Source organism: Camellia sinensis, chromosome 5 (assembly GCF_055761805.1).
Source record: "Camellia sinensis isolate YWXY chromosome 5, ASM5576180v1, whole genome shotgun sequence".
In the NCBI taxonomy this organism is placed as follows: Eukaryota; Viridiplantae; Streptophyta; class Magnoliopsida; order Ericales; family Theaceae; genus Camellia; species Camellia sinensis.
Genome location: NC_138965.1, coordinates 149811495 through 149883583, shown reverse-complemented (window position 1 = coordinate 149883583; position 72089 = coordinate 149811495). Strand labels below are relative to the sequence as shown.

At 34.9% G+C, this 72089-nt stretch overlaps 5 protein-coding genes, 1 long non-coding RNA gene and 1 pseudogene across 6 annotated transcripts; 3 read left to right on the top strand and 4 right to left on the bottom strand.

Annotated features, from left to right (window-relative positions):
* The first annotated feature begins 5956 nt into the window (after positions 1–5956).
* Positions 5957–12660, top strand: LOC114264246 (putative serine/threonine-protein kinase PBL7). Its single transcript, XM_082870135.1, has 6 exons — positions 5957–6389; positions 6981–7228; positions 9169–9554; positions 10423–10555; positions 11033–11122; positions 12124–12660. Exons 1-6 carry the CDS (start codon positions 6083–6085, stop codon positions 12289–12291), a joined length of 1332 nt encoding a protein of 443 aa, XP_082726261.1. The 5' UTR covers positions 5957–6082; the 3' UTR covers positions 12292–12660.
* Positions 12661–28365: 15705 nt separating this feature from the next.
* LOC114303610 (uncharacterized) lies at positions 28366–40558 on the bottom strand. Its single transcript, XM_082870134.1, has 13 exons — positions 40263–40558; positions 34221–34321; positions 32296–32398; positions 31888–32013; positions 31698–31811; positions 30357–30475; positions 30143–30227; positions 29949–30041; positions 29757–29846; positions 29550–29669; positions 29377–29468; positions 28895–28952; positions 28366–28625 (listed from the first exon to the last, which is right to left on the bottom strand). Exons 1-13 carry the CDS (start codon positions 40470–40472, stop codon positions 28581–28583), a joined length of 1356 nt encoding a protein of 451 aa, XP_082726260.1. The 5' UTR covers positions 40473–40558; the 3' UTR covers positions 28366–28580.
* Positions 40559–41738: 1180 nt separating this feature from the next.
* Positions 41739–43026, bottom strand: LOC145791779 (5'-adenylylsulfate reductase-like 4 pseudogene; annotated as a pseudogene).
* Positions 43027–45527: 2501 nt separating this feature from the next.
* LOC114258255 (endo-1,3;1,4-beta-D-glucanase) lies at positions 45528–51265 on the top strand. The gene is given in 8 exon segments (XM_028198163.2): positions 45528–45826; positions 46485–46506; positions 48910–48950; positions 48953–49035; positions 50008–50098; positions 50475–50564; positions 50659–50759; positions 51044–51265. Coding segments are annotated over 8 exon segments (717 nt in total). The 5' UTR covers positions 45528–45678; the 3' UTR covers positions 51185–51265.
* Positions 51266–51724: 459 nt separating this feature from the next.
* ERCC1 (nucleotide repair protein) lies at positions 51725–58301 on the bottom strand. The gene is made up of 9 exons (XM_028198161.2): positions 55268–58301; positions 55057–55168; positions 54566–54669; positions 54220–54319; positions 53970–54046; positions 53508–53607; positions 53252–53323; positions 53106–53174; positions 51725–52272 (listed from the first exon to the last, which is right to left on the bottom strand). The coding sequence occupies exons 1-9, from the start codon at positions 55516–55518 to the stop codon at positions 51946–51948; spliced, it is 1212 nt and encodes a 403-aa protein (XP_028053962.2). The 5' UTR covers positions 55519–58301; the 3' UTR covers positions 51725–51945.
* LOC114258256 (uncharacterized) lies at positions 52234–53104 on the top strand. The gene is made up of 2 exons (XR_003627869.2): positions 52234–52369; positions 52907–53104. It is a non-coding gene; the product is annotated as an uncharacterized LOC114258256 (long non-coding RNA).
* Positions 58302–61625: 3324 nt separating the features above from the next.
* On the bottom strand, positions 61626–63513 carry LOC114258223 (E3 ubiquitin-protein ligase ATL31). Its single transcript, XM_082870133.1, has one exon. It carries the CDS (start codon positions 63208–63210, stop codon positions 61909–61911), a length of 1302 nt encoding a protein of 433 aa, XP_082726259.1. The 5' UTR covers positions 63211–63513; the 3' UTR covers positions 61626–61908.
* Positions 63514–72089: the final 8576 nt, after the last annotated feature.

Below are 72089 nucleotides of genomic sequence, written 5' to 3'. Positions count from 1 at the left end.
TAAAATTGTCTACATAAGTTAATAAGATAAAATGTCACATCTAAGCAATAATTATTATATTTTTTTCTCACAAAAAAAAAAATTAAAAATAAAAACCAAACGAGATCAAAAAAGTTAGGTTAAAATAGTCAAAAATTCAAAAATTTAAGCTATTTTAGCTCTTTTCACACGAAACTTTTGTCATTCTAGGACTATTTTAACTAAAAAATCTCATTTTAACTTATGCTAAATAAATATGTATGTTAAGATCAGAAATTTTTTTGACTGAGATATGAAGTGGGCCTAGGACTCACTTTTTATTTTTATTTTTGTTTTATTTTATTTTTATTACTTCATTCGTTTTAAAATATTAATTTCTTATTTTATTTTTTATTATCGCAAAATATTTGTCCATTTTCAAAAATTAAGTACAAAAGTAATATAAATTTTCTATTTTGTCCTTCTTTTAAATTTGTTAACAACATAAAAAGTATAATTATGACATTGATATTCCTCAAAAAAATGTACTATCAAAGGATAGTTTTGGAAAATTAATTTTTTTAAAATGTACTAATTGTACTATTAAAAAAAGTTAAATTTTTTAGAAGGGGCCATTATTTTGGGACAGAAGGAGTATATATAAATTTTATATGTACTTATATTTTTTTATTGGATTCTCACTAATAAAAGGATTATGCTAATAAGTAAGTGGATAAATTAGATTGATCCTTGAAAAGAGTACTAAGGGTTTGATTGGAAAGTGGCTTGGTTTTTTGGTTTTTTAGCTTAGGGATAAAAAGTTTCGTTTAAGATGAGTTTTTTTGATTTTTTGTAAGAGAAATAATATAATGATTATGGGTTATATGTGATGTTTTATCTTATTGAGCTAAAAAGCTTATTTTTTCTTTTTGTGACTAAAATAACCCTAAACCCACCCAATCCATTCTTCCCAAACGAAACCTAAGTCTTAGAATTAAGTTTGGCATTATTATATTGACTCCCTTTGTATCAAAAGTTTGCTAGTCGTATAAATAAAAAAATAATATTATCATCTCTTTTACATTGAAATGCATATTTTATCTGGTTTATCTTTGTATTTTCATATAATTGGCATTAGTTTTGATTTTTTTAACTTTATTAAAAGGAGATCAGTATAATTATGTTAAAATTATAAAATTTATTGTATTCTCTTTAAATTTCAAGAGAGGATAATGTAATTTACCCCAAGTAATTCTCGGACAAAAAAAAAAAAAAAAAATTACCAGAGCTTTTTTTGGCTATTTTAAAACACTTTTCATGAATTTCAGAAATTCTTTAAGCTTTTTGCCTTTTTTCAAAATATTTTCTATTTTAATCCCAATATTAACTAGTTTCTGGGAGGCACTGGTTAGCATTTGTTATTAATAAAAGCTTATAATTTGATTGAATTAAAAGTAGGTTAATGTTAAGGATACTAAATTTTCAATCAAACAAATGATTAAATTTGGGTGCGATATGGGATCCGCAATTTTGTAAACACCCACACCTATATAAAATATTTAATTATTTATTTAATAAAAAATTTAAGACGTATAACATTTTTTTTAAAAGTCAGATGTAACACTGTCCTATGGGCAATCATTAAGAGGAAAGTAATGCCATTTACGAAAAAAATAAAAAAATTAAGAGGAAAGTAATGTCAAAATCTCCCAAAATTTTAATGCACATTGTATACACTTTTATATATATTTATATATTATATACATATTTATAGAATTATATCTATATATATATATATATATATATGGAGACTAACGATGAACCATTAAGGATTCGTTTAAGATGTGGGTTGATTTTTAGTTATTTTAGTCTGGGATTAAAAAGTCTCGTTTGTGATAGATTTTTTGAATTTTTTTATTTTTGTAAGAGAAAAAAATAAAATAATTATAATTTGAATGTGATTTTTGTCTTATTAGATTAAAAAGTTTATTTTATCTTTTTGTAATTAAAATAGTCAAAAAAATAAAAAAATTTGACATGCCAAACAAATGCTAAATGGGCATTAATGCTTGTTTTGAGTCAAATTGTAATTTCATCACTCACTCAAACAAAAATATTATTAAAACTAAAATTTTTATAATTTTGTTTCTTATGAATGTGTTAGGTAATAATTGTTTTTTTTAATATTGAAACATGACTCATTTCAATGATATGAGTGATGTCACATCAATAATAAGAAAATATTATAAGATTTAAAAAATAGCTTTCCTCTAGTGTGGTTGGATTGACGAGCAACGTTAGTGTGTGTCACCTCGTTAATTTTTTTTATTTTTTATTTTGTTGTAAATCAATAATTTAGTTTTTTCTATCCATTAACTCAATGAATATTGGGTCACATTTTTTTGTCTAATCTAAAATTGAGTTTGTAAAGTAAAATGCCGCTGTAATAACTAGAAAGAAACTCAATTCTAAGAGTTATTAGATTACATAAGATTACTTCATTCACTCAATAAAAGTCAAATAACTAACAATCTAATTGGCTGAAAATTCCATAAACAGAAAGATGGTACAATTTTTTAAACATCCGAATGTTCATTGCTAGATAGTTCCAAAAACAAAAACAAAAAAAAAAAAAAGGAGAAGAAAAGAAAGAATATTCATTGCTAGCAATTATTGGTGTGTAGATACCAAATGGTGCAAAAGCTTCCAATTTTTTGTGCTAGAATGATACAGAATGTACATCATATACTACAAAAGAAGGGACACAAAACAGAAAGTACATGTGATCCTTTACTCACAAGAAAGAGAGAAGAAAAAGATGCAATCATGTGGCCACAGGGCAATCCAAGGGAGTGTAAATTATTATTATTTTTTATATTTTAGAATTTAAGAAACAAAATTACTTCATAGCTCGAAATTTTGGAGGGTCGAGTGGCCCGAGTGCCAAAACGACGTCGTTTTGGCTAATTTCCTCCCCCCTCTCTTTACTCTTTGAAATAGAGAGGCAAGAGAAGAAAGGGAGGGGAACAGAGAGAAGAGGGAGAAAGAGAGAAGAAGAAAAGAAGAGAGGGGAAGCAGAGATATATATATATATATATATATATAGATCTATGTATGTATACACACAAAGGAGGGTCGTGATAGGCGATGGTGATGGCGGCACTAGTAGGTGGAGGGATTTGCGACGGTAATGGTGATGGGCGATGGTGATGGCGGCGCCGATGGGTAGAGGGTTTGCGACAGTGATGGCTCTCTCTCTCTCTCTGTGTTCCCTCTTCTTCTCTCTCTCTCTCTCTCTCTCTCTGTGTTCCCCCTTTTCTCTCTCTATGTTCCCCCTCCCTCTTCTCTCTTTTCTCTTTCTCTCTTATTCCTCCTCTCATTTTCTCCTTCTTCTTTCTATTTCAAAGAGAGAACAAATAGAAAAGTCGGGAAGGAAGAAGGGGGGAAAAAGGGTGCCAAAACAAAAGAAGGGAAAAAAAAAAGGTGCCAAAACAACGTCGTTTTGACACCTCGAGTCATTTGAACCACAAGTTATTCAAGCTACCTAGTGGGATTGTTTAAGAAGATGTGTCAAACTGCTATATGTAATTTCTATTTATAGGTTATGGAATAAAAATAGTTTAAATAAATCAATTATTTAAAAATTAATAAAAAAAAAGTGTTTTTAAATTATGCTTTTTGATCATCCACTTTTGACTTAAGAAAAAAATGCACGATCAATCTCAATGCAAGTATGAAGTCAATGGCCCCGTTTGGTAGAGTTGTGGGAAAGTGATTATAACTTATAGCCTAACAGCTTATAACTGTGAACATAAACTAATTTTTGACTTATAAATTAAGCTTCTCCTTCCCCACTCAAAGAATAAGTTGATTTTTTACTTATAAAAAGCTATAAGCTGTATTATTAAGCTGAACCAAACATATCAAAATAGCTTAAATTAAGTTAAAAGTTGAAATAAGCTGGAAATAAACCCTACCAAACAGGGTGGGAAGGGGGCAATGGCCTCTTTTAGTTTTTTTAAAATTCTTTTATTATTTCTTTAATTGATAAATATTTTTATTATAATAGGACTTTGAGTTTTGAATATTTTTTTATTGTCCCTTTATTTCATGGCTATTTTTCAACCATGTTAATGCATGATCGGAACTATTTCAAATATTACACAATACCATTAATTCTATTGATCATAGTAGATTTTTGGGAAATTACAAAAAAAACTCCAAGGTTTCGCGTGTTTTTCAAATTAAACTCCATAGTTTCAATTTTGACAAATTAAACCCTGTAGTTTTTTCCGTGTTTCAATGTGAACCCTCCGTTTATATCCGCCTGATTGAACTAATGGAATCTGGGCAAAATTCTCAGATTCAAGCACATATGTTCAAACACTTGTATCTCCCTCGTTGTAACTTCGTTTCGGCTTATTTTTGCGTCATTGGATTAACCTTATTGCCTAGTTTTCATTTCATCCCTCATACGCCTTATTCCACCTCTTTTTGTGTGCCATTGGAACTCCGAAAGTTGAAAAAAAAATAAGAATTTTCTCTCTTAGGAAAATTTTTGAATTTAAACACACATGTTCAAACACTTGTATTTCCTTCATCGTAACTCCGTTTTGCCTCATTTTTGCGTCTTTGGATTCACCTCACGGCCTAATTTTCATTCCACCCCTCATACTATCGGAGCTCTGAAAATTGGTCAAAAATAAGATTGATTTTTTTTTCTTTCTTCCTTCGTCTATCTTATATCTCCATACTTCTTCATTCCTCCTTCCTTTCCACAATTATTCTCTCTTCTCATTTTCCTTCATGCCCCTTCTCCTACTCTTATGTTTCTTTCTGTTCTTGTAAGTCATACATTCATACTCGACAACACTGTTATCGTCGGAGGATCGGTGGCTACCACGAGCTCGGTGGAAGGGCCATAAAGGAAAAGGAAAAAAGAGTATAATTGTGGAAAGAAAGTAGGAAGGAAGAAACATGAAGATAGAAAATAGAGGAGGGAAAGGGAAACAAAAAAAAAAAAAAAAATAGAAGAAAATTTTTACTTTTTTGCCAACTTTTGGAACTTTCACGGCATACAAAAGGAGGTGGAATAAGGCGCATGAGGGCTGAAATGAAAACTAAGCCATGAGGTGAATCCAACGAAGCAAAAATGAGGCAAAACAGAGTTACGATGAGGAAGATACAAGTGCTTGAATATGTGAGTTTGAATATGAAAAATTTGCCCAAAGAAAGAAAAATCTTATTTTTAGCCAACTTTCGGAGCTCCAACAGTATGCAAAAGAGGTGGAACAAGGCTTATAAGGGGTGGAATGAAAACTAGGTCATGAGGTGAATCCACAGACGCAAAAATGAAGCAAAACGGAGTTACGACGAAGGAGATACAAGTGCTTGAACATGTGTATTTAAATCTGAAAATTTTCCTAAGAGAGAAAAATCTTATTTTTTTCAAATTTTCGGAGTTCCAATGACATACAAAAAGAGTGGAACAAGGCGTATGAGCAATGGAATGAAAACTAGGCAATGACGCAAAAATGAGGCGAATCTAATGACGCAAAAATGAGGCGAAACAGAGTTACGACGAGAGAGTTACAAGTGTTTGAACATGTGTGCTTGAATCTGAGAATTTTGTCCAGATTCCATTAGTTCTATCAAATGGATATAGACGGAGGGTTTACATTGAAACACGGAAGAAACTCCAAGGTTTAATTTGTCAAAATTAAAATTATGGGGTTTAATTTGAAAAACACGCGAAACCCTGAGATTTTTTTGTAATTTTCTCTTGATTTTTTTATTTATATAGATCATATCAATCAATAAAATTATACACTAAAATCCTAATTGTATAGAATAATTGAGATAAGTATTAAGAAATCATAGAAATAAATCTATATTTTTTTTTTGGTTGCTATATTTACCTTGGCTCTTTTAAACAAATTTTTTACTCTCATTTATAAATAAAATCTAAATCATTTATTTATTTGTGTGGGCTACATAGTGTTTGCAGGCAACACTGTATGGTCACAACCTTCCCATCTTGTGGCCATACAGCCAATATTGCATCTCTTCAATCTTACCATTCATCTCTCTCTCTCTCTCTCTCTCTCTCTCTCTGTTTGTGCTTATGGAAACAAACACCACTGTTGCCCCTCCAAGGCCAGAAAACCATACCCATAACCACCACCATTCACAGTCTCAACCCCACCATCTCCATCACCACAATACCCTCTCTTCCACCACCATTCTCATAATCATCTTTCCCATCATCACAATTGCCGTACTCCTCACCATCCTCCTCATTACAGTAATGCTTTGTCGTCGAAAATCTGCGAAAAATGACAACAGTAGCTGCACCAAACCCACCATTAATGGCATCAACAGGAATTGCATGTTCATTGCTCAGAGCGCCATAAGCATCAATTCTAGCCCAGGTAACATTGATCTCTTTCACATATATTTTAATTGGAGTTGACCATGTTCACATGTATTTTATGAATGTGGATATGTCATTTATTCATGGGTTTAAATATCAATACAAATTGTATAGTTTTTGGCTTTCTGATATCAACATTGTTTGGTATAGTAATGAGAATGAAAATTTACTTGTAAAGCACCAATAATTTGACTCATTTATCAATTTAATCCTTGTAGTTTTAATTGTTATCAATTTTGTCCTCTAGTTTAATTAATAACATTCGTTAAGAAAGTGGACAAAACTAGAGCGCAAAATAGTTCATTTAATAGGTAATTGACCATTTCGATTTTGACGTTAACTCCTCAATTGCTTTTTGCCCTTTGATTGGAGTCCATTTTTTAAAAGATCGTTATCAATTGGACTAAATTGTCACAATATGAATTGACATAACAGACAAACTACCAAGACTACAAGTGTAATTTGCCCAAACTCGTCTTTTGCAGCTAGTGATTCTAAAAATTTTATGACCACATGATCTGATTCTTGATATTTATCGTTTGATATTTTCTCTATTATTACACTGTAATTGATACTTATTCGTTAACAGATGTGAAGGGAGGGTGTCTTTATGGAGGGAATTCAGGCAGAAATCCAACATCTGCTAAGCATAGAGGAGTCCAAGTTTACACCTACAAGGAGCTTGAATTGGCCACAGACCAATTTAGTGAAACAAATGTGATAGGGAATGAGGGGTTTGGAGTGGTTTACAAAGGGGTCCTATGTGATGGTACTGTGGCTGCTATCAAGAAACTACACAGGGAAGGCAAGCAAGGCGAACGCGCATTTCGGATTGAGGTTAGTGAATTTAATTATTGGTACTTCTGAATTACCAACCTAACACATTAATATCATGCTCTCAAATTAATAAAAATATTTGTCATGGAGGGAGAGAGATCGACTTCACACTCCTATATCGGTTGAAAAAGAGACAAGATTGACTCTATCTGACTTATTTTGTGCAGCTTTATTGATCGGAAATGTCCTGTCCACGTCTTACCATTTTTTTTTAAACTCCTATTTTCTCTTCTTTAAATTGTTGCTTTATTTTATTTATTTATTTTTTTTTAAAGTTTTGCTAACAAGTGTTATGGGATACAAGAAAAATGACAAATAAAAAAGAAAATTAAGTTCAAAACATTTTTCATTAATTTTAATTTTTTTATTTACTATTTTCAAAACACTTTATACATAATTTTCAATATTTAACAATATCCTAAGAGCGTTTGTTATAAGAGCATTTGTTAGTATTTATTTCTTTTAACTTTACTATTTTATTACATACAAAAAAGATGTATTCATATGGAGATATTCTCCAATCTTTTTTATATCTCCAATTTCCTCAAAAAGTTGATTAAAGTTTTATTTGGGAATATGCTAAATTAGTTAAAAAGTTAAAAAATTAATTTATTCTTTGTATTCTTTTTAATGTCTTTTCATAAAAAATTAAAAAAAAAAATTACTAAAAAAATTAGTTCTCAAACTAATCTTAAGCAACCATACCAAACACAATGATAGGTTTAGTTAGGACTTTGTAAGATTATTCTAAAGAGAGAGAAAGGTTCCTTTGCGAATGATTGAAAGAACTCTAACCACATTGTTTTTTTTTTTTTTTTTTTTTATCGGTAAAAATTAATTATTAGTTATTAGCTTAACACTTATAAGAGTTATTCTTTCTATTCTTACACCAAGTACTTACATTCTAATTCAACTCCTCTTAAGGAGAGTTGAACCTATTTTAACAATTGAAAGAAGCTACATATCGTCTTTTATTTTTTTACTTTTTTTTGGGTAAGTATTATTTTTTTACTTTAATCTAAGTAAGATATTAATTGTTTTTATTAATTTTTAATAATATTTTGAAATAAAATCCAATCTTAAATATTAAAAAAGTAGTAACATATATTTCTTTTTTTAACAATTAATGGTGTGACCCCCTTTCTTGGTTTATCTATCCACATGCCCTCTTTTCTTCTTCTTCCAACCCTATCTAACAATTAAAGATAGTTAGATATCTCTCCCACACATATATCCATCTATCTTTTGTCTTTTATATTATATGAAGTAAAAGCTAAAATTGGTATAGAGTCACAACTTTTTAATTTTCTCAAAATAATCTTAAAATATTATGACTGCTTAGATCTAGATTTATAAACTGGTTTAATTTTTTTTTATTAAATTTTCAATTGAAATCCATTTTAATTTTTAAATTCAGATAAAAGTTTTCACAATTTTATTGCTATGGATACAAATGGACTAGCCTTCTGTCTCTTTTCTTCTTACCTCACTTATGAATAAAAAACTGTCGAAGGAATGTTGACTTTAATATCTATCTCTATCTCTATCTCTATCTCTCCCATCTGTTTCTTAATCACTTCCGCATTTCATGCTCCTCCATTAATGAACATATTCATCCCTCCACATGGCTCTCTTCCACAAAATCACATTATATTTAACAACTATTAGGTAATTCCAAAATATAATTTATATGATGCTTTCAACAAATAAATAATCACAAAATATATCATGGGTGGTAAATTATTATTTTTTCTCCTAATTATTTAATAATAATAGGCCAGTATTAAAATATTTTATTGCATCATTGATTAAAAATACTACCTAAAAAATAACAACTTTATAAAATTGACCACAGAATCATAGTCTTGATGTGGTAGTAATCCAATGATTAATCAATTATAAATATAAATAATTATTTATTTATGTATTTTTTTGGTCAGGTGGACTTGCTAAGCCGCTTACACTCTCCCTACTTGACGGACTTGCTAGGCTACTGTGCAGACCAACACCACCGCCTCTTGATATTTGAATTCATGCCCAACGGCACACTCTATCACCACCTCCATCCTCCTCGCAACCAATCCTGGTCGTTGAATTGGGGGACCCGGCTGCGCATAGCCCTCGATTGTGCCCGGGCCCTTGAGGTCCTCCATGAGCATTCTGTGCCGTCGATCATCCACCGTGATTTCAAGTCCAGCAATGTACTCTTGGATCAGAATTTCCGGGCCAAAGTTTCCGATTTTGGGTTGGCTAAAACAGGGTCGGATAAGATCAACGGTCTGATTTCAACGCGCGTGCTGGGAACCACTGGATATCTAGCCCCCGAGTGAGTGTTCATTATTTGTCATGTATGTTAGTGTACCTAATAAGTAATGCATTTTCACTCAATCAATGCATATAGGTCTAAGGTCCCCCCCCGCTAGGCCTCGAGGGAAAATGGGAATTATGAAAATGACCGTTCTTTCTCACTCTCAGTCGCCATGGACCATCTGCAAGGAAATTTGTTACTTATTGATAATTTCCAAACAGCCCCTTAATTGTAGATTCAATTATGTTAAAAATCCTTGAACTTTGTATCTTTTTTTTTTTTATTGAGCCCCTAAAACTATTTTCCATTCAAATAAGCCCTTCAACTCTTGAAATTGGTTCAATTTAGCCCTTTTGGTACATTTTGTCCACTTTTGGCAATTATCATATACGACTGGTAAATTGATTAAATTATCTGTAATACCCATTTTTTTAGCATCTAAAAAATTAATAATAGTAATAAAAGAATTCATTATCAACCTCCAAAACCTGTGCTAGTGAAGGAATCGGTGTTGATTCGTGTTTTTCTTTGTGTGTGTATTTTTTTTATATCGGGAAAATGAAATTAGGGTTTTTCTTTTAAAAAAAATATTTTTCTATTAATAACCAAGATTTACTCTAATTATTTATACCATTACATAATGTGCACACTCATTTGGTGTGAACACAAGTTCTGACTTTTTTCAAAATTGTCTTCCAAAACAAGCTTAAATTCCAAATTGTTGTAACCATCATTTATTTTTGGACATATATTGCATGTGAGCATAACTACTAGTAAAGCATAAAAATTTAGAATTAAGAAGTGGCATTAGGTAACCATAAAGTATAACACTTTGTGAACTGACTTACTAATTTTGTTTTTTTGTTTCTTTATTTTTAATATGTAGATATGCTTCAACAGGGAAACTTACTACAAAATCAGATGTATACAGTTATGGTGTGGTTCTTCTAGAGCTCTTGACCGGCCGTGTTCCGGTTGACACCAACCGGCCCCTTGGAGAACATGTCCTTGTCTCTTGGGTTAGTAACAAAATTCTATCTCCTCAAATTGACACTCCTTAGATTTAACTGTATTTTGAAATAAAATTAATATTTATATTTGCAGTTTTCTCTATTTACGTTTCTAAAAAATTTTGAAATTGTAAACAAAAACTCGATTAGTATATATTTTTACTCGATTAGTATATATTTTTGTTTACAAATTTTACTAATCCCACCCCCTTCAACATCACTAACAATGTACTTCAATTGCTGTCAACCACCTTCAATCACTTATTTATTTCCAGTCGTTGACAACTATCTGCAGTCACCCCTTTTATCTTATTTTCTAAATATATTTTTGAAATACACATGTATATTAAAAATGTTTATATTTTTATTTTTATTAAAAATAAACATAAATATAAATATATTTTAATTTTTTACAAATACAAAAAAAAAAATGTATAAACATTACCAAACTAACTCTAATTTGCTGTTTCTTGTGTTAATATTTAGGCTCTTCCAAGGCTAACTAACAGAGAAAAAGTGATGGAAATGGTCGACCCATCTCTTAAAGGCCAATACTCCAAAAAAGATCTAATCCAGGTCAGTTTGGCTATCCTATCATCATTGAAGCTAATTTTTATTATTATTATTATTATTATTATTATTATTATTATTATTAACTATAATAATCTCCAAAATATGTAAATTATTATATTTTCATATCTAAATTTTTTGAATTTTTTACTCCCTCTAAAAGTATGCAATTTTACTCTTTAGTCTGTCTGGCTAGTATTGTTCAAAATCATTAACGGAAAAAAAGGAATATTTTTGGAATTTTACAGAGAAATGCAACAAATTAAAAAATTGGAAACTAAAATACAGCCAAATGTACATTTTAGGGACTACGTGTGTATATGCTTTTTTTTTGCTTTTGTTGAGTTTTTTTTATAATTTTGAAAGTAACCTTCTTTCTGTTATTAATTTTGAACAACATACCAGAGACTAAAGTGTAATAGATTAAACAATTTGATATTCAAAATCAAAAAAGTAAATAAAATATTAAAAACTGAAGTGTGACACATCGCATACTTTGAGAACCACATGTATATTTTGTCTTTTTAACTTCGTTGAAATTTCATGTAAATTCAGAAAATACCCCTCTCATTATTGTAACAAATCATAAATTTAACAACTAAATTTAAAAAAAAAAAAAAGAAAGGAAAATTACAAATTGTAATAAAATAAAATCGAGTTTTTAATTTGTCAATTTAAAGTATAATCTTTTGATTTATTTTTACTTTAAACTATCTATCTATTTTTGTTAAGCAAAACTAATAGAAAAAATGATATTTTTGTAATGACTAGAATATCCTTTTCCTGTCAATTTTACTTAACGGAAATAGATGAATGGTTTAAATTGAAAATAAATTAAAAGATTAAGATTTAAATTGATAAAATTAAAAATTCAAGATTTATTTTGTTAACTTTAAAGTTTTTTATATTATAATTTTCTGAAAAAATTTAAAACTAAATTATAACACATCGCATACGTTAAGAATTATTGATCTAATTAATTTTTTTTATGTGGGGTTTTGCTACAGGTGGCAGCCATTGCAGCCATGTGTGTGCAACCAGAAGCAGATTATAGGCCTCTAATGACAGATGTGGTGCAGTCCTTAATCCCTCTTGTTAAGAACCTCTCTTCTGTATCACTATGTTCCTCCTCTACTAGTTCTTTAAGATTTAGTCAGAGAGTAACTCCCAAGTAAGTCTGTTTGGGACTTTGACTATTTTGAGTCCAAAAATGTAAATAAAAACGCTGTGAAACCAGCTTGGCTCATTCTGAGACCACTTACAATGAGACATTTTGAGAGTAACCCACCCACCAAAAATGGTTCATCATATACCTTAGGCCTAGGTCAGAGTCAGCTTTCCCAATTTTGTTTTTGGCTCACTAGAGCCATGTTACTCGTTTGTATGAATCTTTTACCATCTCTCTCTCTCTCTCTCTCTCTCTCTCACTCAATGTTGTTTTTGTCTCACAAGAGCCATGTAACTCATTTGTGTGAATCTTTTAGCACTAGTGACAACCATCTCTCTATTTGAAAAAAAGACAATTACTTTGATACTTTTTGAAATTGTTATATTAATCTCTTTTAAGTTTGTAATTCATATAATAGTTTGACATTTTTTTATTAGTAATTTGTTAGTCATATGAATAAAAAAATAATGTTATTTTCTCTTTTATATTATGATGTATGTCTATATTTGTTTATTTTAGTATATTATTTGTATCAGTTTAGGTCATTTTAGCCACTATAAAAGCAAAGTCAATGTAATTATGTCAAAAATATAGGGTTAATTATATTTTCTTCAAACCTTAGAGGAGATGAGTGTAATTTATTCTAAAAAGAATAGTCTATTACGGGTAATTCTATTTCCACACACTAATTCTACTCAATTCACACATTTAATGAAAATTTTCATTAATATAATTTTGTCCTAAAATAAAAATACCATAATACCCTCATTTTCTTCTACTCAAACCCTATTTCTAAAATACCATAAAATTAGACTTTGTTTGATATAGTTTTAGAACATGAAAACCTTATTTCAATATGGTTTCATCTTTTTAGGGGCAAAAAAATTTAAAAATTTAAAAATATATTTTTGGTATTTATCTTTGTCAAATTAATTTATATTTTTCTCATAAAAATTTCAAAATATTGATTCAAAAATTAAAACTAAACATAGCTAGGGAGTTTTAAAATTGAAAAGAAAGGTAATATTGGAATATAGAGATATGTAGTGAGAATTTATATTTTTATAATGTGTGTACTAAGAAAGTGTTCATTACATGTGTATACTGAGAATAATTAGTGTGTGGAAATAGAATTACCCGCGTATTACACAACATATTATTGTATCTTTATTAAAAACTCACATTAACCCTTTATTTTTAAGAGCATTGCTATTTAATGCTAAAATTGGGTCTACTTTTCAAATTCAATGATGTAACAACTAATTAAAATATGTAAGGCAATTCTCTCTCTCTCTCTTTCTTATCTTCTCTAATTATCAACTAATCATCTCACTTACATATCATTTGAGCCTAAAAAATTAGTCTAAAAAGTGAATTATATATCATTTTTCTATTTTTAAGAAAAATGCTTTAGAGCTCGAATTCTCCTCGACTTGATTGGCCAGAATCCAAAACAACGTCGTTTTGAATTGATTTTTTTTTCCCCTCTTTTATATCTAAAACACAAGGAGGGAGGGAAGAAGAGAGAGAGAAGGAAGAGAAAAGAGGAAGAGAGAGAAGGGGAATAGAGAGGAAGAGAGAAACCATCACCGGCGCCTACCATCCTCTGTGTGTATATACAAATCTGTGTATACACAGATAGATCTGTGTGTGTATCCACAGATCTGTATATCTCTCTCTCTGTGTATCTATCTTTCTTTCTCTCTGTGAAGTCTCTATGTGTGATGATGATGATGTGTTGGTTGTTGATGATTTGAATCTCTCTGGTGAATCTCTGATTGGTTTTGATTTGTTTTGATTAGTGGGTTTGAATCTGTGATTGGTTTGGTTGTTGATGTCTAATTGGTTTTGGTTTTGGTTGTTGAATCTCTCCGTCTCTCCTCTCCTCTTTTCTTCTCTCCTTTCTTTTTTCTTTTTCTTTCTTCTTCTTCTTCTTCTGCAACGAGTTATGGAAAAAAAAAAAAAACCCAAAACGACGTTGTTTGGAATTTCGGGCCACTTGAGCCTCTGATATTTCGAGCTATGTGGCGGGACTGTATTTTTAATTGTACACTTAAAAGTATGTCCGGTTCTACGCACATTTTAATTACTATCAATCTCATTAACACCAAATGGACATGAAGATGATATCATAACTTGATTTAGAATGTAGAGTAGAGGGAAGAAAGTTAGACTTTACTAAGAATATAAGGGTGCTAAGTATAATTATACCCAAAAGAATTAACTGCAAAATATACCTACTGCATTTGAGAACAAAAACATGGAAAGGTTACCACGCCAGGGGTGCACATGGAATGTACTTTATAACGAAGATCAAGTGAAAAAATCAAAATATCCTTATACACAAGTGATCTCATTATATAAATTACATACAGTTTCATCACTTATTTTGGAGGTAAAATTCACTTTAATTCTTGTGTTTTTCATATATGGTTTAATCCTTTGACATTTAGAAATGAGCACATAACATTTTTATGTCCTTACACATGTTTCACACTTGTTAACTTGAACGAAATAACAAGGCACTTCAATTCACAAATCACGGGAAATTTTATGCTATGTTTTATTTGATTTTCAGAATTTGTTTTTAAAAACATTTTTTTTTTCTAACGAATTAAAATTAATTTAGTGGAAAAATAAAAAATAAAAAATACTCATCATTTCCATGCATTTTTTTTATCTTTTTGAAGAGTATAAATAATATTTAAAATTATAAAAATATTTTTTTAGTATTTAATTTTGTCTAACTATTTTTTTTTTCAAAAATAATTTTTAAAAATCAAACCAAGCAAAATTATGTGTTTATTTCTAAATAACAGAAGTTAAACTACACAGAATAAACCACCAGTTTAAAGTGAAGTTTCACCTAATTTATATGACATTACCTTTTTATTTTTTCTTACGATAATCTAAGTGAAGTTAATAACCAAACTGCCCGAACAAACATCCATTCAAAACAAGTTTATATTTTCATTTTTATCAAAAATAAAAATAAATATAAATATATTTTAATTTTGTATAAATACAAAAAAATAACTCTAATTTGCTGTTTCTTGTGTAAATATGTAAGCTCTTCCAAGGCTAATTAACAGAGAAAAAGTGTTGGAAATGGTCGACCCATCTCTTAAAGGCCAATACTCCAAAAAAGATCTAATCTAGGCCAGTTTGGCTATCCTATCATCATTGAAGCTGATTTTTTTTTTTTTAATTTAAAAAAAAATTAATTATAATAATTATGGAGACATATTTTTAGGTAGTCCACGTGGCCGAGGTACCACGTGGGCAAACTATGGTGCCGAGATATGGTGCAATAATACCGAAATTCGAGATATTTGGAGAGAGATATTTGGAGAGAGAACTAGAGTCCTAGATGACATCAAACTACCTATTTGGATAGAGATGGGACTCTTGAGTGAGTTCATCTTAATCTAAATAGTGTGAGTTGTGATAAATGTTATCCTTGTAAAGGATAAAGTCCCATGAAGTTACACTTCTAGGGGAAATTGGACACTGATCATTATAAAAGTAAGGCACCCTCGTGGGTCTAAGGTATGTCTGATTTGAGATGCTTTTATGCTTTCATTGTTGAAATTTAAGTACTTGTATTGATAGCTGTGAGAGATAAGATTACTAACTTGATCGTTGGAGTGCCCCTGGGTGGACGAACCACCGCGGTATTCTCATCTTCTTGTTGGCAGGTGTTCGAACTTAATCTATTCTATCGGTGCTCTCCAGCTAAGTTCCCCGTTTGGTTGTGTGGTTGGAAATCAACACCCACAATTTGGCGCCATCTGTGAGAACTTAGTTAGAATAGATGGCCATCATCGTGCAAGATCAACATGTCGGCAACGACTAGTTTAGCGAAGATGGAGAATGTGTCGACATTAGCATAATGAAGACCCTTCCAGAAGGGATGCAAAGACAGGGGGCATGAACGCTCCCAAGGAGATAACTTTCAAGTATAGAAGGATCAGCTTAAGCAAGCAGATCTCGAATTCCAGATCCCAGATTTCGGATCCCAGATCCTAGAAGACAAGATCTTGGCCTAGATAATTAAGTCCGAGAAGACAAGAGCTCAGCCTATGTGAGCAGATCCCGGATCCCAGATCCTAGATGATTAAATTCGAGAAGATAAGAGCTCAGCCTAAGTGAGTAGATCCCAGATTCCAGATCCCGAATCCCGGATCCCAGATCCTAGAAGACAAGATCTGGGCCTAGATGATTAGGTCCGAGAAGACAAGAGCTCAGCCTAAGTGAGCGATCCCTGATCCCAGATCCTAAAAGACAAGATCTCGGCCTAGATGATTAGGTCCAAGAAGACAAGAGCTCAACCTAAGTGAGCAGATCTCGGATTTCAAATCCCAAAAGATAAGATCTCGGCCTAAATGAGTAGGTCCGAGAAGACAAGAGCTCAGCCTAAGTGAGCAGATCCCGGATCCCAAATCCTAGAAGATAAGATCTCGGCCTAGATAATTAGATCCAAGAAGACAAGAGCTCAGCCCAAGTGAGCAAATCCCGGATTTCAGATCCCGAATCTCGGATCCGAGATCTTAGAAGACAAGATCTTGGCCTAGATAATCAGGTCCGAGAAGACAAGAGCTCAGCCTAAGTGAGTAGATCCCGAATTCCAAATCCCAAAAGACAAGATCTTAGCCTAGATAAGTAGGTCCAAAAAGACAAGAGCTCAGCCGAAGTGAACAGATACTGGATTCTAGATCTTGGATCCCAGATCCCAGAAGACAAGATCTCGGCCTAGATGAGTAGGTCTGAGAAGACAAGAGTTCAGCCTAAATTAGCAGATCCCAAATCCTAAAAGACAAAAAAGAAGCATATAAGATCAGACTGAAGTCGGCGAAGTTCTGCCTGTCGACAGAAAGCTATTTGTACAGAAGGACTTTTACTAGACCTCTATTGTGATGTGTACATTCTTCCCAGGTTGAAGACTTTTTACACGAGATCCATGTAGACGGTAGATCCCTTGCCCACAGAGCTATATCATAGGGATTCTGGTGACCTTACATGCAAAAGGATGTCGAAGCCTATGTAAAAAAGCATGAAAATGTTGTTAGAATCCATGATTGTGCGATAAGACTGAAATGTCTTATGGCGATGTTCCCATGGTGAACATGACGAGTAACTTAGACTTATCATATGGTAGAGTTGAATTATACTTGCTTCTGATAGAGTTGAGCTAAGTTGGCGATGTTTCTAAATGAAACATGACGAATAACTTAGACTTATTATATGACAGAGTTGAATTATGCTTGCATATGATAGAGTTGAACTAAGTTGGCAATATTTCTAAATGAAACATGACGAGTAAACTTAGACTTATTATATGATAGAGTTGAACTAAGTTAGCGATGTTTCTGAATGAAACATAACGAATAACTTAAACTTATTGTATGGCAGAGTCGAATTATACTTGCATACGATAGAGTTGAACTAAGTTGACGATGTTTTTGAATGAAATATGACAAATAACTTAGACTTATTATATAGTAGAGTCGAATTATACTTGCATATGATAAAATTGAACTAAGTTGACGATATTTCTGAATGAAACATGACGAATAACTTAGACTTATTATATGACAGAGTCAAATTATACTTGCATATGATAAAATTGAACTAAGTTGGTGATATTTCTAAATGAAACATGACGAATAAAGACTTATTATATGACAGAGTTGATTATACTTGCATATGATAGAGTTGAACTAAGTTGGCAATGTTTCTGAATGAAACATATCGAATAACTTAGACTTATTATATGGCAGAGTCAAATTATACTTGCATATGATAGAGTTGAACTAAGTTGGCGATATTTCTGAATGAAACATGACAAATAACTTAGAATTATTATATGACAGAGACGAATTATACTTGCATATAATAGAGTTGAACTAAGTTGGCGATGTTTCTAAATGAAACATGACGAATAACTTAGACTTATTATATGACATAGTCAAATTATACTTGCATATAATAGAATTGAACTAAGTTGGCAATGTTTTTGAATGAAACATGACGAATAACTTAGACTCATTATATGACAGAGTTGAATTATACTTGCATATACTGGAGTTGAACTAAAGTTGAATTAACTTGGACTTGCCATATCGGCAAAGTCAAACTCAGAATAGAACTAAGTTCATTAACAAAGAAACCAAGGTTGAAACACCTCGGGAAGCCTTTGTTTGAATCTGACTTCGGCAAAAGACCATAGTTGCATGCTTAATGTGAACTTAAATGGAACTTAGGTTGACATTAGGGGGCAGGGAGCTGGAGTGATGAACAAACTTAAGAGTTTGACACTTGTTGAAATTTTCAGAAATGGGCTTAACACTTGTTGAAATTTCGGAGAAATTTACAAGTTGGAGTTAGCCGATGCAATGATGAATAAAGTATCCGAGATACATGTTACCCCGAGGTGACTAACCAAGTTGTCAAAACATGGAAAGGATGAAATCTTAATAGAAGATAGCGTATGGAGGTAAAAAAGCAATAGCACTTGTAAAAATATTTTTATTTTTAAAGTGTTAACCGAGGTATGAAAATGGGTAGCAGAGGCAAACAGTTAAGGTTTATCCGAGGTATTGTATCCCAGAATTATTATACAGTTAAGGTACACTTTGAAGAAATGCAAAAATATTCTAAGTTTGGAAGCATGAAAAGCATAAAAGAAAGCAGCAAACATGCAAAGAAGAAAATAAGGCATACATTCAACACTTGGAAGAAAATATAAGACTTGTATTCAGAAAAGAAACTTGTTCGGATACAAAAATGCACTTCAGCCTGGCATAAGAGATTACTTGCTCATCTATAAAGACAAAAGGGGCACATCAGCCAAATATAAAGCTAACATTTTTCAAACAAAAGATTACAGCTGTCCAAAAGTAAGAAGGAAAAGTACAAAAAAGAGAAAAAACCAAAGTTCATGCATTTTCCACAGTCCGCCCTGCCTTGGCAATTGGCGTTGTGTCAGCCTCGGCAGGATAGTTGGGCAGATTTTTCAGCTTAGACCTTGACGTCGATCTCACGCAATGTGTTATCTAGGCTTTTGTTGGCAGTCTTGACCTCGGCCTCAGAAGTGGTCTTTTGAACCTCATCCTTTTTATCCTGAGTCAAGTCAAGGACTTGCTCATTTAGAGTTGGAGACTTGGCCCCAGCAGCTGTTTCAGATTCTTTCTCGGCAACCTCAACCTTGGCCTCTTTTTTGTCTCCGGCCTCCTCGTCGTCGGCCTCTTCTACTTCCTCGGCCTCATCCTCAGATTGATTGGGAGAGGGAGGGAAAGAGACAATGAGCTAACCTATATCACGGAGGGGTGAGTCCTTGGGGACAGACATCTTTTTAGGGTTGTCATCCAGTCAAGATAGTAGCGTTTATTGCAGGCCATGTTAACTTGTTTTTTCGGCCTTAGTAATGGCCTCGACTTTGGTAGCAGTAACTTAGTCCACTTGCTTCATGCGCTTCTTTTTCGAGATATTGAGTTACTGGAGGCATGAGCATGTTGGATTGACTAAAAGGAGATGGAGTGGATTGCACAGTTATAACATCAAGGATGTCAACAAGAAGGTCTTTTACGACAAGAGTTTGGCAAGACATGTCGTCATTGGTTACGGCAATGGTTACTCACAGATAAGGCGATTGGAAAATTATCAAGGTCTAAGGCTGGGAACTTAGGACCTCGGTGTTTCTTGTTCTTGGTTCTAGCTGTAAGATTGTCGCTATGTCGGTGTTTTCATTGGCATTGAGATTGTGGGTTGATGTGTGGAGCAGCTGATGAATTGTTTGGTTATCAGTCTGGTTCAGCTGGTAGAGTTTGAACCTTGGGCACAAAGGGAGTCTTCATAGTAATGAATACTTTAAGAACAGCAATGATGGTTTGCAGAGGCCAAGAGAAAGAGAGTCTAGGGACACTGTAATAACCCTCACCACTGATTACTGATAACCCTACTGATTACTGCTAAACTGAGACTGATTATGAAAAGTAATTGAATCGACTGAAATACTGAACTGACTGATTGAATGTACTAGTTTAAATGCATGTCTATCTGTTTGACTGTTTAATTATCTGTCCATGTTTTATGTTTAAATTGCGAATTGAAGGCCTTATCGGCGGCCGAATCCAGAATCGATTGATGTTTTCTGATCATTAGAATTTATGTGATTTTATGGTGTGTTTATTTGAAAACTGATTTGGTACGATTAAATTAGATCAATATTGATGAATTACATATGTTGGCTTTAATTACAACTTTGCCATTTGAGTGGGCCACTACACCAAACTTTGTCTAAGACTTGGTCTTGCATTACACAACTCTTCCTCAGCCATTTTGAGAGCATAGCCGACTAGAGTGAGAGAGTGAGAGGAGAAGAGTGTTTTCAACTTGAATTCATCAATTTTAGTTTGGAGAATTGAAGTATAGATTGCAAATTGAGCTCCATTATCTTGCATTGGAGGCCTAAGGTAGTATAATTACCCTCTTGTTTTATGATTTGAGCTTGTTCTTGCATGATTCATGTGTAAATTAAGGGATTGAGTCTAGAACTAGCTTAAGTTGTTGAATTGAAGCTTAGTCTTTGCATGCATGGCATACTCTTGCATTTTTGAGGTTGTTCTTCATAAATTTGCCACATGCATGTTCATATGTTTGCATTGGACCATGAACTCATCTTGGTTTTGAAGGAATTGGCTCATTTGAGCAAGTAATCGAAGCTTTGAATTGGTTTAAACTCATGCATGTCATGTTTGAGTTATGTTCTTGAGTTTTGGTTTGAAATTGGATTTATTTGAACTACCTTTGGGCTTTGATTTTTACAATTGAGCTTTGAATCATGTTAAACTATGAGTTTTGAAGTGTTTTCCAGGAAATGGGCCCAAAGGAATCAAATTTGATACATTTGAAGTTGAATTTGAGCTTGAGGTTCAAATCTGGGAATTCCAGATTTTGAACTCACGCTCGAGCGGGGTGACTGGCGCTCGAGCGTGAAATTCGTGCTCGCAGTACTTTGCATTGTTTTGATGTCCGCTCGAGCGGGGTAATTGACGCTCGAGCGGGACATTGTGTCTTACGCTCGAGCGGATGTCGAGCATCCAATCGAGCGTAATTTTCACACATCCAGCACTTTTAACTGTTTTGCAGTATGCCCGAGCGGGTAATTCTACGCTCGAGCGGAAACCTTTGTCTGCATGTCCGTTCGAGCGGAGTAACCTACGCTTGAGCGGGACCCCTGTTTTCTGAAAATTCTGAAAATGCTTTTAAAGTGTATCTTTGCATCCTTATTTCATCATAGACATTCTTAGGCCTAGTTTAAGGCATCTTAATGAGGATATAGATGTAGAACCACACCGAGTCAAGATAGGGATTAAGTTATTATATTCCCAATTGTGAACTTAGTGTGTGTTCACTCTATAACTGTGTAGGGTTGGTATCTGAGGACGCGCTCTAGCTTAACTGTAGCCCAGAACTTTGTGAGTAACAACTGTGTAAAAATATGTTCAAATATGATTATCTTTTGAACAATTGAACTGTACTGTTTTATGAAATGATACTGTTACTAAATGAATGATGTCCTAATTGTGAACTATATTGTGGCGTCCTTAGCAACTACTGTTACTGTTACTGTTACTGCTACTATTACAGAGATCTATGTCGGTTCCCATGTTGGAACCACTACTGTTTACTGATATGATGGCCATCAACTGGCTGTTCGGTCTGATAAGACCTACTGTACTGTTTTGCTACTGGATGTACCGCATATGACTGTTATGACTGAATGACTGATATACTGAATCAATTGACTGTTTTCAATACTGAATGGACATTCATTCTTAACCTCTTTACGCATTATGTTATTCACTGGGCTTTAGCTCACTGCTCATATATATATGTAGGTGTACAGGCACCGGACCGTTGCTAGAAGCGTCGGGGTAAACTCCAGTTTTGTCAAGCCAACCTGTGTGCCTCACTGCGAGATTCCGAGCTTGCCAAGCTATGGCTTAGGGGTGTTTTAATTTTCCCCACCTATCTCTGTATCTGTTTTTGTAATGTTGTATAGACTGATAACACTGTACTGTACTGTCTTAATAGGGATTAAGTCCCTGATCTGGATGATTGTAAATGTTGTACAAACTGTTTTGCACTGATTGCATATATGTATGAAAAGTCTTATTGCATACAGATCGTCACAGCTCATTGGACACTGTTTACTTACTGTTTTGGCTTCCGCCATGCCCTTGTACTCTGTATTATTGTTTGACTGTTAAGCAGGCCTTCGGTAATCACAGATTACTGGTCGGTTACGGTGCTAAACCCATAGGGGCGGGTTTGGGTCGTGACAGACACAGATAGAGATGAAATATGAAGATGAAATGGTTTTGCTGGAATTAGAAAAATATGGCAAAAAGTTATGATTTCGAGTCCTGACGTGCCCGTGCTGACGTCAGATGGCGCGGGACAGAACTGATGCGACATGATGGGGACGTGATTGGTACGCTCCAATCTCATAGTGATCTTGGTTGACATGACGACCTCAGTTGAGAAATTGATCTCGGTAGAGATGACGATCTCGGTTAAGATGGTGATCTTAGTTAACATGATGATTTCAGTTGAGATGTTAATCTTGGTTAAGATGTTAAATTTGAACAGGGGTAGAATTTGTTTATTCTTGGTTTCTAATGAGTTGATACTAGTATCTTGATGTTCTTAAACTAGCAAGTCATGATCTCTGCTAGCAGTGTGATCTCTGTCGAGATGTTGGACCTAGATGAAATGGAACATGGTTCATGGTTCTTGGTTCTTGATTCTTGACAAATGGACATTTGAGTCCTTGTTTCTTGGTGCCAACGAGTCACGATCTCGGTTGGGGAAGTACATGTATAGGTTCCATCACCTTAGTTTACCGAGGTAATAGAACCTAAGGGGCAGTTGTGGGGACATATTTTTAGGTAGTCCACGTGGTCGAGGTGCCACGTGGGCAGACCATGGTGCCGAGATATGATGCGATAATACCGGAATTCGAGACATTTGGATAGAGGACTAGAGTCTTGGATGACATCAAGCTATCTATTTGGATAGAGATAGGACTCTTGAGGGAGTTCATCTTAATCTGAATAGTGTGAGTTGTGATAAATGTTATCCTTGTAAAGAATAAAGTCCCATGAAGTAAAACTTCTAAGGGAAGTTGGACACTGATCATTATAAAAGTAAGGCACCCTTGTGAGTCTAAGGTATGCTTTATTTGAGATGTTTTTATGCTTTCATTGTTGAAGTTTAAGTACTTGTATTGATATCTGTGAGAGATAAGATTACTGACTTGATCGTCGGAGTGTTCCCGAGTGGACGAACCACCACGGTATTCTCATCTTCTTGTTAGTAGGTGTTCGGGCTTAATCTATTTTGCCGGTGCTCTCCAACTGAGTTTTCCATTTGGTTGTGTGGTCGGAAATCAACACCCCACAATAATAATCTCCAAAATATGTAAATTATTATACTTTCATATCTAAATTTTTTGAATTTTTTATTTCCTCTAAAAATATGCAATTTTACTCTTTAGTTTGTCTGGCTAGTATTGTTCAAAATCATTAACGGTGAAAGGAATATTTTTGGAATTTTACAGAGAAATGCAACAAATTAAAAAATTGGAAACTAAAATATAACAAAATGCATATTTTGGGGACTATGTGTGTATATGCTTTTTTTTTTTTGCTTTTGTTGAGGTTTTTATAATCTTGAAAATAACCTTCTTTCTGTTACTACATCCGTACTAAAATATTAAGGATTGTTTAGGATGTCCTAAATAAGTGCACTTTTTGACTTTTTATGAAATATGAGTTGGGTTTAGGAATGGCAACGGGGCGGGGCGGGGCCGGGGATCACCCTTCCCGTCCCCGATCCCCGATGGCGAAAATGTCCTCGGCCCCGATCTCCGACGGGGAACCTATGACTGTTTCAAATCTGTTTCCCCGACCCCGAAACTCCCCCGATCCAAATCTGTTTCAACATTCAACACCATCAACAACAACTTTCAACATAATCAACAACATCATCAAAAAATCATACACAAAACACACACAGATATATTATACATACATACACACAGAGAGTAATTTTATTACTCCACCTGCACAAATTCCAAACTTTTGTGGAGTAATAATTACATCAATTTGGCACAAGAGTAATTTTATTTGGTGGAGTAATTTACATGTATACAGAGATACACACATACATTATACATACACACAGACACGCATACATACATGTATACACAAAGAAAGAGAGAAGACGACGGCGGAGATCGGTGGAGATCAGCTGATCGACAACGACGATGGAGGAGATCAACACAGATCTGAGATCTCTGTATGATAGCGACGACGGTGACTCGACGGACAGGAAGAGAGAGGGCAGCGACGGAGGTGGAAGGGACGACGAAGTCGACAGAGGTGAAGCGGCGGTGCGAGGTGGACAACGACGCCGGCTTCGCGGACAGTGGCAGCTGTGCTGCGGAGACGGAGATAAGAGGTTTGTAGAGACAGAGAAGAGAGGTTTGTGGAGACGGAGAAAGAGTAGAGGGTACATAGAGAGAGAGTGAAAGAGAGAGACAAAGCAGAACAATACTTTTTGTTTGGGAGAAATGTACATAACCTTGTAACCCAAGGGTATATAAACTTCGGGGGGCTAGCGGGGACGGGTTCGGGGCGGGGACGGGCCGAGGCCGGGGGTGAAAAACATATCACCGTCCCTGGCCCGAAAATCATCGGGGATTTATTTTTGAGTACCATCCTCGGTCCGTTGGAGATATTTTTCGGGGATAAATCGCTCTAATCGGGATCGGGGAGTCGGGTCCCCGTCGGGCCAGTTTTAAATTGCCATCTTTAGTTGGATTTGTGTTGTGTTTGAAGTGATGTGTTAGAAATGTGATGTGACTTAAATAAGATAGTAACTTTTTGACTTTTTGACTTTTTTTAAACATGCCAAACTAGGCCTTAGTCTCTTATTTCATTTTTTATTATCTCAAAATATTAGTCCATTTTCAAAAATCAAGAACTAAAATAATATGAATTTCATATTTTGCCATTTTTTTAAATTCATTAACAATACAAAAAGTACAATTATAACAATTAATATTTCCAAAAAAAAATGTACTATCAAAGAGTAATTTTGAAAAATTAATATTTTAAAGTGCAATAATTATACTACCAAAAAAATTTAGATTCCCCAAAAGGGACTATTATTTTAGAACAGAGGGAGTATTAATTTTGAACAACATACTAGAGACTAATCCCCGGTTTGGCTATCATTTTGGGGCTAAAAAAATATAAAATGACAAAATAGGCTAAATAAGCTAATAAGACAAAATATCGCATCCAACACATAATCATTATACTTTTCTCTCATAAAAGTCAAAAAATCCAAACCAAACGAGTCTAAAAAAGTTTTAACACAAAAAAGTTGGTTATATTAGTCAATACCAAACGATGCATAGTGTAACAAATTAAATAATTTGATATTCAAAATTTTTTAATAAAATTAAAATATTAAAAACTGAAGTGTGACACATCACATGCTTTGAGAACCACATGTATATTTTATCTTTTAAACTTTGTAGAAATTTCATATAAATTCAGAAAATACCCCCCATTATTGTAACAAATCATAAATTTAACAACCAAATTAAATAATAAAAAAAAAGAAAGGAAAATTACAAATTGTAACAAAATAAATTCGAGTTTTTAATTTTATCAATTTAAAGTATAATCTTTTGATTTATTTTTAATTTAAATCATCTAACTATTTTCGTTAAGCAAAATTAATGGAAAAAAAATGATATTTTTGTAATGACTAGGATATCTTTTTTCAATCAATTTTACTTAACGAAAATAGATGGATGGCTTAGAATGAAAATAAATCAAAAAGATTAGGGTTTAAAAAGACAAAATTAAAAATTCGAGATTTATTTTTGTTACAATAGTCAAATTCTAGAGTTTTTTATATTGTAATTTTCTGAAAAAAATTTAAAACTAAATTATAACACATCGCATACTTTAAGAATTATCGATCTAATTAATTTTTTAATTTTTAATTTTTTATGTGTGGTTTTGCTACGGGTGGCAGCCATTGCAGCCATGTGTGTGCAACCAGAAGCAGATTATAGGCCTCTAATGACAGATGTGGTGCAGTCCTTAATCCCTCTTGTTAAGAACCTCTCTTCTGTATCACTATGTCCCTCTTCTACTTAGTTCCTTAAGATTTAGTCAGTGAGTTACTCCCAAGTATTAGTCTAAGTGTGTTTGGGACTCTGACCATTTGAGTCCAAAAATGTAAATAAAAACTCTGTGAAATCAGCTTGGCCCATTCTGGGACCACTCACAATGAGACATTTTGAGAGTAACCCACCCACCAAAAATGGTTCATCATATACCTTACGCCTAGGTCACAATCAGCTGTCCCAATTTTGTTTTTGTCTCACAAGAGCCATGTAACTCGTTTGTATGAATCTTTTCGTACTAGTGGCAACCATCTCTCTCTCTCTCTCTCAATGTTGTTTTTGGCCCCGTTTAATAGAATTGTGAGAAAGTGATTATAATTTATAGTTTAACAACTTATAACTTATAACTGTGAACATAAGCTGATTTTTAACTTATAAATTAAGTTTCTCCTCCCCCACTCAAAGAATTAGTTAATTTTTGATTTATAAAAAGCTATAAGTTGTGTTGTTAAGCTAAACCAAACACATCAAAATAGCTTAAATTAAGTTAAAAATTGAAATAAGCTGAAAATAAAGTCTACCAAATAGGGCCTTTGTCTCACAAGAGCCATGTAACTCATTTGTATGAATCTTTTGGCACTAGTGACAACCATCTCTCTCTATTTGAAAAAGAGACAATTAATTTGATATTTTTGATATTATTATTATATTAATCTCTTTTGAAGTTGTAATTCATATAACAACATGATTTTTTTTGGTTAGTAATTTATTAGTCATATGAATAAAAAAATAATGTTATTATCTCTTTGATAGTAGGATGTATGTCTATATTTGTTTATTTCAGTATTTACCTACTATTTGTATCAATTAAGGTCATTTTAGCCTTTTAAAAAGCGAAGTCAATGTAATAATGTCAAAAATAAAAGGTTAATTATATTTTCATCAAATCTTAGAGGAGGTGAGTGTAATTTATTGTAAAAAAGAATGGTGTATTACACATCATATTATTGTATCTTTATTAAAAATTGACATTAACTCTTTATTTTTAAGGCATTGCTATTTAACCCTAAAATTAGGTTTACTTTTCAAATTCAATGATGTAACAACTAATTAAAATACGTAAGATAATTCTCTCTCTCTCTTTCACTACAAGAATTAACACTTTTGGCAACAAAAAAATTAGTCGCTAAAAGTCTATCTTTGGTCGGCAAAAGTTATCCGCGACCAATTTTTTTAGTCGCTACTTTGGTCGCCAATTGAGGGTCGGCAAAAGTAATTCGCGACCAAAATTTTGGTTGGTCGGCAAAAGTTGGATTTGTCGACTAAATTTTTGGTCGCTAAATATTTAATTACTGCGACTAATTCATTTTGTCGCTAAAACACTTTGGTCGCGAAAAGTGATATTTTCCCGACCAAATATCTTAGTCGCCAATTGACACATTTCGCGACCAAAAAGTTTGGTCGCCAATTATCACATTCAACGACCAAAAAGTTTGGTCGCCAATTGTGACATTCCACGACCAAAAAATTTGGTCGCCATTTGTTAGTTTTCGTGACCAAAACTTTTGGTCGGCAAAAGTGAGTTTCCACGACCAAAAGCTATTTTGGTCGGCAATAGATGTATTTTTTGCGATCAAAACTCTTGGTCGGCAATTGTCATTTTTTGCGAAAAAAAATTATTTTGGATGTCGCGACTAATAAATTGGTCGCCAAAGTAGGAAAACAATACACCTGTAATTCCTAATAATTCATTCAATCCATAATAAACCTATAATTTTAAAGCATCATTCAAATTAACTGAATCATTAACATTCGACACAATACAACTATTATAAGTTTTCATTCGCAAGTCATATCCATCTAGCATAACAATTTGAAACATAACTATTTGTTATCTATGCGCAGCTATCAACAAATAAAACTACTAATATTTGTTATCCATACACATCCATCCAAAAATATTTAATCCTCCCAAAAATGCTCATACTGCCAAGTAGTCTTGTACAATTTAGCTTCGTGAACTTGTTAAGAAATATGTTGGGGAGGGTGCTTGTCTGGTTCGTGAACTTTTGATCCACTTTTCAATGATGGCCCCATCGATATTGTTTTAGCCACTTCAAATGATTCTGGGAACAAAGAAAAATTATGTCACTATGAAACAGCACTACCGAACAAAGATAATAAAACCCCAACAAACTTCACTACAACATATACCTGTGCTTCATAACTAGAAAGAATGACACAAATGCTAGCAGAGTATGAAGGGGTGAGGAACAATCAATCAGGCCATAAAAATCAATGAAGCCAAAAAAAATAAAAAATAAAATAAAATAAAAGCAAATTCTTGAATTCATGATTGACATCTTTAAAACATTTGAGGAAACAATATACTTACTTTTACAGGCAGATCAACTGGAAACAGATTTAGGCTACTGGGATTAAAACTGAATGAGCTGCAGAAAGGGAATGTGACAAGAAAAAGAAATTAGTGCCTTAGTGGTATGCAAATATGAATGAAAAGGTTGAATAAATAACGATATTCAAGATGGCTCCATTCAGTTGCTAATATTTAGTTAATAGACCCAATCATGCTTAAAAATTCAATCAAAGCTATTCTTAATCAACTAAAATCTACAAATAAGTGCAGCATGCTAGAAATTACAAACAGCAACACAAAAAAAACTAATCCATCCACAGCATGCATATCTTTATTTCCGTCTTTTCAACAGGAAAATAATGTTCTAAAGTGAGAAAAAAACAGGTACTAACTTTAAAATGTAAAATGCACCTCGTTACATTTTATATATTTTTATAACATCTTTTAAGGCAGAAGCATAGATCCTACAAAAAAATGTGCATCAAGTGCAAGAAACATACCTGCGAGATATAACTAGCTGCCACACATAAGGAATAAAGAACTCCTTAGGATGGCTCTCTTGTTCATATGTAAAACGTAATTGAGTAAACATCTGTTAATTGGATAAAAAAAAAAACATAAAAAAGGATCCCACTATTGGATAAACCTACTAACACAACCATTTGCTTTGTACCTTCATGCCTTCACTACGCCAAGAACAACAATTGATGATTATGACTTCGAGGACTTTCTCCACCGACCATTCACCATTCATTCTTTGGGCATCAATGCGGCTATTGAAAAAATCTAAGACCTACAAACATTAAAGATTATGCGGGAAGAAAATAAAGGGAAAAAGACGGATATACAACCTACAGTAAGAATGTTCTCAAGCACATACAGTAAAAATGTTCTCAAGCAGCTCATTAAAGCGATGATGATTCCTGAAAGGCTGAAAGACCTCCTGCTTGTGCATAATTGCATATACAACCTGCTCCAATGCATACAATGAAAAATACCCACAATATGAGAGGAGAGGGGTGGGGTAACCAAATCCAGATGTATATGGTCTCAGTGATAATGATGATGATACCTCAGGGTTACGTGAAAGAGCGTAAGTCAGTATTGCATTTAATATTTCTAGAACAATCCTCAGGAAATCAGTATAAATATGCAATTCTGTTGACTGCAAGAAATATATATGTTGATTTAGAAGAAAAATAATTTGGAAATGTAAGATAAGATCTAAATAGTAATGAAGCTAAAGGTATCGATTATGGTGACAACCATCTCTTCTGGAAGGCTGTCTCCTCTTGATTCACCATTCCCTATACGCATCTTATCATTTTTTAGCTCTGCTAATTTAGTGTACCTAACACACAACGTTTTAAAAAGATGACCAAATCAAAATCCCATAAAAGTAAAGATTCTATCAAAGTTATCAAGTATTCCACGTAAGAAAATAGATCAGACTGCTCTATGGAAACAATAAGAGACATACTTGCGTGAGAGCATATCAAAGAGGCTAACGAGTCTCTGTGATGCATATGCACTCAAACGGTGGACATGGGGTGCCATGTTGGCCAAAATTGCAAGACAGTTTGTGTGGAGGTAAATATCCTGCATCAATTAAATATGTCAAACACTACAGTAGGAAAGCCTCTGTAAAAGCAACTATTTCAGATACTTACCTACATCTCAACACATCCATCAATATATCCAATATGCAGGGTAAAGACTTACTTTCCAGTGTATTTACAAATGTTTGGTAAAAACTTACTTTCCAATGTATTTTCTGAATGTTACAATGTCTATTGACCATATAAATATAGACAAATCCATAAATATATTGAATGGCCCTAAAGATGCTAAGAACTGAGGCTCCATATCCTATGGAAAAAGTTCATTTATCTCTTGCCATCATTTAGACTGTATTTTTAATGTGACGAAGCTGGGGATGTTGCACCATTCGAAAGAGATCTGTCTGTGTAATTAGAATTAGGATAAGTTACATGACATGTGACAAACAACCAAAGTTATTAGCCCAAATATGAGCAACTATGTAGGAAGAGATTGTCCTTTGTCCTTTTGCATTTAAGGTTTATATAATAAATGTTCATTATTGTTATGATGATTTGTCATTAATTTTATACAAGTAGACATATGAAAATGTTAAATAAGCAATGGAGTGACAAGAAGAGTTAATAATATTCTAACGGCATTGTAATTTTCATCATTAATTTGTAGTATTTTTTTTTTTTGAGTGAAGGGGGGGCATCAACTAGATAACTACAAATAAAAATAGTCAAAGAAATTCTGCCCATGGTGAAAAGATACTACATTTCCATCAGAGGTAATTCTTGTATTTTAGAATTGTTAATATATCAGAATGTTTTACGTGTGGACTGATTATTTTCCCATGACATAACTAATAAATTCTCTATCAGTATACCACATAATTTTGTTCCTCTATTAATGTGTGTTCATGTAAGTCTTAAAAGGGAAATTGCCTGAACTCACAAATTTTCCACACACACAAAATATATATATATATATATATATATATATTTAAGAAATTAAAAAATATATATATGTATATATATATCTTTACTTAGCATCAACATTGAAATTGATATATCTGAATTTTAAGATCTCAACAAATCTCCAAAAATTCATACTGTAAGCATTGACAAATTTTGACAACAAGCACGTATGAGACAATCTTCTTTTCATGGGTCATACAAATCGATCTCAATAAGGAATCTATCACAGCAATACCAAGAGAACACATAACAAAGTATTTAAACATAAATAATCAGCAGACATGGGCACCAAGCCATACCCGTAGCCTAGATAGGTTGTAATTCACAGTCCTTATCAGAATTATGATCATCAAGGAACCAAGAGAAGTTTGATGGAGCAAGCGTTCTTGGTACCATGGAACACTTGGCAGCATCTGTTCAAATAAATAAGATGTTAATATGATCTTTATATAATCCAGTTAAATGATAGCCTACAGAGGCAGTACTCACCAGCTTGTGAATACTGGCATTGAAAGAAGAATCTTGACTAAGTACTAGCAGAATAATTAGCACCATGTAGATTTGATTGGATGTCCCTTTTGAAGCATTATACAGTGTTTCCAGCATGGGCATCAACTGCTGATTTCATTGCATAATGCAAATCAAATTAGGATATGTGGCATTTATGTTACGTAAACTACTAAAAATGATGACTGCTCATAAGATTTTTTAGTTACCATTGTACACAAATTTTTTTAAATTGTGTCCATAACATCACTTATCTGACAAGTAATAACCATTGTTCTTTTTTTTTTTTTTTCTAAAAATTTTGTTTTATCTCTTGCCAAGGTTACCACACAACAATAGGTGGGCTAACTAAATACAAATAAGATGGAAATGATAGCTGCCACTCCATACCAGTGTATCCAAATCTGTTCGCACCAAGACATACTCCAGAAAATTTGAGTTCCCATGCACTAATGAGTAAAGCAGTAAGATAGCAGTTTCATCAGCCAAGTACCTGAGGAGACAGTAGTCACAAAACCAATAAATTTACTTAAAGGATAAACAAATAGATAATACAATTTGATGATATTCACATAAAGTTTTTAACGGTGAATGCATTATGCTAGGCACTTTACCCCTTGTGACGCAAGGTATAAGCCTCAAGGCGTAAACATTTTGAATTTTTATATTTAGTAAACAACTAAAATATGTTAAAATATTGTAAATTAAATATAAAAGTGCAAATACATTTTCTCTCAAAGCATCAAACATTTCACTCCAGAGAAGGAAGCTTGCACTCTTTACACGTGAAATCAACATTCTTAGCTTCAGTTTTCAAGCCTTAGCTTTGTGTTTTTTCTTGGTCAATAATTTACTCGATTTTTCTCATGAATATAGTTACACAAGGAGTTCTTTTTATGTTTAAATAATGTATTAGACTAAGTTTAACAACAATCCAAGATCAAGATCTCCATATGCACAAGCCTTTGAGGAGTGTCGCCTAAAGATAAAGCCTCAAGGCAAGCCTCGATAATGCGTTTTAAAACTTTGTATGAGAGAGAATAGAGCAATAGCATTTTCTACGTTTTTTCATTTTCATTTCTTTTAGATGGATGAGATAGGTCAGTTCATGCTGCTCAAAGACCAACCTCAATTAATAAAAAAAACACTCTTAGCAATCGTCAAGAAAGAATTTATCTAAGGAATTAAAGGGGGAAATGGTTAATATAGTGTATGAGGCAATATGGAGCCTAAAAAAGACATTTCAAAAACATTTAAAGCTAACATGGTCTCATACATATTATCCGTAACTACAAAATGCATAACATTAGTAATACTATGGGGCACCACAGGACATCACAGTATCATATTACTTGATTACTTGCACCAACAGGCACAGAACAAGAGGATTCTATTAAGGAATCTGTAACTTGAATTACAACCAAGATTCTAATCTAGTTTATCAAAGAAAGAAAAGAAAATCTGTGAATGTAATCCAAGGATGCCAACAAAGGATTAAAAAGGTAAGCAACCAAATTAAAACTCTAGCATTTAGGAGGGACAGACTGCAAAAATAACAGTCAACATCACTTTACTAGAAGAGATTGGAATAAGAACTGAACCACACTCAACAGCGGATCCGACTGTTGGAGTAAATATATTTTTGGAATTTCAACGCTAGCGCCATATTTATGTTAAACAGCATGCATGGGATCTCAACAGATTCTAAAGATCTTTTCTCATTTTCCTTTGCTTTTCCTTATTTCCACCATTTTTTCTAGGGGAGATTACAATTCAGTGGGAAGTGTGGCAAATACTTGCAAAAATGGTGAGAATCTTCTTGGGATGTAACATTTGCTGTGTTTTTTACACAGAAAGAGTTGCACTACCAGATATTGCAAATTATTTTTATCACATGCACTGATTTGTAGTTTTCCCTTTTTTTTTTTTTTTATAGTGATAGGAAAAATTACATCTGATGACCTATAATAAACAAAATTAAAGCTCCATTATATATTTGCTCCCGGGACAACCTCTCGGTGAAGATTGATTTTTTTTATTTGAATCCAAATTATGCACCATATTATATTTTATAGGTACATGATTCAACAAACCCTCCAATAATTAACAACTAACAACTTACTAATCTCTAATTATAGATAATTATTTGAGAAACCAACTTTAACAGGGTAGATAAAGTTTTAATTGCCTAATATTTAACAAAAAATATATATTCTAGTCCAAAAAACAAATTTATTCTATCTTCAACTATGCTCATTACTTACAATCAAAGGAATTCAAGTTGAAAATAACAATTAAAATTAAAAACAACCTACCTCGCAATAAAAACATGTTGCTTTATTGTAGCAAGGAACTCTCTAACTCCTCCATTGTAGAAGTAAAGGGGAGGAAAGGCCAATCCTTCAAATATTTTCAGCTGTAACAGATGCCATTGAAGGTAAATAAAGTGCTAGTGAAAAAAAAATCATATAGCATAGACTAAGGATTCATCTGATGATCTATGTGCCATAGATGCTTCAACCACATACAGGCAATTAGCATTAGGAGAAGCCATCTAATGCAAAGGATAACACAATCAACAACGGTAGATCATACTAAAACAAATATAATGCAAAAATTATAACCATAGCTTTACAAAAATGACAAAGACCCGAAGCAAGGTCAATTGACAAGATCATGAAAAAAAAATACAAAAAAGGATAGAACTCAATTCCCCTAAAGCTACTGACATAAAGAAATGACATGAGACATTCTAAACATCACTAGAGGTCCCACATTTTAGTAACAGATTTTTGGTAACAGATTCTAAACATTCTAAACAGATTTTTGTAACATATAAAATTTCATCATTGTCCATTTGTAGACACCCCATTTTTTACCGACCTTAAGACTCAGACGTCACCAGTTGAGCGCTTGGTGATACTGCATATTGTGCTCGTTCAGAAGTTTCAGAGTCTTGGCTGCGAGCCTTACCTTCGGACTTTCGGACTTTTTCACGCCTTACCTCGGTTTGCGAACCAGGCTCGGTTTTCTCTGTTTCTCTTCCCGAAGGGAGGGAGAGGTCTCATAGACCATCTCTCAGTGGCCGTAGGCTACGTTTCGTGGTCGTAGGCCATTTTTGCCCGTTTGGAGTCCGGTTTCCGATTTTTCGGAATCGTTGGCCGTGTGCCTCGGTTCGGGACCGCTTAACCATCTCCGTTTGCTCCGGTTTTTGGCATACTTCTTATTTGCTCCCTTTTGAGGGACACTGTGGTCCGAGAGACCGACTTCGTGGTCGAACATCACTCCCGGTGCCTAACAGCCATTTTTCGGGGCCTCGGGCTACGCGTTTCAGCCCCCGAACCTTCGTTTTGCATTGGTTTTGGTTCATTTTTGGCAGGGACCTCTGTTTCATTGGTAAGAAGGCCGTAGAAGGGTGGGAGGCCAGTAATTGTTCTGTTAGCCAACTTTATCCCTTCATCACCCGCCGTCGCCCGTTTTTCCTCACTTCAAAGCCAATGTTGAACACCCTTGGGCTATTTTCTTGAACCCTAAACCACATATTTGTGATGTACACATCTGGAAGGCCACCAATATTTGGTGGCCGGCCAGTAATTGTTGTTGAACCTTTTAAACCCCTTTGAAAAGTGGGTTGTTCTCTCTCCTGGTTCACTTTTTTCAGTGTTTAACCACAGGGTTGTGTTGTGCACACATCAGAGACTCTCTTTCTGTGGTGGCCGGCCACTAATCACACTTGAACCTTTTGACCCTTGGCCGGCCGGCCATGGGAAGTAGCCAGCCGGCCACCTGCAACCTAGATAACTGGCCGGCTAGAATCCTTACTTCATCTACAGTGCAGATACAACCTCTTTTTCCCTCCAGATTCTGTATCCGGGGGGCTGTTTTTTGGAGGGAAACTTGGTTTGTTTTCCCCCCATTTTTCCCTCCCTTTTTCCCCCCCTTTTGCCTTTATATCAGCAGCTCCAACTGCTAGTTTAGGGTTACCAAAAATCCCCCCTAAGCTCTTGCTTTGTATCTCTCTTTCTCCATACTCCCAAGCTCAAAACCTCTCAAGTCCAACACCCTTCTCTACACCGCCACCTAGCACCATACCTCCAACCTCCATTGCAGCCACTTGAGGTTGTTTTCCAGAGCTAAAGAGCCTCCAAACTCAAGCCAAGAGGCTGTCAAGACTTGGTCTACAAGGGTAAGCTCCATTTCCCCTTCTTTTGTCCATACTTTGCATGCTTTCTAAGTCATTTTTGCTTGCTGTTTTGGGCTCCGACCCTAACTAGAACTAGGCTTATTTTGAGCCATTTTTCATGTTTGTTTAAGGGTATTTACTTGTTTGAGGTCTCCTTATTGCACTTGCTTCATTATCTCCCTTGTATGCCATCTTCTTGTGTAGCATTTTTGGCTTATGTATAAACTGTTTTGAGCTCTGTCATGAACTGAAAAGTGGCTTATTTTGAGCCCTTCTTAAACATTATTGAAGGGCTCATTGCTGTTTGAGGCTTCTATTTACCACTTGCCTTTATATCTCTCTTTTGGCTCCATTTTTGCATGATTTGTTAGCCTCTTATGCTTCTGTTTTTGGGTTCTGGTCCGAACTACAAATGACCTTATTTTGACCCCCTCTTCATGTTTCATTAAGGGTCTTTCACTTTTTGAGGCATCCTTTATATACTTTGTGTTATATCTCTCTTTTTGGCCCTATTTTGCATAGCATTTTGAGCATTCTTGCATACTGTTTTGGGTCCGGCCATCAACTTTAAAGTGCAATATTTTTGGCCCCTCTTCAATATTGTTGAAGGGCCCCTTTGTGTTTGAGGCCAGCAACCACCACCTGCTTCTTTGTCCCTCATTTTGGCCCATTTCTTGCATGAGAGCTTAGCCATACCTGTGTTGATTTTTGGGGTTTGTTGTAAACTGTAAAATATCATATTTTGGGCCCCTCTTCAACATTGTTGAAGGGCCCTCACCTGTTTGAGGTCTGCAGCTGTGACTCACTTCTCTATCTCACATTTAAAGCCATTTTTGCATGCTAGTTTTGCCCTATTTGTGTTTGTTGTTTGGCCTCGCTTAAAGCTGTAAACATGCTTTTTTTGGGGCTTCCTTGAATCTGTCTTCACATGTCATGAGCAAATAATGCATGCTTAATATAGCTACGAGTCATTTCATGTGCTTAATCTTGCATTTCGGGACCATTTTCATGCATCGGGTGCCATGTGTTCATGATTCGGGGCTGTTTTGGGTCATGTTTTGCTGCTGAAACTTGCATATTTGTATGCCATTTTCCATGCTTTGCCATGTCTTGATAGAGTGGCATTTTCTGCCTTAGGATCGGTCCTCGGTTTGCGTGCATGCGTGCACGCACTACTAGAAAAAACACTTTCCGTGACGAACATGTTTGGTCGCGAAAAGTACCATATTTGGTTGCAAAAACCTTTTCGCGACCAAAATATGTTGGTCGCGAGTTGGTCGCTAAAGCCTTGTCACAGATAGTTTTCTGCGACCAAAAAAGCCTTTGGTCGCTAAAAGTGACCATTCGCGACTAACTTTTTTGGTCGCGAAAAGTCCAATTCATATTAGCCAAAAGTAAACTTTTAGCGACCAAAGATAAGTTAGTCGCCAAAAGTCAGCGCCTTGACCCAAAAAAAATAATTCTTTTGTGCTCCCTGGGACTTGAACTCCTGACCAAGGAGTCACCATGCACCCAATCCACTCTGTCACTCTGCCAATAACATACTTCTTGTTCATATTTGACAAAAAATATATATAACCCATAAAAATTGGGTTATATATTATTTTATAAAACTTTTAATGCCTAAATAGAAAAATAGCATGTAATTACTGTAGTATCATTTTTTTTTAAAATTTATCCCGTCATAACTTTCTGCGACCAACTTTTTTTTTGGTCGCCAAAGGGTAATCTTCCGCGACAAAAAAAGCCTCTGGTCGCCAATAGTAGACTTTTCGCGACCAATTTTTTTTTTTGGTCGCCAAAAGGTGATCTTCCGCGACCAAAAAAGCCTTTGGTCGCCAATAGCATACTTTCCGCGACCAACTTTTTTTTTTGATCGCCAAAGGGTAATCTTCCGCGACCAAAAAAGCCTTTGGTCGCCAATAGTATACTTTCCGCGACCAACTTTTTTTTTTGGTCGCCAAAGGGTATACTTTCCGTGACCAACTTTTTTTTTGGTCGCCAAAAGGTGATCTTTCGTGGCCAAAAAAGCCTTTGGTCGCCAATAGTATACTTTCCACGACCAACTTTTTTTTTTGGTCGCCAAAAGGTGATTTTCCGCGACCAAAAAATTGTGGTCGCCAAAAGTTAAATTTTAGTCGCAGAAAGTGGACTATTTGCGACCAAAAAAAATAGGTGGTCGCCAAAAGTGTTTTTTCTTGTAGTGGCGCATCTCGAGTTGTCTCATTTTCATCTCATGGCCTCCTATGTGAGTGTGGCTGAGGTCCACTCATGTTGGTGTAAGTCCATTGTGTATTGTGTATGCCATTTCATTTCATAGCATTGCGTATGCTAGGTTGTATGTTAGCGCATTGTGTATGCCATGTTACCTCGTGCATCGTGTATGCCATTTCATAGCATTGTGTATGTTAGGTTGTATCTTAGTTGCATTTCATGCATATCATGCATATTGCATTGTGCTTGGGATAGGAATTAGCCCAGGCACGAGAAACGAGGTACGTTTCGTACTTCGAGTGACGGAACGTGTCTCAATTCCAAGTCATCGACACTCCGGATTATCCATGATGGAGTTAGGTTTTAGTTGAGTTTTCATGTGCATTCATTCTATATTGAGTAATGCAAATCGACTCCTCGGCCATCATGCATCGATATGCGTGATTGGTGGCACGAGGATCGAGGCATGCATACATCTGTGAAAATACATTGCTATGCCCCTTTCCTGCTCTCTGTTGCAGCAAATCAAGAATTAGCAACCTTCCGGAGCTTGGCGCGCTTTCCAAGAATAATTGTAAAACAGAGGCTAATCGGGGCATCCCAGTGGATTTCCGCGCAAGGCAGCCCAGGCATGCATCATCCATCATTGGAAGAAGAGTCAAGGCAGTCCCTGGCTTGCATGCCAGTTTATTATTTTTCTTAGTTAATTTGTAAATTAATTAGGGATTTGTATATTATTTGGACTGCATTATTTGGATTGTACTATTTATTCGGACCCTTTGTGCGAGGGCATAATTGTAATAAGTGTGGGTGAGTGTGATGTATGTCTTCCAACCCCACGTCTTTCTTCCCTTTTATTTACCTGCTTATGATGGTTAGATTAGGGCATGTTTCAATTAGCATACAGTATGACAGCATGTTTGCATCATTCACCTGTTTTGCATGCACCAGGCTCGGCGCATCATACTAACTGCATTTGTATTTCAATTTCAAAGTTGAATGCTTGTTAGTTGTTGCATTTCATATGCCATGTTTAGAATAGCCGAGCCTACTATAGTTGCATTTTTGCATGTGTTGCATTAGGCATTTCTGTATAATTAGGATCATGCATGGATTTCTAATTAGCTTCTTTTTTGGCTTGGAGTACTCGGTAAGTTTTATGCTTTAGCATTCTTGCATGCGTGTGAGTGACTGCCATGAATAGCATGCTTACCATGAGACTATTTGCTTATGTGATATAACTGCCTGAATGCCTGTGGGTGAAGGTTGGGTTATTTGGATTGGAACAAATCATCAACTGTGAGTTTTAAGCCCACTAGATAGTGGCAAAACCATATTTTCTTAAGCCCACTTGAGGGTGGCAAAATCTGAATCTTTAAGCCTACTTGCGAGTAGCAAACCATCTTTCAAAAACAAACATGAAATGTTTTGTTCCAATTCAGGCGACCCAGTCTATACTTGTATGCTGTGCGCATCACATAGTAATCTAGGCTAATAACCGGAATAAGAACATATAATGTTTTCAAAAATAGATATCATGGTTAGTAGAGGCCGATCTTTGATCGGGCGAGCGGGGATGCTCACGAAGTGACCTTCCCCAATCGTACCCAAGTTCCCGAGCCGAGGCAGCTTTGGTGATGACGGACACGTGGCCTTAGGCAAACGAGTCAGGATTTCCTAAATTTTCCCAAAATAAAACATTTAGGTGGCGACTCTGTATCTGGCAAAGCAGTCCATGTTTGGCACTTCTTTCAAAAATCAGTTTTCTCAAAACGATTTGCCGGATTTAGACTCTTTGGTTCAGACTTAGAACTGTGACAAATTTGAGAGTCCTGAGCTGTAGTGACCCCAAATGAACAGAACGGGAGCTCATCCTCCCGGGGCGTTCGGAGACGTTTACACCATTGCATATAGATAAAACCAAAAGAAAAAACAAAACAAGAAGTTAAATGTTTTAAACCTGATCAGTCATGATCATCAAATGGCCATATCTCAAAGTCTTCACACTGTCATACTGTTTTCCATGCTGAAGTCTAAGAATCTGCTTGATGCTCGTGATTTTAGCGTTCTCCATGATCTGTTTATGGCTTGCTTCCCTCACATTAAGCAATGTACCTCTCAACGGGAACACACCATAATAATTTCGACCCACAACAGAAATTCTTGCCATCTGTATATACTCAAATCAGATAAAAACTCTAAAACAAAACCAAGATCATGTCTTTTTCTTTTCAGTTTGTTAGTTTCATGTGAATTTGAAATTTAATTCAGTACACATTTTAGAATCATGTTTATAATATCAACATATAGGCTTCTTCATAGTTTCATAGTCCATACCTGCAAGGCATTTTCATGAAATTCATTCTGCACCTGCCTCAGATGTGATCTTGGCAACTGGGGAAAATAAAAAGTCACTAGAAGAAAAAAATTCTAAGTGAATGCTCATGTAAGAGAAAAAGAATTATAGGAGCACATTCTTCATGTGATGTCAACTGTTTTGCCAAAGTCCAGCGCAGTAATTTAATTAGAGCAATGTTAGAAATGTAGAAAACTAAACATAGACTTTCTGCTTTTGTGAGACATTTGTAAATTTGTGAGATATTTTTGTGTTTATTATGTGTTTGATTCTCTATGTATTTAGACTTTCTTATTTTATTGGGTACTTGAATAAGGTCTATAGATCAATGATATAAATGCACAAACATAGATCATATTAGGATTAACTACACTCAATGGTACATAAAAGTATGTGCTTTGTTAACAGGCATGTCACTACAAGAACGAAAAACATTGAGATTGAAATTAGGATAGGGCCACCAATGAGTCCATATCCAGGAAAATCCATTGCCAACACTGTATACTCAATTCAAAAAATTTAATGGGTATTCACAACTAGCATCTTATTATGATTTTAATTGGGTATGTGACAGAGATACTCATAATATCTCCAAAGTCTGCAGTAGTCCTAGCGTTGAAGGAATCTTGCCACTGAGTTCATTGTTATTAAAAACCCTGCTCAAATTAATTCACAAGATGACATTGAAATTAGGGCTCAGATTGAGAGAAACGGGGCTGGCCAGAAATTCAGTCCAACATTCCTCATCATATTATAGAACTAAAAAAAGAAGAGAACACCCATTATTCACATGGAAAATCCTATATGTACGAATACTAAAATTAACGAAAACATCAAAAAATTCAGTTTGTTTTGTTCAATTCTATTGAGCATTAATCTACTAACGAAACCATATTCAATGATTCTAAATTTTTTAAAACTAGAACCAAACTACCCGATTTCAACCAGTTCAGATCAAATTCCCCGTTTAACCAATTTTTAAACATCTTTTAAGTATATACACAAACACAAGTAAAGTTCTAAGAGCCGCCAGAAGAAAAGAAAAAGTCATACACTAAGGCATTTTCTAAACTACTGTTTAACATGTTGCTTAAAATTAGTTATCTAGAAATGTTAATAACATAGAAAGATGAGATACATAAATGACAAACTTATCTGGAATGACAAGAGGGGGTCCAAACCAGCCAGTCAAGGCTATATAGCTTACAAGCTATTCACAAAATTAAAGCCATTTCTTATTTTTGGGATGGTGATAACAAATTCTATTCTAAATTACATAGAAATGACGGTTACTACAACAACCAACCAATGTAAAATTTTCCACCTTACCATGAAACATTGAGCCCCAAATGGAAAACCAAATCAAATCATGAATTTGTTGCAGACGGACACAGAAAAGATTCTGCAGCAAAGGAGAATCTAGAAGCCTAATTTCGCCGGAAAAAGTGAGGTGAGATCAACTTATTGGCACAACCTAGCTGGTGTTTGCATTCCCAAATGAAACCGAAGTTAAGGACTTTGAAGCCCATGCCCTAGCATTCATCGCTCCCTCTTGCAAATTACTTCTCTTGCAGGGCTCCTTTAGGGAATTGAATAACTGGATTGCTCGATTCAGATAGGCTGGAGGATGTTCCCACAAGCTCTTTAACTTCATATTCGGGATGTACTGTCTCCAAACCAATCGAGTACATGCAGACAGAGTTAGTAAAAGGAAATAGAGCAACCTCAAAAGCATGAATGCAGTGGCCAAGGCCAAATAACTGGATTGCTCGATTCAGATAGGCCGGAGGATGTTCCCACAAGCTCTTTAACTTCATATTTGGGATGTACTGTCTCCAAACCAATCGAGTACATGCAGACAGAGTTGGTAAAAGGAAATAGAGCAACCTCAAAAGCACGAATGCAGTGGCCAAGGCCAAATATGTCTCCTGCTGAAGCAAATTCTCTGGAGATCTAGCCCATGAGAATGGGCAACTTTCCTGCTCGGGGTGGTTGTTTTTTCCATCATCAAATGGCTGTCCAGTTCTTTCCAAGTATGTTCCATTCAATGGCTCAGTCTTAAGGCCTAAAAAAGTGACCTTGTTTTCATTAGATATCGCTTGAGAAATTTCTTCAGTAATTTGATACAAATAATGCAAAGAACAAAATACTGCAAGTTCTTATGGATAAATGAAATCAACATCTTCAGAAAAAAAAAATGTAAGATCTTCAAGTGAGTTTCCTTTAAACAATGACCAGAAAAGTCCCAGGGTAAGGCCTTACCAGTAACATCATCGTAGAAAGAAACAAGAGAACCAAGGGTCCGAGAACCATGATAGCATACACGCATGGTAGAATTTAGAAGGAAAAGACTAAGAAACCCATGGTATTATTGCAGAGCCATAATCAGTAGAATCAAATTTGGGCCTTTTTTTACGAGCCCAAGACGAAGAAAACTAGGGTTCCCTATGAGGCCATGCTTAGCCTCGTACAGCAGCAATTGGGCGGTGGTCAGCCTCCCGGAACAGTCGCCGCCGCCGCTGATGAGGTTTTGGGTGTTTTGAAGAACAATAACCCCAACAAGAGGGAGGAGATTGAGAAATTGTTGAACCCTATGTCGAATCATGTTTTCGATCAGATGGTTTCCTTTGGGAACCTAATCACTGATTTCCAAGAAGAAGAAGACAATGTTATGATTGATGATAATGTGGGTTTTACTGTTGTGTTTGACGAGAAAGAAGAATAGGAGGAAGAGAATGGGTTTTACTGTTGTGTTTGACGAGGAAGAAGAACAGAATGGTTTTGATGATGATGATCTTAAAGTTGAGACCAAGCTTTTGGGTCATCTCCAATTCGATAATTTCAGCCTTGTTAAGTGTTTGTTGCAAAACCGATTGAAGATTGTGTGGTGTACTCGTCTAGCCAGGGCCGAGGATCAGGAGACGAGAGAGAAGATTGAGGAAGAAATGTTGGATTCTGGACTGGAATTGGCTGCAATTCTTGAGCAGTTGCAAGCCGATTGAGAGAGAGAACACAGAGAGAGGGAGAGTTGGAGACAGAGGAGATCAGGGCCTTTTTTTATTTTTATTTTTTTTGTTTTCCAGGTACAAAACGACGTCGTTTTTAATTTGGCGACCAAATTTTTTTTGTCGCCAAAAAATTTTATTTCCCCCCTCCCTGTTTGAAATTTCCCTCCCAAACACTTTTGGCGACCAAAACACCACATTAGTCGCAAAAAAGTCGCCAAAATGTAACCTTCCGCGACCAAATTTGTAATTGGTCGCGAAAAGCATACCAATTTCTGCGACTAACTCATTTTTGGTCGCCAAAATGTGACCTTCTGCGACCAACTCATATTTGGTCGCCAAAAATATTGATCATTCACGACTAATTAATATTTGGTCGCCAAATGTCATTTTTTTGCGACCAAAAATTTTTTGGTCGGTCAAAGTGATCGGCAAATGTGTAAATTCTTGTAGTGTCTCTCTCTCTCGCTTGTCTTCTCTAATTATCAATCAATTATCTCACTTTTATATATATATATATATATATCATTGAGTCTAAAAAAGTAAATTGCATATTATTTTCCTATATATTTTTAATTGTACACTTAAAAAGTATGTCAGATTCTACGCACCTTTTAATTACTATCAATCTCATTAACCCCAATTGTACCCTTTGTACGTCAGCATTTGAGAACAAAAACATGGAAATGTTACCATGCTGGGGGTGCACATGGAATGTACCTTACAAGAAGAAGATTAAGTGAAAAAATCAAAATTATGTGTTTATTTCTAAATAACAAAAGTTCTACACAGTATAAACCACCAGTTTAAGGTGAAGTTTCACCTAATTTATATAACATTACTTTTTTATTTTATTTTACGATAATCCAAGTGAAGTTAATAACCAAACTGCCCAAACAAACATCCATTCAAAACAAGTTTCTGATTTTCTTTCATGGAAAAAAAAAAAAAGTACCAAACCAATTAGGCATAGTTTAGTTATTCATCACGACTTTCTTAGGGGTTTAATCTCTAAGCGAAAGTCATGATTTAACTCTCTTTAGGAGGAGTTAAATTAAGGGGGCAAACACTTCATATTTTGCAAAGAATGAAAACCTAACTTCCATAAGTGTTAATCCAATAATTGACTTTCATTGATTAAAATTTTTTTAAAAAAGAAGTACCAAATCAACACACAATATCAAATTCTGGTTGAATTTGAACAAGCCTAAAAGATTAAAAAAAAAAAAAATAGAAGTGAAAAAGCCCAATTACAAGCAAAATACCTTCTTCTTCTTTTTTTAATGCCAAAAAGCACAATTAAGGGTTCATTTGGGATGTGAGTTGATTTTTAGACTATTTTAACCTGTGGCTCAAAAGTCTCGTTTAAGATAGGCTTTTTGATTTTTTTGACTTTTATGATAAAAAAAAAATGATTATGATTTAGATATGATATTTTATCTTACTAAGCTAAAAATTTTATTTTATTTTTTTTTGACTATTTTAATAATAAAAAAAACCGTCTTAATTTATGTCAAACGAAGACTGCGCATTTGGAATATGCTTTCGAGCTGTACTTAAAAAATACTTTTTTTATTTTGCTTGTCAAACACTACAGCTTTTTTAGCCACACATTTAATAATAATAATAATAATTAAATATTTGCCACACAGAATAAAAATAACAACAATGATTCATCCCACTAAAAACATCACCACTAATAGCACTAATACATTAAAAAAGTAAAAAAAAATAAAAAAAAATACAACTCCAAGACCAAAACATCACATCATTAATGGCGGGACCCACTGCCACCTAATTAGTGGGAGCACTAATTAGTGCTCCCAAGCATTTTTCTAAAAATAACATGCAAGTCGAAAAAGCTGAAGCACAAGATTATTTATAAGAGAAGAGTTTGACTATAATTGATTAAAAAACCAGTAGCCTGCCTTGTTTGCCAATAGTTTTTCTTTTCTTTCTCTCCCTTGTTTTCTGTGTCTCACAGAGTTATTGAAATCTATAGAAAGAAAGGAGAAATGGCTGGTCCTCAGTGTTGTTCAAACCCACCAATACTAAGCTCAAACTGTGGAGATGGTTCCGTGCTTCAACTTGGAGGCCTCAACACCTATGTCACTGGTTCCCCTGTTTCCAAAACTGGAATTCTTCTCATTTCTGATGTTTTTGGTACCTGTCCTGTTTTTCAATTCTCTCCTGTTTAGTTGTGATTTCGTTTTTTTGTCTTTTTTTTTATTTTTTATTTTCTAAAACTTGTTTGTTGAATTTTTTTTCCTTCTAAAAATAACTCACTAACGGATTTATTTGTTATCGAAAAATTATACAATAGTTCTGGAGTATCACATGGTCATATTTTCTTATCAATCACTATTCATTATATCTCGTCATGTTCTTCAATCACTTAACACAAATAGTTAATATTTTATCTTCTCTACCAATTATACTATTATCAAGCACTACACGACTATACTTCTAAATTGCCAAATAATTACCTCCCGTTATCTCTGTATCTATATCAAATGATTAAAAAAAAAAACACCTAATAAGAAATTAATCTCATACTTTTGATATAATTATCCCTTTTAATATGACTAAAATAACTAAAACTAATACAGATGGAGAGTAACACTAAAATAAATAAATATAAATTTATATTTTAATTAAAAATAAATGATAATATATTTTATTTATTTATTTATACAACTAATAATTACTAATAATAAAAAAAGCTTAACGAGTTAAAAATTTTTAAATTGATAATGGATAATTATGGTTTGCTTATTTTAGAAGATTTTAATGGGGTTCACTTTTTATTTATTAATTGTAGGATATGAAGCACCAAAGTTGAGGTATGTATGTCCATCATAATTGCTTTTACATTTTTTTTAGCTTTTTGTGTCTTGTATTATGCGTAATCCATACCAATATTTTAAAAATCAGATTGGTAAGTGATTGGAAAATAGATCGGATGGACGGATTACTAATTCAATCGTCGAGTTGAACCGGAATCGAACTGTGATATCATAATTATTTTATAAATATTTTTATAATTTAATATATATATGTTCATCAAACATATATATTTATATATATTTTTATATTAATATTATTTTTAAAAATATTAATTCTACATGTATTTGAGAGAAATTAGTTTGAATACAATTAATATTATATATTTCCTATATATTAACAAGGAATCATGTTGGTAGAGTGGAAATTCATGTTCTTTGGAGCTTGACGTGTTGGGTTCAAGTCCCTTTAGCATCAGTTTTTCAATATTGGACCAAATATAGCACTTCAATCCGAATCCGAACCGGGTTTAGCGGTTTAACCACGGTTCTCACCGATTTTGCTTAAAATGACCGGTTTTCAAGAGGGACTGGTTTAAAGGGTATATCCGGACCGGCCGGTTCAACCACCGGTCTGGTTTTCAAAACATTGATCCATACAAATCCAATTATTGGGTTTTTTTTTTAGTGCTGCTATTATTACCTTATAAATTATTTTGAATTCCTAAATTTTAGTTTTTTTTTATTAAAATAATAACCTCAAATAAAATTAATACAAAGGACATTATTAATTTTGGGACACCACATCTCACAATTAAACCTACACACATACTACGTCATGAATTAAGGTTTATGAGACCACCCACCTCCATCAGCATCCATCAATCTTCCCCAGATTACACCTTCAAACCTACTTACTCTCAAAACCTTGAAAACCCTTTGGCGGTAATATTCTACCGATAATGGTGGAAACCATTTGATTACCTATATTGAACGGTCAAAACATGGAAATTTCTTAACACATTGAACAGTCAAAATTGTTAACATTTGTAGAAGTTTTCATTTTTTCAAGTTCGGGAACAAATAAGTAATGTTCGGGAATGTAGGTCCGAACATAGAAATTTCTTAACACATTGAACGGTCAAAATTGTTAACGCTTGCAAAAGTTTTCATTTTTTCAAGTTCGGGAATACAGGCCCGAACATTACTTATTTGTTCATGAACACATTACTAAACATAGATTATTTGTTTAGGAATACAAGTCCAAACATGAAAATTTGTTAACACTTTCAATGGTTAAAATTCTTAACGCTTGTAGAAATTTTATTTTTTCAAAAGGATGTGACTCTTCTCCTTCTTAGTAGATTTTGTTAGGATTTTTTGGAAGGGAGGTTTTTTTTTTTTGGAGTGGGGGTGTGCATTTAATGGATGGAATATTTAAGAATAATTTTGGTATTATTTGGGGGAGAAAGAAATTTTAAGAGTTTTAAAATTTATAAGTGAGGGTCCAAAGAAATAAAAGGTCCAAAATAATTCATGAGGTGCTAATAGTACCACTCTTTTTTTTTACATGTATTTGGGTTGGTGTGTGGAGTTCAGAATTCACAAAAATTATTTAGTTGTCATTTGGCAATAGATTTTTTTAATTCTTTTGGTTATTTTAGTTTGTGATTAAATGTTTGTTTTGTTTGATTTTTTTTTTTAAACTTTTGTAAGAGAAAAAATGAAATGATTATAATTTGAATGTGATATTTTGTTTTATAAACTTTTTAATCTATTTTATCTTTTTTTTTATTAATTTAGTCCAAAAAAAAAAAAGAAAAAGAAATTCATTACCAAACGAAGCCTTCGTTATCCTTGAGTGGAAAAACAAAAATTGTTTCGGGCCTCATTTATTGATGTTGAGTTTTTGAGTAGTTGTGGTCTCTTCTTTGTACATTCTATGGTTATACAGTGGATTTCTTTTTCACCCGAATATAGATAATGAAAAAAGATTGGGAGTCTAAATTAGCAACTCTAATGCTGTGTTTAGTTGAGAAATTTGAGAAGAGATTTAGAAATAAAAATAGAAAAGATAGGTGAAATATAAATAAAATATACCTATGTTTTACCTAATTTCACACACCTTTTTCATTTTCCTTTTCAAATCCTCCAACCAAACACAGCGTAATAGTTTTAATTGGTGTGTGAGTCTCATGTAATGTAATGTGATGCTTTGGACTTGATTTTTTTTTTTTTTTTTTACATCATGAATGCTCTTTTAGAACTCTCACATTAAAAGAATGTATCATTTTTGTATATATAATTTGTGTCAACCATAATGTGCGTAGTGTGGTTCCGTTGGCTGTGTAAGACTTCACTTTTCAAAAAATAAAAAATAGAAAGTAAAAAAATTCTCCAAATTTTTCTTACTCTTTAGGTAGTGGAAACTAACTTATGAAAAATATTTTCCAACTCTTTAAGGAAGCTTGCAGACAAAATTGCAGACTCTGGGTTCTATGTGGTGGTCCAGACTTCTTTTATGGAGATCCCTTTACTTATGAGAATGCTGAGAAGCCACTACCAGTTTGGATCAAGTTTCATGGAACGGTTGGTTTTTTCATATTTTTGCAGAAAACTTTACTTAAATAATTTCATCTTTTTAATTTATGAGTAATGATGTTATTTAAATAGAATTTTCCTACGGAAATATGTGGCTCTTTATGATCAGCTAATACGTGACCAGGGTTTCATAATAATTCTTGAAATTCTTTCTACATCAAAAAGAACTTCAAAATTATCACACAATTTCAAAAGAGGTGTTTGATTCACTAAAATGAAAGCTAGAATGAAATCACGTTGCTTCTGTAATACTGTATTTAATTGAGAGATTTGGGAAAGAATTTGAAAAGAGAAAAAGAAAAGGTTTGTGAAATGTGAATAAAATGTACTTACATTTCACATAGTTTCACACATCTTTTCCCTTTCCATTTCTGAATTTCTCTCCAAATCCTCCCACCAAACATAGCATAAATGTGAGGTGACCAAATGGATAATTAAAGATTATGTTGTTTACTAATCTAACTCAATAACCAATTCTACACTAATTTTATAATTGTTAATTCTATCGCTATTAATTTGCAAATCAATCAGTATTGATATATAAACAAATTTTTAATGTAAAATTTACATACAGAATGTGATTGGTACCTTCATTTTCTAATCAAAACACACATCATTAACTTTATAATTTTAAAAAGAAAAACTCGATTCATACATAGAAATCATACCAAAAAAAATTAAAAAAAAAATCACAAGAATAATGTGATAATGTTGTAAAGTGAATGGTCTACATTATTGCATACCATACTGTATGAAACTTTTGTATAAATTTTTTATTTGTATATCATTATTTTTTTTAAAATACCATGAACACACCATTCTGAATAATATACACATTCCGAATGTTATTTTTGTATAAACTCTCTTTATAAATTATTTTTTTATGCATTATTGAATCTTTTGTATAGTTAATGCTTACCCAGAGAGTTGAATGTTTGAACCCCTTTATTGTGTGTGAAGGAAAAAGGATTAGAAGATGCAAAACCTGTAATTGCAGCTCTGAAGAATCAAGGCATATCTGCCATTGGGGCAGCAGGTTTCTGCTGGGGTGGTGAGATTTCAACTTTTTTCATATCTCTAAGGCTGTATTTGGATCTTAGATTTGAGGAGGAATTAGCAGAAGGAAAGAAAAAATGACAAAAATCCTATTTCATTTCCCTTCACAGACTCTTACACAAATTTATAATCCAAACACAGTAAAAAACTATCCACTACATGATAATTGTGTTAAAAAGTCATGTAAATCGAGTTTAGGTGAAATGGGTGAGGTTATGATCCGAGCCTTGAAGCTTTTTAACTTGGCTTCTTTTTTGAGAGAAGTACGCCATTTGTAACAGTTCATTATGCACGAGTACGATCTTTTAGTGAAGATCAGAGATGAGAAGCTCTAACCCTGAAATTTTTTGATCTTTCTAAATTCTTGTTAGGGAAGGTACTTGTGAAACTAGCAAAACCAGAGTACATTCAAGCTGCAGTCATGTTACATCCTTCATTTCTTAAACTTGATGAAATGAAAGGTACATATATGACCTTATTATAAGCACTTTTTAAAATACATATTCTCTCTCTCTCTCTCATGGTTTTGAAGGGCATTTTTACTTTGCTAACCAGAGGTCCAGGTCCCTATTGCTATTCTGGGAGCGGAAGTAGACGATTATTGTCCAATAGAGCTGTTGAAGCAATTTGAAGAAGTTCTTGCCTCCAAAACTGAGGTAGTGTTTGGCAACTTTTTAAAAGTTTGTCTAGATAGTCTAGTCTTTAATATGTATCAGTATTAAATGTTATTTTAGTGGATTTTTTCTTTTTCTTTTAATTTTAATTTTTTTATACTATTGATTATATTCATGAAATGCAATTAGTCCACTCCTACTTGTATTTATAATTTTTTCTTCACAAATGTCTCCCCAATCTTTCTAATATTTTATTTACCAATCTTTTAATTGAATTTTATAATGTTTTTTTATTTTTATTTTTATTTTTATTTTTATTTTTTAAGGTGAATAGCTTTGTGAAGATGTTTCCTGGGACTGAACACGGATGGACAGTGAGATATAGTGATGAAGATGAAAATGCTGTCAAAAGTGCAGAAGAAGCCCACCAAGACATGTTAGATTGGTTCACCAAACATGTCAAGTAAAGCAATATATATATATATATATATATATGCTATACTAATATACTTCTGATTAATAAAATAAATTTAAAAATAAAATAAAAACATTGTTGAGTTGTGATATTACAGGTATTGGGTTTCCTGTAACAAGGTCTTGGTGCCTCATTGATAATTCTGGTGATAAAAACATGAGATGAAAAGAACCTTTTGATTGTGGCAAAAGATACAGACGCCAACTTTCTCACAGAGGCGGCGAAAAATGTGTTGCAAAAAATTGAAGCATTGTTGTGTTTTTTGTTTGTAAACACCTTTGGTAGAAATGAAATAAAGAAAAGCTGCATCAGGCTACAGAACCCGAGCATCAAACTTGTATACAAAATTTGAAGTAGATCCGAATAAGAATCTTGACTCCCAATCTTTCTCAAAAATTCCCATCTAAAAAATAAAAAGCTCTCTCAAAAATTGAGAACATCTAACAGACAAATAGGCTCTTCAAATTCAATCAGTTCAAAAGAATAAAAATAACAAATAACTATTAACAAACCACTACTAAATGCTCAACACTTTAGAAGAACATTCTTGCATAGACACTTTCAGAAGCTACACAGGTACTCATCAGTAAATTCAACTAATCTACTTTTACAATAATTTACAGAATTACAAAGAACAGTTAGTTCCACATCCCTTGATAAATTACTGGTGTACAAAACTGCAAGAAACATTTTTGATCTTCAAAGCCACATACATTAGGGCAGAAAAAAGAAAAAGAGATTATAATAGCGCACTCAAGAGAGATCAGCTGCCGCTTCGTCACTGTTGACCTTTTCTTCCACAGCACTACTCGATTCTCCAATCTTCTCCTGTTGTGAATTATAGTTCTTTTTACCTATTTTGTATGAATATTTGGGAAAAGCAGCTGATAGGGCTGATTTAATGGTTATTTCGGGTTCTTTCTTCTTACGTTTGTTTGCATCCTCTTCTTTCTCATCTTCTTTTCCTTCACTCACCCGAAAAGGTTCAGCATTGTTCTGTGTAGAGGTTTCTGGAATGGGAAGATGCTTGGGAACTACACGCTTGAATGGTTCATGAAAAGTATCATATAAGCGTTTTACCTGAAAAGGTAATTTGCACAAAGATCAAACAACAGTTCCCTAACAAAGCCTCATAGACTACCAACTGAATGACATTGGCCTCAGTTTGGCAACACTAGTAAGTCAACTTATTTAACTTACTTGCTTAAGAAAGAGGAGAAGAAAAAAAAAGAAAAAAAAGGAGTTAACTAACGGTGATTGGTTGCAATTTTAATTATAACTTACTTATTCGGCTTTTTAAGCTTATTTGACAAAAAAATTTGAAATTTTCTTAAGCTAGAATTAGTACCTTTTTTCAGCTTATTTGAAACATTTAATTGCACATGTACGAGAGTCCCATCTTTTTCTTCTTAGTTATAGCTTTAGAGGACGTAATAAATATTTTTGCACAACAAAAACACACTGTGACAGCTTATTTAACCAAACAGGTCCAACTTTTTCACAGATTATCAAAAGCTGTATCATATAGATTTAAAATTTATTTTAAGCTTTTTGTATGATAATAATCTTAAAAACTATAATCATATAAGTTAGCTTATAAGTTATAGCAAACAGGCCGAGAATGAGGTGGACAACCAAACAATTTTATTATACATCGTTTGGCATATTTCAGTTCAAACTTCAAATACCTTAAAATTCATTATTTATTTTACAGGTAAGAACCAGTTTTACAGTCATCAAAACATCTCATCCAGAGAAGTCATGAGGATCCATCCCAAGGTTCCAGTAAACAAAACCAAAATTCACTTTGTTGAATATGTAACAAGCATGCCCATAAGTTTTCAGAAATGCATGGTGCTTGAAAAATGTACATAATAAAATAGAGCAAATAAACAAAGTTAATGGAATCTAACCTTGCGCTCTCCTATTCCAGGGCACCGAGCTAGATCTTCCATGGATGCATCCATGATATGAGAAAGAGACTGAATAGGAAAAAATTAATTAATCCAAAAGAAAAGAATAAGATGTATAATACAAGTAACAGCATATATAAGCATACCCCGAATGTAGAACCAAGGGTGACAACATCAGTTTTGTTAACATGTCGAACTGTCGTCAGAGCATGCGTTAGCTACAAGCAAAGAGATTATCCCAACTCAGTCAATTCAAATAGTTGTTAATGTAAAAGAAAAATAAATAAATAAATACTTGACTTCATGTTTTACAAAAAAATTAAGATTGAGGTCCCTGCATAGGCAGTAAAACTTCTTAACAATAAAACTTGATCACAAGACCAAAGATCATGAGAAAGATACCCGTGATAAATAGTCCGTATCCATTTGGCCTTGGATAATGTCCGCAGGCTTGTTTTCATAAACTTTAAGAGTCTCCAAGTACCGACCACACTCCTCCAAGCTAGAACCACAAAAACAAATTAGTTTGTCGCACGTGTTGAAACCATTTCAAAACAGAGTTCACCAAGTAATTATCTTTACAGAGATATCTACATTACAAAAAAATTGCAAATATATTTATTGTTTCAAGAGGAATGCTAAAGACCCACAATTCACCAACAATGACACGGGATAGGAGTTGGGCTCACATGCTTGAGTTTATGACAAATCAAAAAGTTGACATCTAACCTGCTATGTCATTGTGGGTAAATTAGGGAAGCTTTTTTAGGGGTGTCGATCTTTTTCCTTAATTTCATCCTTACATACACTCATGTAACAAATACCATATTTTGCATAAACCCATGTGCACTAGAACAAAAATACCTCCAGCCACATAAAAGGGTGCAATCATGAAGCAAAGCTGTTTTTGTAACTTCAAGTAAAGGTTTCACTACATCCTCCTGGAAACAATGACAAGATGAGCAATCAAACCCCTCATATTACATGAAAAACAAAACTGCATAGAGTAATTATCTGCAAGAAATGCAGATTCTGTGAAATTCATATCAAATAGTTAAACCAAATGCCACCAAGAGTCATGAAAAAGTCGTAATTTGGTGTAGAAGAAGCTTACAACATCAACATGGCACAAAACAATGCGAAGCTTAAAGTTCTTCTGCAATTCCCTTATGCGATAATACAGGTAGTCTGGATGAAGAAGATGATACCGAAGGCTGCATCAAAGAGTAATCTTAATCAAAAAATAAGAAAGTGAATGGTTCAACAAGCTCCTGAAACAATTGTCATAATTTACGAAATATGTACCCCTATAAAAACTAGTTATAGAATGGATAAAAAAAATTGTTGTAGAACCAAATATTAATGAAAACCAACCCTACCCTACCTTGTAACTATAGCAAAGAAGAAAAAGACATATAATGTTTCTTCTAAGTGAGAGTGATAGAAGATGAAATTAAAACCTCAAATAAAGAGCACATGTACTCTGCCCCAACAAGTAGTCACAAACAACATCTGCGAAAGCCCACCTCACATTCCTTATATGTTTTAGCAATGGATTTCCCTTCTGCATCAAAAGAAAGGAACATATGAGATTACACGGGCTAATAGATGCCACTTCACAATGTACTCAGGTAATTGCGGTTTTTTCCCCAAAGGACAGAAGTAATCCTAGATACCGAGAGCAATTGTTTAGTTTGTGGGTGTGTCTCTAATTGCTGAATCCTCAAGTCCAAAGTATTTGGACATTGATAAATAGTTGGACATCCCAAATTTTCTTCAATATCCCAAATATATTCTACTAAACTTGAAATTTGTTCTTCCACTTTACTATGGATACCAGTAGTTCTTTTTTTTAGACACTTGATGAGTACATCATTGTAAGAAGTAGCAACCAACCTATGAATTTGAATAGGAAATGCACTGTGTGTGTATATATACAAGTACAACATACCTGTCTATGGCTAACAAGAATGGCATTGCGATTGTGAGCAGTCTGCGATTGGCATGACGACGAAACACCAGCAGACGAAGAAGAAGACGGAGCCTCCGATTGACCCAATTGCCTGACAAATCCAAAACCAAAATAAAAAACAATCAAGCCCTAGTTCCCCAATCTCAATATCAAAAAACACAAGACCCAGAATCCGAATCGAAGAGAATACCTCGAAGACGAAGCGGCGGCGGCGGAAGAGGCAGTGGTGGAGGAGGAGGGCGGCGGAGGGGGAGAGTAGAACTCGGAGTTTTTGATGAAATTGAAGGATTGAGAGAAGGAAGGTGAAGGAGTGAAGAGAGAGGATGGTGGGGCTTGAGATTGACAAGTGTCGATGACTTCTTGGTACGATGGTATCTTTATCACGAACCCTGTACTCTTCTCTCTTTCGACACTACCATCATCGTCTTCTTCGTTCTCCATTTCACTCTCTTCGTTTTTTCTGTAAAATTATCGAATCCATTTAACGGAGATGAGTTGAGGAGGTGGGCCGGGTTTTTTAAGGACGTTATTTGGGGGCCCGGTTTGTTCCGGTTAAAGGATAAAACGGATACCCGCCCACATAACCCGGATCCAATTGTTGTCCGACTCCTTCACCGCCACCTTAAATTTTTAAACGGAAAATTGGTCTAAGATCCCTATCCAATTTTTAGTAATAGATTAGGTCCACAATATGTTCTTTAGTAGTCTAAGGTCCCTCACCCCCGTACCTTTATATTACACCTACACTCTCATAGCCAGAGAGGATAACTAAGTCAGGAATGTTGAGTCTGCGTGCTTGGAAGAAGTCAATCAAAGTAGTGACATTTTCGGAACCACCAGAACCACCGTCCACCACTGCCACCGCCGCTTATGAATCGAGGTCGAAGCTCAAAAAAGTACTTTCAGATATCTAACTACCATTCTTCAAGAAGATGAGGCTGGCCAATTGGATTGAATTGAAGATCCTTTTTTGACTCGCCGGACCGGCAGTGATGGTGTATTTGATCAACAACGCCATGTCGATGTCGACCCGCATCTTCTCCAGCAACCTTGAGTTCGCCAACCAAGCAACCTTTCTGGTAAGTTACTTTCATTTCGCTGCGGAAGTAACCACAAAAAGAACCCGAGATAAATGGGTCCTATACTTTCTTTTTGGTTCTTAGTAACACTTCCAATCTGTCTCTCCATTTTCTATCCTTCCAAACATGTTAGTACATAGATTCTTTTCTCACTAACTGTGTGTGCATGCGCAATCATCTTCTCCAACGTAGAGTAAGAGATTCAGCGCTATGGAACTCATCAGGCATATGTAAGTCCACGATGCTCTGACATTTGGGCATAGATAATGAAGTGTGTTTTTCAAAGTGGGTACTGCATAAGATTTTCTAGCAAAGGAAAAATTTTCTTGTGATGAATGCCAATTCATTTCTTTTTACTTAGGATTGGTCTAGAGAAATTCTATGGTTTGAACTGAAATTTTTCTGGGGTGATCCAGAGAAAATTTCTGGTTTGGATTGACCAAACAGATATGTATGGTCACTGAGATATGTATATAAGAACCAGTTTGAACCTTGTGCATCTGTAATTCTCAATAAATTTGTTAGTCATGAAAGGAAGAAGGGTGTTTGAGATCAATCCTCAACACCCAATCCAGAGAATTTCTCTGGTTTCAATCCAAAGAATTTCTCTGATCTGTTTGGTTTGGAGAGAATTTCTATGGTTTTGGACCAAAGAAATTTGTGGGTTTGTTAATAAAGACTGTATTGTTGGCTTACATATTACACAAAGTCAAAGAAATTCTTTGTGAATAGAGCCAGAGAAATTTGTGAAGTCAGAGAAATTTCCTGGATCAATGTACAATAACCAAGGTTTGTTCATAAAAATACAACTCTGCTGCAAATAGAGAGAATTTCTCTAATCTGTCTAGTTTGGAGAGAATTTCTCTGGTTTTGGACCAGAGAAATTTATGGGTTTGTTAGTAAAGATTGTATTGTTGGCTTATATATTACACAAAGTCAGAGAAATTGACATTGTGCAAAGGATTGGGACATAAACTTAAGATAAAGAGAAAAAACTGTAAGAGAGAAAAACTACTAATGAATACCAAACAAAATCATGGGCATTTTGTATGCCAAAGTAGCAGCAGATCTGGAAATTTTCTTAGTGATATAGTAAAGAGAACAAAGTACTACCTAATGTCCATAAAAGCATGTGATTGCATATGGTCAGGACAGTCAGTTAATGCATCAGAGAAATTCTAAGAAGGATTGGGCCAGACAAATTCTGAGAAGAATTAGACCAGAGAAATTCAAAATTTCTCTAGATTCAGCCAATGCATTAGAGAAATGCTGAGAAATTCTAAGAAGAATTGGGCCAAAGAAATTTTGAGAATAATTGGACCACAGAAATTCTGAGAAATTCAGAATTTCTCTAGACTTTCCAGAGAAATTTGGTCCAGAGAAATTTAAATTTCTCTAGGCCAGAATTTCTCTGGACCAATTTTCTCTAGACTGAAATTTCTCTAGATCAAGGTTGAGTGACCTTAGACATTATGAAAAAAATCATTTTTTTGGCCCAAAAAGAAGGGAAGTGATCATTTAAGTGTTGACTGAGTTGTGTATTGAACTTTCAACTTTCTCAAGTGTCCTATCTTTGGAAGGAACCAAGGAGTTTTTTCAAATTTGATTAGACAAAGTGTTACTAATAATGAATTTTGCAGTGATTAATATTCTATAGAGCTTTGGATGGACCTGGAGCCCTTTGCTTGTTGCAAAGGTGAAAACTTGGGGCTGTCAACATAAAAGCGTGGCTTCAGAATTTAGGGAACAATATTTGATATGGGCCTTTAAGAAACTTGCTACTTTGTAATTATGGAAGTGGTAACTAATGATTAGGAGATTTGATATGAATCTGTCAGTCATTTTTTTTTATTATTATTTTTCTTTATTGACCTGTAAACTGCATTGAATGATCTTATATATCGAAAGAATGTGCCATTTGTTGTATATTGAAAACTGGTAGGTTATGAGTATTTTGTTTCAGTTAAATAATTGGGATCAATTAAGTATTTTGTTTCATTTGAAGTTGAAACCAGAGAAATTCTCTGGTTTTTTAACTAAATTTTCTCTGGGTTAAAACCAGAGAAATTCTCTGGTTTTTGAACTAAATTTTCTCTGGGTTGGTCCAAAGAAATTCTTCCTAGAATTTCTCTAGACCAATTTTCTCTATAACTAGGGCTGAGCAAGGAATCCGTAAAATCCGTAATCCGATCCAGTCCAGTCCAATCCAATAGGTTTCGATTGGTTTTTTGAATCCGTGGTTCGGTTCCGGATTGAAGAATTAAAAAACCGTAGTTCACGGATTGGTTCTGGATTGAACCCCACGGTTCCGGATTGGAACCGATCCGGACCGTATACAAATATTTTATATTTTTATTATACATCATCTCCTATAGTATCTTTTCTTATTCTATATAAAATCTAAACCCAAACCTAAAACCGCATAATATCTTCTTTTATTACTTTTGTTTGTTAGTTTTTAGTTTTAATTTGCAATGGTCTAAATACTTATGGTGAAACTAGTTTTCTTATGGTTGTTTAAATTCTAAAACAGTATGTCGCTATTATAGAAAAACATATTGCTATTGTGGAACTACTATAGCGCTATGTTTATATTTTTATGAAATTAAAGTGTTATATATATATATATATTTTTGTTATTTAATTTTGTGAATCTGTGGTCCTAAACCGATCCAATCCGTATTAAAATGGATTGGTTCGGATTGGTTCCATGATTTAAATGGATTGGATTGGTTCCAATTTTTCAAGAACTGTAGATAACGGATTGGTCCTGATTTTACCCAAATCCGGTCCAATCCGAACCATGCTCACCCCTATCTATAACGTGAATTTTCTCTGGGACTGAAATTTCTCTGGATTGATGTTGAGGGACCTTAGACATCATGAACATATTTGATATTCTTTATACTATAAAATCATAATATCAAGGACCTTAAAAAAAATACTCCATTTTTAAATTCATCTTGACTTGATGATCTAAACAAAATTTAAAACTTTATTAAAGTAAAAAATTAGGTAACTTTGGAGTTTGCATAAAAATTAACTTTTTTTAGCTAATTTTTAGATATTTAAAAAAAAATCAAGATAATCTAATTAAGATAGGATTAAAAAATAACGAAATTTAAAAATTACTAAATATAAAAATAAGTTGAACTTATCTATAAATAAAAAAAATCCAACTCGGGGGAATTGTAAAAAAACTTGTTTTGTGCAATCTCATCTGTTGCCTCGAGAGAATCGAAGACATTTCGTCCTCTCAAATAATCTCATTAGGTCAGACAAACCCGGCCCACCTTAGAGTATCTCTATTGGTGCTCTCAATGAGTCCATATTAGCTCAGACATTAGGCAGTTTGTTAATAAACATATTTTTGTTTTGCCGTCGATGGGTTTGCCAAAATGTTGTTAGCTAGTGCAGAAGGTAAAGATTGCTAACTCGTTTGTTATATGTGGTGAGCATCCTAATGAACAAAGTGAGAGAGTGAATGGAGAGAGAGAGAGAGAGAGAGAGAGAGAGAGAGAGAGAATATGGAGTGGGTGGTTTGTTGCTAGAAGACTTTTGGCACAAAGAGATACAGCAAGAAGAGAGATTGAGAGAGTGGATAGCACTAAAACTTTCTTTTGATTTTTTTATTCTCTTTTATATATCTATTTTAACACAAATTTTAGCTTATACCATTAGATGATCTATATTTAATTTTTAAATTAATAAATTCTTAATACATATAAATAGGTCTCACTTTTGATACTTTTGGTTATATAAGACCATCTCCAACGGTGAACCAAACCCAGCATCAAATTCAAATTTTGATGAAAAACCTACTTTTTCAAGCTCCAACCGTTGCACCAGATTGATATCAAAATGAGATTTCAGCAAAAAAAGTATCAAACTGAGAACGAGACACAGATTTTACCAAATCACTGTTACTAACCGTTGAAAGAGGTACACCGGTCAACCAGTCGGTTGACCAACTGGTCAACCAGTAAAAGATTCAAACAGTTCAAGAAAAAAAGTTCAAACCGTTAAAAAAAAAAAAAAAAAAATTGCCTAACTGGTCAACCGGCCGGTCGACCACCCCAGTCGTCCCGAAAAAGTTCAGAAAGTTCAAAAAAAAATTCAAACAATTCGCAAAAATAAAAAAAATAAAAAAATTTGCCTAACTGGTCAACCGGCCGGTCGACTACCCGGTTGTCCCGGGATAGATTTGGTGAAAGGTGAACCGTTGGAGTAAGTGGTATCAATTTAGTGAAATGAGTCATTTTTAACTCAAATTTAATAAAAAATTTAAGTCACCGTTAAAGATGCTCTAAGACATTTTTTTGATTCCACCATCGAAAATGCTTTTACATCAGTAACTACAATCGTCTATAGACTTGTTTATTGTTTTCCTTACTTTTAACTCCAAAGGAAGCATTGGAGGGTTAAAATGAATTATTAATTGGTCAATGTTGTATTGTTTATTGTTTTTTTTTTTAAGGGACGGTCAGAGTCTTCTATCTGAGAGTACCTCTTCCATTTATAAAGAGGTGGACATGTCTAGTTTAACTAGGTAGGTCGGCTACAAAGTTCAATTTGATGATCCATTCCTTCAATATTTAGATTTTCACTTCAAAATTATTCATGTAAAAGTTAAATTAAGCCGTCCATGTATTCACATGACTTGCCGTTCAATTCTCAAAAAATAAATATGACAAATTTGTACAATTATAATTGAGACATCAAAATAATTTTTTCATAAATAATACATGCACATAAACTTATAAATAAATAAATCAAATCATTGAAAAAGCCTATTGTGAGATCACTAGATAATTCAATCTGTATGAGGGGACATGAAACAAATCGGCTCTCCTAAGCAAATTAGAATATTGAAAAATGCGAGAAAAAAAAAAAGTAATGTTGTAATGACACTATGGTGTAATTGATTCAATTTTTTATTTTATATTTTTTATATAATACTATAACTCTAATTTTTTTGTGGAACTTAAAGCTTAGTTTGATTTAGTAACTATAACTCTAAATTTTTATTTGGTATTTCTAGTGTAAACAATTAAAATATAAACCAACAAGACTAGATTTTATCTTTTTAAATTTTTTGTAATAATTTTTTAGATTTTCGTGTATTTTTTTTTCCTAAGTGCTTTATTTCCTTCACTGAATGAAAAAATAAAAACCAAATTACATAAGTTAAAAAAAAAAAAAAAAAAAGCATTACGCCCAACGCACCCTCACTTATGCAAGTGCCGAAAAGAAAATGCATTTTTTCTTATTTTATTTTAAAATAAATTTCTTGATTTTCCAAATTTCGGATAAAATTACAAAAATAAATAGATAAATAATAGAAAACTAAAATTTCTAGAAGACCAAATAAATAATGACACAAGCAAAGACAACGACAACAACAAAGACAAATCCTTAATAATGTATATGTTTGTCTTTGAATGTTTGTTTATCTTAAGATTTAAAAAATAAAAATAAACAAGATCATATCTCATATATCCGAATAAATAATTACATCTAATTTACAAACATTTGGAAACTAATATGCACAAAATTGTGTCCACATCCATCCCCCAAAAAAATTTAAAAAAATTATTATAAATGTGTGAAGGCAGGCTTAGGTTAGTCAAGCTGGGCCATGCTTTGAATTGGTCCACCAATTGTGGTTCCAATGGTGGGCCCACCAAGGCCTCCAATAGTCAAGCCTTTCATTCTCCAAATTAATAATAACACGTGCAGACAAAATTGACCGTTAAATCTGAGGCCGGTCCGAACCAGTAGATACCAGACCGGTCTCGTCACCCGCCTTCGGTTCCATACACTTGAACGACGGCAACTTCATCGCCGCCCTCCCTCTCGGCGTCGCCGCCGTAGAAGACGTCGAACCCTCGCCGTCCGCCGCCTTGACCTTCGGAGACTTCAATGAGGACGATGTCCGAGTGAAGAACGGTGGCGCCATTGAGAAAACCCACCGGTCCGACATAATAGTTCGGTCCAACCGCCTGTATGACCTCCTTCCCCTACTACTTCCGTCTCCGATTCCCCTACTACTACCCTCTCCGATTCCGGCTCGGTACCCCCTCCTCGAACTACCTTCTCCGGGCAACACCAATAAGCTCGTAGTCCGGTTCAGCGCCCGGCTCATCACCTTTTTCCTCACATCTTCCGGCAACCGGAGAGTGAACCGGTCTGTGTTTTCCCCCGGCTGGACCAAGGAGTGCCCAGTCGAATGCGACCTGGGGAAACTCCCGAATAGTCTGGACCGGACCGACCCAGATCTCGGAGGACGGTTCTGGTTAAAGCTCTGGTTCTGGGTCCGGTCCAGCACCTGAGGAGGAGGAGGTGGAGGAGGAAGAGAGTCTTCTTCCGGATCTTCAACGACCCGGATCGAAACTTCATCGGATGGGTTTTGGGGGTTCTGGGTTTCCTCCGAATCGTCGATCTGGAGATTGAAATCTGGAATTTGCAGAGTCTCACCGGGTTGAGGAACGAGATCGGTTCGGCAAACCGGACAAGTCACATGAGCATTGAGCCAAGCATCGATGCATTCGGGGTGAAACACATGGTCGCATTTGGGGATCAATCTGAGATTCTCTTCGTCTTCGAATTCATTGAGACAAACAGCGCACTCAAGAGCACCTTTTCCGATCTTCAGACCCTTCACCACCGAATACATGAAAGTTGGGAATGTGTCGATCACCGCCGGGTCAAGCCCTCTCGTGGCAGTGCGCCGCCGCAGGGAGCGGCGGAGGCCGGCGCCGACGCTGCCGGAGGGGGAAGGCTCGGCGCAGTGGCGGATGTAGACGGAGAAGAAACCCATGAAGAAGAGAGCGCCGACGAGGATGACGATGATGATGGACATGGAAGGGCTGAAATTCTGGAGCGTGTTATCTTGTGGGGCTCCGTCGTTGGTCCCCGACTGTGCTCCGGCCGGCGAGAGTAGCAGGAATAGTGAGATGAACACAATCATGTGGTGAACAGTGTAGGTGGAGGTGGGTAACATGATGACCGGACGGTGGCTGGTGCTCATCTTCCTCTTCTCGTCGCTGATCATGCTAAACTTGTGGTACTGAAAATGAGTTTATATATTGTTTCTTGAAAGATTTCAATAATTTTTGGTGTATGTTCGTGTTAGAAGTGAGGGAGAAGAGAGTGTGTTTATGTTTGTACAGAAATCTATAAATAAATATAGATGAGAGAAAGAGAGATGAGATAGAATCCGGGAGGTCGCTTCCCTGCTGCAAGTCCATAGAGGGTGTGCTTTGTTTGCACCTGGAGCCGGTATTATATTATATTGGGTCTCTTTATGTATATTATTTATAAATAAAAATAAATTAATTAATTTGATAATTATAAATTACTTAATTTTTCAGATTTTGTAACAAAAAATGAATAATTATGATTTTAAAAATATACCATCCATTTATATGATGATAAATTAAATAAGTCATAATTATCAAATTGACATAATTTTTTATATAAATAATATAAATAGAAGACTTTATAAAAATAAACCGTTCGAATCACTAGAATGAAACTCATAATAAACTCTGCGGATCTTAATAACATTTTGCATATTATGGTTTCGTTTGGGATGTTGATTGGCTTTTTGATTTTTTAACTTTTTGAGTTTGGGGTTAAAAAATTTCGTTTATGTTAAACTTTTTAAATTTTTTAACTTTTGTGAAAGAAAAAATGAAATAATTATGAATTTGATGTGATATTTTATCATATTTGACTGAAATAATCTATTTTGTCCTATATAATTATTTTAACAAAAATTTACTTCCCAAACATAGCCTATATATTGCAAGGAAGTTCGTCAATTCTGAAAAGTTATTAATTAATCAGAATATAAATAATATTTTTGTTAAATAAGAAATTATAAAAATATATTAAGGGTGAATATAGAATCAGGTTAAAATAGTTAATTTTTTATATAGTATTTTTTAAAACTTGTTTCAATTTTTTTTTTTTAATTTGTATTGTGTAATAAGATATAAAAATAAAAATAATTAAAATAAATAAAAAAACTGAAAAAACACAAAAGTAAAGTCCACTAAAGTGGGGTGAGATTGAAGACGCGGGAAGTAGATTATTGAAGACAAAAAAAACGACTATGAGGTCTGGCGTGAGAGAGGGAGAGAGAGAGGTTTCTAACTAATCGCGCGCACCTTCGCTTGATTTTCCTAACTCAATTCTTCTCAACTGCTAACTTGGTGATCTCAGCTTCTGGTGGTCATACATGGATGGCTTGCCACGTGGGCTGCTCCATTTGTAAATAAAGTAATTAAACATATCATACTATTCACTTGCTGGTTTGAATTTTCTGAAATCACTTTTTAAAAATTTTTATTTTTTTATTTTTTATATATTTTTATTTTATTAAATTTGTTTAATATTTTAAGTAAATATTTTACTATTTCGATACTTCTAAGTAAGATGCATTTAAAAAAAAAAAAAATTACTTAACATTTTAAAAATATTTACTAAAAACAAAAAAATATAAAAAATAAAAAACTCAATTTAAAAAATTGAAACCAAACACACCGATTATTTCCTTCCAATTTAGACAAAAGTACCATAAGTATAGATGCAATCGGAACCCGACCCGATGGAGACCCGATCCTCCGACCCTGAATTAAGTGGTTATTCCCCGAAAAATACCCCCGACGGGCCGGGGTATTAAAAATTGAATCATCGATGATATTCGGGCCGGGGCCGAGGACGGGGATACATGTTTCACTCCCAAACCCAGTCCGGTCCCAATCCCCACCCCGGTTCCCCCAATGTAAAATTACTATTTTACCCCTGTTTATATATATAATATATGTGTAGGGTTTTGTTTGAACACTCAGTCTCACTCACACACAAACACAATGCTCTCTCTATCTCATGGTCTCACCGCCGCTATTAGGGTTTCGCCTTCCTCTCTTTCTCTTTCATACAACGACGGTTGCCAATCCTCCCTCATCGTCCGCCCATACCTCACAGTCGATCATTCTCCCTCATCGTCGCTGTTGTTTAGAGTTTCGCCTCCCTCTCTCTCATCGTTGATCCTCCCTCACCACCGATTGTCAAAGGGTATCTCTTTCTCTCTCTCTCTCTCTAGGGATTTCGATCTGGGATTTATATACATATATATATATATATATCTTTGAGTGTATATATTGTATCAAGTTCAGAATTTATATATTTATTTATTTTTTCCTTTCGATCTAGGGATTTCGACCTCTGTTTTGTTGTTTTTTGTTTTTCTCTAGATTTTTTTATTTTAAATATATATATATATATAATCTGTTATTTGTATATATATATATGATATGTTACATAATGTTATTTGTATGCTTGTAGATTTAATCTGTTATATATATATATATATAATTTGTTATTTCAACCTCCTCCGAGCATGCTTGTAGATTTACCTTCCATGGAGAAATCAACTTTTGAGAATCTAAATGAAGTTTATGTATATATTATATGTTATTTGTTTATATATATATGAAGCTTTTTCTGTTATTTTAAATAAATTGGGAATAACAGATTTGTTTTAAATATGTGTGTCTGAGAATCCTCCGAGCATGCTATTTCTGAGGATGTTATTTTAAATATTTTTGAGAATCCTCCGAGCATGTTATTTTAAATATTTGTTTATGATCTGTTATTTATTATTTCTGAGAATTGTTATTTCTGAGAATCCTCTGAGCATGCTTTTTTTTTCCTATTATTTTAATTTGTTTTAAATAAATTGGGAATTAACTCACTTAATGTTTAAAATGGAAGACTTATGGCCTATGAGATTTTGTCAACTATGAGATTTTGATAGATGAACACATTTGTGAGAAGTTGAGAACCAATTCAGCTAAATGGATGATATGTGTATCTGAGTATATATTCTTCACACATGTGTGTCTGAGTATATGTGTGTCTGAGTATATATTCTTCAGTTGAGAACACATTTTGTCAGTCTCAGATTGCAAATTAGGAGTTAAGTTTGTAATTGATTTTGGCATATGACATATTTAGAATTCCTGCAGGGTGGCTAAATTTAGTATTGGTTAATGATTTGTTGTTTGAGGACCAATTTTATGTTGCCTCTGTTAACGTTAATTCAATATACATTTAATCCAATTTTATATTGCCTCTGTTAATGTTAATTCAATTCATATTTAATCCAATTTTATGTTGCCTCTGTTAACATTAATTCAATCCATATTATTTTTATAAAGGTTAAAAATGTCAGATGTTAACTCTGAAGTACCAGTTAACTCTCAAGTATCGTTTCAGAGTGACGCGTTACAACAATCATCGCCAGCTACCAATCATCGCTAGCAACTTGTCCTAGCTTGGAATGGTCACTATGGATTCCGAATATGCACTAGGTTGAATGGTCAAAAGGGGTGCCCCGGTAAAATCGGGGTTTGTGTTCCCATACTGTCAGAGCCCATAACCGGTCAGCCTTATAGTCATGCCTTGACAAGACAAGCATCCAGCAAACCGTTCAGGAATGGCAGATGGCAAACACGGTGTCCTAGGCACACTAATGCACATGCAATGCAAAGAAACACATAAGTGTAGTCAAAACAGGATATCACGAGTTTGAGTCAAGCTCTCTAAATCCCCAGCAGAGTCGCCAGAAACTGTGGACGCGCCCTCGGGCTTTATGCCACCACAGTTCGAACTCCCTTTTGTGTCACGGTTCTTAGTCTGAACCAAAGAGTCCAAATCCGGCAAATCGTTTTGAGAAAACAGATTTTTAGAAAAGAAGTACCAAACATGGACTGCTTTGCCAGATACAGAGTCGCCACCTAAATATTTTTAAATAGGGGAATTTAGGAAACCCTGACTCGTTTGCCTAAGGCCACGTGTCCGTCATTACCAAAGTTGCCTCGGCTCGGGAACTTAGGTACGATTGGGGAAGGTCAGCTATGAGCACCCCCTCTCGCCCGATCCGAAGATCGGCCTCTACTAACCATGATATCCAATTTTGAAAACGTTATGTGTTCTTATTCCGGTTAATTAGCTAGAATTACTATGTGATGCGCACAGCAAAATAAGTATAGACTAGATCGCCTAGTTTGGAACAAAGCATCGCATATCCGTTTGTTTGGAAACTGTTTTGAAATTTGCTACTCGCGAGTAGGCTAAAACACAGATTTTGATGAGTTGTTCTAACTCAAGCAATCCAACCTTCACCCATAGGCATTCAGACAGCTCATATCACATAAGCATCTAGCCACATGGTAAGCATGCTGTCATGTTAACATTCACACTCGTGCGAGATGCTAAAGCACAAAATACTTACAGTGTACTCCAAGCCAAAACAAAGAACTCGTTAGCAATCAATGTATGATCCAAGTCCATGTTAAGTGCCTAATGCAACGCATACAGAATGCAATTAGGATAGGCTCGGCTAATCCTAGGATGGCATGTGAAATGCAACCATTTGATGCACATATTCGAGTTAGATTTGAAATACTTATGCAGTTAGCATGATGCGCCGAGCCCGATGCATGCAATGCTGATGAATGATGCACGCATGCATAGCATAAGGTATGCTAAATTAAATATGCTCTAATACTAGCCATCAAAGCAGGTAAGTAAAGGGAGAAAGAAGTGGGGGTTGGAAAACATGCACACACGCACCCACACTTATTACAAATTCGCCCTCGCTTGGAGGGACCAAAAGAATAATACAATTAATTAACCTACAAGCTAATTAATTATTACAAACAAATTAAACTACTTAAGAAAATTAACTAATCTAATAAAATAGTAAACGGCCTCGGGAAGAGGGCCCAATGTAATGCATGCTCGGTTCCGTTCGGAAGTCCACTGCTATGCACAAGTTGCCTCTGTTTCCCCTGCTCTGCTCATCTGAAAATTGCACAAATCCCAAGGTATGCTCCATGGACACTGTGGAAACTCCACCGACCATGTCCGGATGGTCATCGACCATTTGTTGAGCTCTCGGCCATCAATAATTGGTCGGTCGGCAGTATAGATGGCCGGCCGGCCAAAGCTTCTTGCAGAACCTGTTTTGACAGCAGCAGAGGGCAAAACAAGGCATGGCAATGTATTTCAAGCACATATGTGCTCCAACACATCCCTTATCATGTTTGTGACTCAAAGGGGTATGTTCCTTGATCCTCGGACCACCAATTGTGCATTCCAATGCGTGATGGCCCAAGAAACCAAGTATGCACTTTGATTTCAAATGAGATGAACATCAAACAAACAAGTGAGGCTCAACCTCTATCATACTCAATTCAAGAGGCAAGGCATGCATGCCAATGCAATGCAACCTAGGCATGTTAACTAAGTATATAACATGGGCATGCAATGCACAATGCATACTAGGCATACAACCTATGCAAGCAAGCATGCAAGGCATGGGGCAATGCAAACCAACAAGTGTGCAAGATGTAATGTGGATGTTCAAACATGCAACAACACATGGAGCAAACATGTTAAACAATCTAAACATGTAACAACACACGAGTATGCAATCAACACACAAGGTGAGCATGCAACAACATGTCCTGAACTAAGTATCTAAACATACAATCATGCATGCAAACATAGTTCATCACTTAGGCATAAAGAAGCAACTTCTAAGAACACTTAAAAGAGGCTAAATATGGGCGTATGACAAGCAATATAAGCTCTGAAAATCATGAAAAAGAGGTGCCAAACCAACTAATCAAAACAAGCAAAGCATGCATAAAAGCTTGGAATTAGCCCAATGACTTAAACCATGATCATGTGACACATGAAACAAATGATCAAAGTGAATCAAAACAGTCTCAAATCATGCAAAAGTAGGCCCCAAAAACCACTTAGATGGCATCTAAATGATCTAGTCCTAGAGGCATACACAATAGCACAAACATGGAGCATGAAACACCAAACCTCTAACACATTAAAAGGGCATCAAATGCAAGCATACAAGCACACTACAAGGACTGAAATGGCATGGCAAGGGTTCCAAACCACTGAAATGATGCAAGGATGGCATGCTAGAGGGGTCAATGCTTAAGGCATACAAGGGAGGTTACATGGTAGCTATACAAAGCAAGGCATGGACAACCCAAATGACCAAAAACAGACATTTAGCATGCTAAAACAAGCATAAAAGCTTCACAAAGCTAAGCCAAAAACATGCTAGAAACAAGGCTCAAAGCACAAGGCATGTTAAGGCAATTCATGGCATTACAAGACATGTATGCTAAGCAAGCATGGTGTGTCTAAACCAACTCACAACAATGCTATATTATGACATAATAAGCATGAAAAAAATAGTTAAGGCATGGCCAACATACACTTAGACAAGGTGCTCACTAATGAGGCTTAAATGGCCATTATTGAAGACAACAAGGAGACGGGGTGGCCCTCTCTTTCCTAGGACCTCAAGGCACCATCCTCACCACTGAAATCCCTCAAGATTTCAGTGGTGAGGAGGCCCAAACAAGGTGGTCCAGGAGCTCAACCAAAATGGCACAAAATTGGGCCAAACAAGCCCTAAGAGGGGTCAAACAACCCCAAAGCTTAAAACACTCTTAGACAACTATTTAGAGCAGGCAAAAACAAGACTTTTATATGTTATACACAAAGTCTAAAAATAGTTACAAGATAGGTTAAAAAGTTATGCAAAAATGGAGAATAAAGGGTGAAGTTCTTACCCTTGTAGACCTCCTTCACAAACAATGCTTCAGCTGGTTCTTTGAGCTCAAAACCAGTCAAGAACTTCAAGAACAGCTCCTTAGCACCTCAGTGGCCAAGGTAAGGTGTAATGGTGGGTGTTTGTGTGCAATAATAAGACCAAACACACACTTATACACAAAAGAGAGAGAGATATAGAGATGGGGGATATGCAAACCCTAACCCTAATATCAGAGCCCTCTGGAAAAATGTTGTAACCCTAATGGAGGGAGAAGAGGCTCCCTCTTATAGAAAATCCCTCTTGTAAAGCTTTCCAAACAAGCTAGTCAAGAGGGAGATCCCTCCATACACGTGTATGGAGGGGAGCAAAGTGTATGCCCGCTAGCACAGCTGGCATAAAAATATCTACAAAAGCAGATGAACAGTGGTCGGCCAGCCAAAAATGTAATTTGACCAAAATAGATGGCCGGTCGACCATCTATAGTGCCGGTCGGCCAAACATTTGGCCGATGGCAACAAAACACAGCCGGTGGCCTCAAGCCATGGCTAGTGGGGTGTGGGGATGGCCAACAAGCCATTCCCTGCCCTCCAAAGCAAAAACACAAGTGTTTGGTGCAAACCCAAACACAAAACAGTCGAGTCGAGAAATCCTGAGGTAAGGCGCGTAACCGACACCTCCGGGAACTCAAGACGAACACAAATAAAGATGATCACTGAGTGTTCAAACGGTGACGTCCAAGTCTTGAGGACGGTCAAAAATGGGGTGTCTACAGTTGCCCCTCTTTGACAGAACTCGAAAGTCATAAGAATGACAGGAGTGAGTGTCAAAGCCCAGAGACGACCCATTTTTGACAAGGCCGAAGACTTAGACAAACATGCAAGACAATAAAGATATGCGCCCGAAGGCAGGGGCAAAATGTAACTGATAATGCAAGAAGCCAAACATAACTTATGATCATGCAAAGAAAGCTGTAACGAAGCACATATAATGTAACAGTTTTAAGCTAGCAAACAGAAATCCAACTACACTACAATGCAGAAGGATGTAAGAGAATTATGCAATTCTCGATATGTCTCACTCGGAGAATACAATACCCATGCAGTTCGTCTGGTTGCACCAGCTTCAAATGAACCGTACATACAATATCGTGCCTGAAAGAGAACGAAAACTCAACAGGTACAACATTGTTAGCAACATGCATGACGATGCAAAATGAATGCGAAATGATATGCAGTATATACAAAACTATGTATAAACAAAGCAAACGGGAATGCAATGCAATTGAATCATGATCAAATCATGAGCGGTTCAAAACCACCCAAATGTCAAAAGGATGATGGAGATGCAAAGTCCGTCTACCATAGAAAAGGTGCCGCAACCCTCAAACCAACATACCAGCGTGGAATAGGCACGTACACATGCAGAACTATGAGTGATGTAAACGGACACAAGAACAAGTAATTGGGTGGAATGACATAAGTGGGGAAATGTCCAGCTGAGGAAAGGCCAATGATCCTAATGCTGGATGCAAAAATTACACTACAATGTAATATATACAATGGATATGGCATGCGGCCAAACCAAATCTTGTCTAGGAAAGACGTGGACACATACAAGCCGCGTTTAACACAGATACGGTGCCGTCACCCTCAAACCAACATACCAGCGTGGAATAGGTGCGTACACATAATATCATAACTGTGCTTCGACGTGAAAGATATGGGCATATACCAGACCAAGCTCAACATGGAAAGGCCCAAGCCATAGATGGAGGGGGTGATGCAGTGAATGCATGCAGACTACAATGCAATATATACAATATGCAATGGAATGTATGTATGTACAATGCATTATATACAATGAATGCTATGTACAATGCGATCTACCGGGGAGAATGCAATGAATGCAGTGGATAAGGCCTGCGGCCAGACCGTATTTTGCCTAGGAAATGCATGGACACATACAAACCAACGTTTAACACAGAAACGGTGCTGCAACCCTCAAACCAACATACGAGCGTGGAATAGGCGCGTACACAAAAGTCTCAGATCTGTGTTTCAACGCGAAAAGTACGGGCACATACCAGACCAAGCTCAACCTGGAAAGGCGCAAGCCGTAGGTGGGGGTGATGTAGTGAATGCATGCAAGCTACAATGAAATATTTACAATATGCAATGGATGGAATATATACAGTGGATGCATGACATATGCAGTCTATACAATGGAATGCATGACATATGCATAATATACAATGATGCATGACACATGCA

Excerpts from the sequence above, each read along its gene's own strand:
- LOC114264246 (XM_082870135.1), top strand. The coding sequence starts at position 6,083 with ATGGAAACAAACACCACTGTTGCCCCTCCAAGGCCAGAAAACCATACC. Across the intron at positions 6,390-6,980 it reads AAGCATCAATTCTAGCCCAG|ATGTGAAGGGAGGGTGTCTT; the intron begins GTAACATTGATC and ends ATTCGTTAACAG. Across the intron at positions 10,556-11,032 it reads AACATGTCCTTGTCTCTTGG|GCTCTTCCAAGGCTAACTAA; the intron begins GTTAGTAACAAA and ends GTTAATATTTAG.
- LOC114303610 (XM_082870134.1), bottom strand. The coding sequence starts at position 40,472 with ATGGCAAGAATTTCTGTTGTGGGTCGAAATTATTATGGTGTGTTCCCG. Across the intron at positions 30,228-30,356 it reads TTTGATATGCTCTCACGCAA|GTACACTAAATTAGCAGAGC; the intron begins GTATGTCTCTTA and ends GTTGTGTGTTAG. Across the intron at positions 28,953-29,376 it reads CAGCTAGTTATATCTCGCAG|CTCATTCAGTTTTAATCCCA; the intron begins GTATGTTTCTTG and ends CCCTTTCTGCAG.
- ERCC1 (XM_028198161.2), bottom strand. The coding sequence starts at position 55,518 with ATGGAGAACGAAGAAGACGATGATGGTAGTGTCGAAAGAGAGAAGAGT. Across the intron at positions 55,169-55,267 it reads GCCGCCGCTTCGTCTTCGAG|GCAATTGGGTCAATCGGAGG; the intron begins GTATTCTCTTCG and ends TGGATTTGTCAG. Across the intron at positions 54,320-54,565 it reads ACATGTGCTCTTTATTTGAG|CCTTCGGTATCATCTTCTTC; the intron begins GTTTTAATTTCA and ends TCTTTGATGCAG.
- LOC114258223 (XM_082870133.1), bottom strand. The coding sequence starts at position 63,210 with ATGATCAGCGACGAGAAGAGGAAGATGAGCACCAGCCACCGTCCGGTC.